Genomic DNA, 72,089 nt, shown 5'->3' on the forward strand with positions numbered 1-72,089 from the left:
ACAGATCATCATCATCTCATCATCACTGACATATACGAGGTGTCCCAAAAGTCTTAAGTTTTAAGTTTTCATCGTTTAAAAATCTAAGCTCTAATAGTTTAAAACTGCACTAAGACTTTAGGGACAGCTGAATATACACTTTGACCTTTACAAAGACCTTTCTGTGAATAGTCTCATTTCAGCCACAGGGAAAAAAAAACCCATGAGTTAGGGTCTACAGATATTAGTATTCCTATATTACAGATAAGGAAATGGTATAATATGACTATCCTAGCAATGGCCATATTTTCTTTCCATTGCCCTTTCTGCATAGTTTACATAGATGAAATTATATGGGTAATCTGTGGCCTAGGGACTCCCACCTCCTGTCAAATAGCTCCGGGCTCTCATAGACTCAGGTGCAACCCCATGGAATTGATTCAATTGGGTCAAGTTCTCTTTCTTTAGATCATCAATCCCCCTCCTCCCAATCTGGATGTCTCCAAGAAAATCTCCAATGCAAAGCTTAAGAACAACTCATATCTAAAAACATGAACATCAACAAATATGGGAAACATAAGATATTCATTTAACCCATTATACTTCCCCAAAGTATAATGGGTTATTTGAATGTTTTATGCTGAGAAAAGGAAGCAGTCAAAACTGTGATGAGTATAGAACCCAACCTCAAATTCAACCCTACAAACACATCTTCCACTACTATGTGCTTCAGCAGTAAGACCATATTACCCAAGAGGCAGCTAAATGGCACAGGGGATAGAGTGCTGGGCCTGCTGTCAGGGAGATCGGAGTTCAGATCTGGTCATAGATGCTTACTAACTGTGTGACCCTGGGCAAGGCATAAAACTTCTGTTTGCCTTCGTTTCCTCAACTATAAAATTGGAGTAATTACAGCAGCTACCTCCTCTGGTTGTTGCAAGGTTGAAATGAGATAATATTTGTAAAAAGCACTTACTACAGTGCCTGACACATAGTAGGCATTTTACAAATGTTTATACCCTTTCTCCCTCCCACTACCTCTCCTAATGAGGAGGAGTGAGGGAGGAGTATAAATATTCCCCTCCTCCCAACTAGAAGTCCAAAAGAGGGAAAGAATATAAAAAGGAATGAAGAACCGAAAAGAAGGCTTCCTTATATAGGCAACAAGGAGGGGATGTTCATCTAATAAGACCCTACCCCCAAGGAGTTTCCATCACCAATCATTGGAAGGCAGACTCATTCATAGGAGACCAATCAGAATTGTGTCCTCCCTTCACAGAGTGCAGGTCCCTCCACAAGGAGGAGGGGAATACCTATATCCAGTCCTTTCAAAATAGCTCCTGTCTAATACGAATTCACACCTTCTAATCTTAAACTGATAGTCAGAACAAAACTATTCTTGAGAACAAATCAACCTAAACTCAATTTGTGACAATTATATTACTACTACTACTACTACTACTACCACTACTACTACTACTACTACTACTACTACTACTACTACTACTCCTCTCTGTCTCTCTCAAAATCATCTCAGGATAGATGCTGAGTTGGTACTCATTTCTAATTGGCCAATACTTTCCCATCACCACCAGTCTCTTAGACGAGAAGTAACAAGGCATAGAAGTGAAAGATTTGGCCTCTGAGAGAATAGGGTTTGAATCTTATATCTGCTATTTGCCATAGGAAAATCAGTTAACTTTTTTGATCCTCATTTTCCTCATAAAAATGGGCATAACAACATTTTAGTGTCTACCTCACAATAGTTTTTGTAACTGTGACCTGAATTCCCAGCCAAGCCTAGAACATTTTATTTAAGACTCACCTAATTGATGTTGAGAATGCTTACAGGATTGACAACGTATGCCTAAGTGAGGGATAAAGTTGGTGAAGAGCTTAGGAAAAGAGAAATTCCTTTGCAAAGGAGATACATATGGTTCCAGACAATCTTTGAGGAGAGAAAGACTTTGGAAGAGGCAGATGTGTAGAGGAAGCTGATTCCTGTATCTGATTTCCAACTTGCCTCCCTAGAGACTAAAGAGGATTTCCCTTTGGGTGATATTTGGTCTTCATGCTTTAGCTCCATCTTATTGCCATCTAAAGAGTCCATTCGTTTTTCTGTATTTTCTGGTATATTCTAATCTGCATAACTTCTCCGATTTCTGTTTGCGAATTTTTTGGACAAAAGGGTTTACTCACTAGTATTCACTATTTTCTAAATGTCTTTTGTATAAGTAGCATTTGATGGGAAGGAATCAAATTTGTGAGTATAAGTTAAGGTCATTCTCTCCCCTTTAATGGATAATAGCCAGAAGCAACTCTTCTGTTCTGATTATAATCATACCCCCATATCAGCAATATTTAGTGGGATAGATCTCTATAATACTAGTCTGGTACTCCTGTTAGAGACTGGACAACAGAGCAGACAGCCTCTGGCTACTTCTCCTGATGCCCTTAAGGCAAAAAGCACAATATCTCTTGGAGAAGGAAGGTCAAGACTTCTGATCCTATGTATCAAGCATAGTAATATATAAATGTTGGTATTGGTGTTTATTATTATTATTATTAAAGGTCTCCTTTGCCATCCCCTGCTGAATTTGCTTCTCCATTGATGTCACTTGATATCTGTATTTCACTCAACTCTTCTACTTAACTGTCACCTTGGACAAGTTTAACTTTTACTCGGAAAATGAAGATGACCTCTGAGTTCTTTTCCAACTCTAAATTAATGCTATTATAACCTTACAAGCCTAAAGAATATGATGGCTCAGTTTGTACTATCTTGTATAGTTCTTAATGGAATGCATTTCTTTGCTTCCCACAAATCTTATTTCGACTATCCACTTTGTATATGCATAACCTTTACATAAGTTTCAAAAAATGTATGTAAAGTGCTTCATAAAATTTACAGCATTACATAATGTTATTCTTATTATATAATAAAATGACTGAAAAAGCAGCAAAAAAACTCGATAAATTTAAACTTAAAAAATTCTATGTTCCAACCAAACTTCTGTACTTATTGTTTCTTATATGCAGAGTTCCATCTCCAGTCTCTGTGTTTTTGCCCAGGTTGCTGCCCATTCCTGGGGTACATTTTATACTTATTTCCACCTCTTAGGCTCCCTAAGTTTAAAGTTCCTTTAAGATTCAGTTCAGCTATTATTTTCTCCATAAAGCTTTCACTGTTTCTCCTATTTGTTAATTTTCTCTCCCTCCTTAAATTACCTTGCATTTCCTTATGTGTGTTTTATTTCCCTAGTAGAATATAAACTTGGCAATAGAGAACATTTTATCTTTGTCTTTAAATACTCAAGGTGGTGTGCTATGTATTTGAATTGAATTAAATTTCTGTCTTTACCACATGATCTGAAATCATTCTTTATCTTCTCTCTCCCTCTCTCTCCCTCTCTCTCTCCCTCTCTCTCTCTCTCCCTCTCTCTCCCTCTCTCTCTCCCTCTCTTTCTCCTCTCCCTCCTCTCTCTCTCTCTCTCTCTATCTCCTTCTCTCTCTCTTTCTCTCTGTCATATTATTTCACTACTTGAATATTCTTTTATGTAATTTTTGATGCATTTGTTACTCTAATATTCTGAGGTTAAGAAAGAAGGGGATATTGAGTATGAAGAGATGGAAAAATGGGTGGAGGACAGTTTGTAAACACATTAGGTACTTAACAATTAGTCAGATTGAATGAACTAGAATGGAATTTCCTTCTGCACCTTATGGCCTTCTCTCCTGAGCACTGAATAAGCATTTTAAAAGACAGTCATTAGCCAGCCCTAATCTAAAAACCTCTTGAAAACAGACAGATGCGTGTTAGACCAGAAAACTTTATCTTTATTTTCTTGTGCCTTATTCTTAAAAGGATTAATTTACTTTGTTCTTTTCATGAATTCCCTTCTCCTGTTTATTCTAAACTTTTGTTCTTTGATTTATTGTCTTTATGGTTTTATTCCTTCTTCAGTCTCTGTGTTCCTTACGGAATTAAAGCTTTTAAAGAACCTATTTTGAGTCCATTCTTCTAAAGAATTTCTGTATTATTGCCTTGTAGATATTTCTCCTTCCCTCTTTTTAAAAAGAAACCTCTTAATGATCCCCCTGTTGTGGCGCTGTTGTTATTGTTGTGTAGCCCCATACATGCTTTTCATTTTCTATTTTTTTTTTCTTTCTCTAGAGATGGAGTAATTTCTTTTATTACTTGTGCTTTCCTTGCTCGCTGCATATTTTTTAACCTTACTTGTGTTACTGTTGTCTGGTGTGTTTGCAAACTGAATAATCTGATCGTGTCTTTTTTTTGAGGGTTAGGAATACTTTAAATGTATCTCTGTTATTACACATTCAACTTTTTTTCATTGATGATTAGATATGGGTTTGCAAAGTATGTCATTTTGACCTGCATCTCAAGATTTTTGCTTTTTTGGAATCCATTATTCGATCCCCTTGTGTAGTTTCTGATATTTTATTTTCCTTTCCTTTTTATTTGAAGCTCTTTCTCCAGGTTACTGTTGCTTCTTATTGGAACTGTCCAGTTTAACCGCTTTGTCTCTGCAGCATTGGTTCTCACCTTACAACAACCTCCATGCTCTGCCCTTTCCCCCACTACAGTAAATGGACCACATACATGCTGATGTTCCCATTATAAATGAACCCAATAGAAATAAAGAAGTTATACCTAAATGGAAGGATACTTCACCGGTTCTTATGGGAGCAACAAATCAAGGAATTGCCAGATTTACCTTCAAATTTGCTGCAAAGAAATGCATTCTACTAAGAACTATGCAGGGTATCTCTGAAGTCTGGACACAGGAAAAAAATTTCAATGACATTTTATTTATTTAATTAGAATATTAACAGACCTTAGCCCCTTGACTTCTTTTTCTGGGGTATGCTAAAGGAGAAGGTTACTCAATGAAAATCATAGATGCAACACACTTGATTGAATGCATAAAGGGTGAATGTGCTAAAATTGACAGCAATGTGGAGTTATTGCATCGAGTTCACCTGAATCCTGCAAAGCGCATCAACCTTTGCATCACAGATGATGGAAATCATATTGAATATGTTATTTGTTAATATTCCAGTTAAATAAAATGTTGAAAATTTCATTCATTTCGTTTCTTGAAAACATGCATTTTTGCCTACGTATCCAGACTTTAGGAACACCCTGTACAAGATAGTACAAACTAAGACATCATATTCCTTAGGTTTGTAGGGTTATAAAAGCATGAGTTTAGAGACAGAAAAGAATTTAAAGGTCAACTTCATTTTCCAAGTAAAAAAATGAGGTTCAGTGAAGTTAAACTTGTTCAAGGCAGCAGTTAAGTAGAAGAGTTGAGTGAAATACAGATATCAAGTGACATCAATGGAGAAGCAAATTCAGCAGAGGATGGCAAAGATCTTTAACAATAACAGTATAGACATTTACATAACTCTTACTATACCAGGCATTGTGCCAAATGAGTTATAATTATTCTTTAAAAATATTACCTTCAAAAATAGTGTCTGAGAACAAGAAATGAAGCCAAATATTTCATAGGCTTATAGAGTGAAAGCTAGAAGGGAACTTAGAGGTCTTACTACTGAGAAGTCTCACAGCTGAATGTCAGGAATTTTTTTCCTGAGAGAAGGTACTGGATGTGGCCAGCATAGAACCCTGCTAAAAATGAAACTGAAGCTGTATATCCAGGAGATGTATGTCTAGAAAGGAAGGTGGAAAGGCTAGAGAATGAGAATGTAACGTATTCAATGGATAGCAAAGAATGACCTTGGTGCTCTCTGAGAATTGAAAGAGAGGAAGGTCTCCAGGAAAGACATGAAAAAGAAAGCCACAGTTAAAAAAGGCAGGATGGGTTTTGCCAGGAGCAGCAGTGTTTATGATGAGATCCTCAGTCTATCAAGGTAACACTTCAAAGTTAACAGCATTGGTAAAGTGAAATTTAGCTTCTAACCCAAAAAGTATTTTTTTTTGCAGGACTTTAAAAGTTACTTAAGTTCTCTACCACCAATTCCATCATTTTTAAAAATACAGGGTTTTGTTTGGTTTTGTTTTTAATCTCAAGATCTAAGATCTCACTTTAACAATAAATTCTGTTCCCAGTCGCCAAACGGATGAGAAAGACATCCATGCCCAGCTGGCAAGGGCAGCTGGACAGAATTGCTAAGGAAATGAAGCTAAGGGAATTTACAGGCAGCCAAGTCTTAAAAGCACCAAACCAGAAAGCATTCAGAGCTTTTCTCTTATCCCTCTCCCCTCCCTCCAACTATTTCCGTATTCCTCTCTTCCCCTCCCCAAAATCACAATTCCACCTACTAGTATTTCCTACCCTGCTGATTAAATATTTTCCCTGTGGCAGCATTAAACCAATCACAATTACTTCACCTGCACATAACAGGAAGAATATTCAAAGGTTAGCAGTAGCTTCTAGAAAAGAAGGTCTGTTGAGCCCTCCAGTAATGGCGATGTGCCTCATTCTGGCTGGGCCGGAGCGCACCTGTGCCACAGAGTTTACTAAGTCTGGGGGACAACAAAGGTGAGCTGGGGGATGGGGAGGATCAAGAAGGCTGAGAGTGTGTACGATCTCCTTCTGCTTCATTGCATTACTGAGAGTTTCCTGTCCCTCCTCAACTAGGCTGCCTTTCCTAGGATATCAATCTCCCAGTTTACAGTTCCTATCAGGGCACCCCTTTGTGAAAAACAAAGCCTCATTTGTTAAGAAGTGTCACAGATCAGCATGTATCAGATGCAAGATTGAATGTCCCCCAAACACAAAGACATGCAAAGCAATGCCAGCAAACCAGCAATGGAGCTTTTGACCATGAGAAAACAGATGGTCTGGGTGGGAAAAAAAGACCAGTCTTTATGGAAAAGAAATTCTTCCAGCCAACCCTCCCTCCCCTCCCATTCTCTCCTTTCACTCCCTGGTCGTTCCAGGGCAACATTTGATATGCTGCAACATCATCTGACGTTTGTGTCCTTTTAATTAAACCAAGAGGTCTGGAATAGGAACGTTTTTGTTTTCGCAGAAAAAAAACGATTTATGAAGATAATAGAATCTATTTTTTTCCAGGCTTGCAAAAGCCTTGTGTATAATTTGTCCTTTGCGAGAGCAATCAAAGATAACCTGTGTGCAATTGATTATGGACTTTGTATCCTTTTAATTACTTGTTTCTACACACTGGTTTAGTTACATGCTGAAAGCCGATCCATGTTGAGCTGTCTCTAAACTGTGGTACTAAACTGTGGTACTTTTTTTTTGCTTACATGGTTAAATAATAAAGCTATTAGCGAGCTACCACTCTACCCAACAATCCTATCACTACTGGTCAGAATCTGAATCTTGTCTTCCTTTATTCCTCCAACAGGCTTTAGATGTTTATATGGAAAAAGAAGATTGAAGAACTGCAACATTTCTTGAAGGAGGGGGTGGGGAGAAAACATAGGGGATCAGGATGGTAAAAAGTCTCTCCTTTCCCCTAAGTAAAAGGTACCCTCTCTCTGTCAGAGAAGTCAAAGTTTGAATATGGGAAGACTTTTATACGGAAAAAAAGGAAGTTGGAATTCTCCTTTTACCTTCCAAGCTGCAGGCTAACCTTTTGCATTTTAACTTAACAAACCTCCCAGCCAAAACCACAAATATATTTGCATTTTCTAGTGTTTGTATGCTAAGTATTGACAATGTCTTCAGATGAGTTCATGTGATCCTGAAAATGGGGGAACAGTTTTGCTATTTTGTTCACATGTGTAGAGATTGTGGAAAGGGTTCTTAGGTGATAAGAAAATGAATGAAATAAGAACAATACATCTTAAAATAGAATGCCATTTAGTTATCTGCCACTGAATGATGGCCAGGAGAAAAACAAAAGCTATAGGTTGGGACTACAGGAAAAGGAAAAAAAAGCTAATTCTATCACTGACTCCCTGGGATACAGCAGCACACTAGGAAAAAATGGAAATGAAACGCTTTTCCTTTTTTTTGAAATCGTGTAACGACAAAAGGTTCCTCCTACTTTCCCCTCATGCCTATGTCTCCAATGCCTGAAGCCTTGAGTCCACCTCAACACGCCCTTGCCATGGGCCAAATGCTCCTGTCATAAAATGTGACTCTCCTCTTTTTACAGCAATTTTGAGTCTTTGGAGTGCCTACTGTCTGCTCAGTACTATCCTGGTACCAAAAGGGATAGAGCAGAATGTTCTCTGTACTTAAGAAATTCTAGTTAGGCATATGAAACCCTAATGAACAAATCAAGTTAGCAGGTATTTAACTGCCAAATTATGTGGTTGTTTAGTTATTTTTCAGTCCTGTTGGACTCTTTGTGATTACTTTTTGGGGTTTTCTTGGCAAGATACTGGATACAAGATACTGAAGTAGTTTGCCATTTCCTTCTCTAGCTCATGTTACAGATGAGGACACTGAGGTCAACAGTGTTAAATGACTTGTCCAGAGTCACACAACTGATAAGTGTCTGAGGCCACATTTGAACTTAGGAAGATAAGTCTTCCTGACTCCAGGCCTGGCATTCTGTCCACCAGACCACCTAGCTGCCCCTAAATCATGTGGTAAAGATTATAAATTGTGTAGGAGTTCAGAAAAGGAAAAGATTGGGTATAAGCAGCAAGATGGCCACAGATGGGACTCAAGTTTAGTCTGCAAAGATGGATAATAGTAGTGTGTGGTTATTGTTTTTAAATATCAGACCTAAGATTTGGCTGTAGAGAGCTCCTTGTAACTCTCCCTACCAATGCATCTTGGTACCTTCTCTGCAATTTATAATCTCAGTAAGTTGCCCGAGAGCACCAAGCAATTCAGTGACTTCTCCAGGGTGACACAGTCAGTATGTGTCAGATGGAGACTCCACATCAAGTCATCCTCACTGTAAGCCCTGCTCTCTATCCATTACACCAGTTTCTCGATTATGATGATAGCTGATGTTTATTTAATCATCCATGCTATTGCCCAGCTCACCATTATGTCATTCTCCTTCGCATAGTCTCTATTTCAGCCCAAGTGGCCTGTTTGCTCTTCCTGGTTCACAGCATCCCATCCCCCATCTCCACACCTTAGCACAGAGTCTTCCCTGTGCCTGGAATGTATTTCCTCACTTCTACCCTATGGAATTTCAAACTCCCTTCAAAGCTCAGTCCAAGTACCACTTCTTTCGTAAAGTTTTTCCTAATCCCACCAATAGCTAGTTCTTCCACACACCAACATTTCTTTGTACATCTTTTGTACTTCTAAAATTAAACACGCTTCTTTTGCCTATTAGATGTAGACTAGTTTAGGGCAGGATATTTCATTTTTGCCTTCCTATTCCCAGCATCTAGCACATTACTTGACATATAGTAAGTGCTTTAAAAAATGCTTGTTGATTAACTGAAGTGCTTTGCAAACATTATCTCTTTTGCTCCTCACAACAAGACCGTGATATTACTATCATTTTACAGGAGGGGGAACTGTTGTTGTTTGTCCCTTGTCTTGACTAGTGTGAGAATTGGATTTAAGGGAGGCAGAGATATACAAAGTCATCGGTCGCACTCTCTCTTTCAGAGTCATCGAATTCCAGTGGCAAGACAAAAGTCAGGATGACTGGAGATGGCCTGGGACGCAATGGGTGAACTTGGCATCTTAGATGTCTGACCAAGCGCTAAGTGTTCCACAGTGCCTACTTCAGCCACCTTCTTGGCTGTTGGAACAAATTGTTCTCATCCACCCATTCATGCCATGCTTGGGGTCAGCATCCTCCTAATTCACTAACAGGTTTGGGGCCTGTTACCCTCAACCTCGTTTCACCTGTCGGCTGAGATGTTTTTACTGGGATGTGGCAGCTAAACATGCTATAGCTTCTTGGAGCCACAGGTGACTAGCGAGCAACAAAGGTAGATGAGTAACTCTGAAAAGGCCACACCAGAGGTGCTAGTTCTCCCTGAACATCCCATACACCCCAGAGGGAACTAAAGCTAAATGACTTGTTTACTGTCACATAGCATTTGAGGCACATTTCAAACCCAGGTCTTTTTTATTTCAAATTTAGAAGAAAGAAAGGAAGGAAGGAAGGAAGGAAGGAAGGAAGGAAGGAAGGGAGGAAGGAAGGAAGGAAGAAAGGAAAAAAGGAAAGAAAGAAGAAAAGAAGGAAGGAAGGAAGGGAGGAAGGAAGGAGGGAAGGAAGGCCTATACTCCATTGCTAACTGTCTCTTGTCAGAATGTGTAGTCAGTAGACAAGCCACTACACCAAATCAACCAGTTGGTAGCCAAGCTAGCTTTCATCCACTGCCATGCCCTTGGGCTAACTTTTATTGTCAGAACTTCTCTAGGTTGGACCAGCTGTTCACACAGCTTTGGGGAACTAGAGAAACTGGAGCACTTGGCTAATTTTCATAACAGCCCACCCTGACAGCTGTTAACTCCTCCTCTTTGGTGTTAGGATCAGTAAACTATGCAGTCAGACTCAGGCCTGAGCCTGTGCAAAACTGTGATACAAATGCAGCTTGTTTTCAAAATCCTCTGTCCTTTACTCCTCTCGCTCTTCTAAAGTCTGCTTTGCTTAAGGAGCCATCATCCTCCTTCATTATATTCTCCCATTCACCCGTTTTCTAGGCTCTAGTATTTGTTCATTTATATACAAAAAAACTTAACCTGCCAGTAGTCCCCTCCCTCAATATTTGTGGAACAAATGAATGAAGGCAGGTGACAGCTAGTGAGCTAACTTGAAAAACCAGTAATGAATGCTCTCTTCTTCTACCTCCATTTCCTCTACCTCTTCCAAGCACAAGTTGCATTTTCCCAGCAGACTTTTCAAGAACAGTATTTAAACCCCCTTGGCCTAAGTTATGGCACCTGTAAAATGGAGGGAGGGAGGAGGTTAAGTGGTTAGATGGCTTCTGAGGTCTCTTCCAGCTCTAAACCTATGGTCCTGTGATCCAGTAATGTTCTGAAGCCTCCTGTATTCAAGGCCACATGTATTGCTTCTCCTCTCTAACCACTCAATTCCTCAACTTCTTACCTCCCATGAGCTACTCCTGCACCCCACCTCAGAAGGTCATATCCTTGATCTTGCTCTGACCCATAAACATGCCATCTCTATGTTTAAGAATTATGAAATCCCCTCATGCGATCATAGTCTGTTAGTTTTTTCTCCTCTCTTTGCCTTCCCTTATAAAATCCCACTCTTCATCTATACCTTCACCTCCAATCCCTTCACCTCCAATCCCTTCAGTTCTCTCCCAGGACATCTCCCCTGTACCAGCTACTTTCTCTTTTTCTCCTCATGTTGATCCTTTATGAACAATTCAACTCTATGTTGTCCTCTGTCAAATCACTACATCCCTTATCATGTTGTCTATTACACCCAGCCAAAGTTCAGTCATGAATCACTCCTACCATGTGCCGTCTTCACTCCTATACATATGCTGCTGAACAAAGATGGAGAAAATCGCACAATCGTTTTGACTGCATCCACTACAAATATATGTTGCACAGCCTCAACGGGGCTCTCATTGCTGCTAAGCAATCCTATTACACCTCCCTTATCAACTCATTATCTCACTCTGCACAGAGGTTCTTCCAAACCTTTTCATCCTTCCTCAAGCCTCTCTCCCCACAGTCTCTCAGCTGAGAAACTTGGCTTATATTTTATAGAAAAAAGGAAACTGTTCTCTATGAGCTCTTTCTTCTTCCTTTTTACTTCTCTCCAGTCACTCAGAGGTTTTCTCCTCCTTCACCCCTGTCTTACATGATAAAGTAGGCTTACTCCTTACCAAGGCCAACCCCTCTAAACCTTCAAGTGATCCCATTCCATCCCATCTCCAAAAGATTGCTCCTTCTGTCACGCCTACTCTTTCACTTATTTTCAATCTCTCTCTCTCCACTGGATAATTCCCTTCTACCTACAAACATTCCCAGATCTCTCCCATCCTGAAAAAACTCACTTGATCATTCCATCCCTGCTAACTATCATCCTATATCTCTTCTGCCCTTCTGTGGCTAAACTCCTCAAAAAGGCCATCTGTAATAAGGGCCTCCATTTTCTCTCCTCTTACACTCTTCTTAACCCACTTACAATGTGATTTCCGACCTTATTCCACAGAAACTGCTCTCTCCAAAGTTGCTAGTGATCTCTAAGTTGTCAAATCTAATGGCCTTTTCTCAATCCTCAGCCTCCTTTACCTCTCTGGAGCCTTTGACGATGTTGATCACTCTCTTTTCTCTGATACTCTCTTCTCTCTAGGTTTTTGGAACACCACTGTCTTGGATCTCTTTCTACCTCTCTGACCACTCCTTCTCTGGGTCTTTCACTGAATCCTCTTCCAGATCATGCCCTTTAACTGTAGGTGTCTTTCAGGATTCCATCCTGATCCCTCTTCTCTTATCCCTTTATACTTCACTTGATCTCATCAGCTCCCATAGATTTAATTACTATCTCTATACTGATGACTCTCAAATCTCCCCCTCCTGCCCCAAACTCTCTACTGAACTCCAGTCTCTCATCTCCCATTGCCTTTCAGACATTTCAAACTGGATGTCCAATAGATATCTTAAGTTCAATATGTCCAAAATGGAGCTCATTATCTTTCCCCCTAAACCCAACTCCACCTCCTAATTTCCCTAACACCAACCTCTAGTTCCTCAGATTCAGAACCTAGGAGTCATTCTGGACTCCTCATTATCTCTCACCTCCTATAACCAATCTGTTGCCAAGGCCTCTTGATTTCACGTTTGCAACATCTCTCAAATATGCTCTTTTCCCTCTCCTGATACTGTCACCACTTTATTGTAGGCCTTGGCACTTCATGCCTAGAGTATCGCAATAACCTGATGGTGAGTCTGCCTACCTTAAGTCTCTCCCCACTCTAATCCATCCTCCATTCCTCCACTAAAGTGATTTTCCTAAAGGGTGGTTCCAATTATATCACCTCCCAATCCCCACTCAATAAAATTTCAGTGGCTTCCTCTTATCTCCAGGAGCAAACACAAAACGCTCTGTTTGGTATTAGTAGTGTTTCAAAACCTAGCCCCCTCCCACCTTTCCAGTCTTCTTATATTTTATTCTGTGACATGTACTCTTCAGTTCAGTGACACTGGTCTCCTGGCTGTTCCATGAACAAGACATTACATTTCTTGACTCTTGACATTTTCTCTTTCTCCCCATGCCCAGAATGCTTCTCTCTTCTGTGCTGCCTATTGACCTCCCTAAATTCCTATAAGTCTCAACTAAAATCTTATCTTTTACTGGAAGCTTTCCTCAACCCCTCTTAATTCTAGTACCTTCCTTCTGTTTATTATTTTCTGTCTATCATGTATATAGTGTGCTTGTCTGTATTTGTTTGCATGTTGTCTCCCCCATTAGATTGTAAGCTCCTTGAGGTCAGGGACAGTCTTTATTCTTTTTTTTTTCTGTATCCTCAGCACTAAGTGCAGTGCCTGGCAAGAAGTAAGAGCTTAATAAATATTTACTGATTGGTTGATATTGTCTCCAGAACTGAGAGATTAAGTGCCTTGCCCAGTGTCACAATCCTAACATGTGTAACAAAGTGAGGACTTGGACCCAGGCCTTTCTGACTTTAGGGTCAGAAAGTTTAGAGTCAGGCCAGTTCATGATCCACTTTGCCGCACTATCTCTCCACTTATTTGGAATATATTTCATATTTACTTACCTCTGTTTATGTCCTATTTCCCCAAGAGAAGGTGGCTTTATTTTTGTTTTTATATTTCTAGTGCCTGTCGGAGTATCTTACACAGTGGGCACTTAAATCCTCATTGATAAAATAAAAGACTAAACTTCAAAGAGGGACTCTATGGGAATTTCAAGCCCCATAGTAAGCCAGCAAGAGTTTTGGTGGGTTTCTCAGTGTCCTTCAAATCACACTATAGAATTGAAGTCTCTCTGTGTGTCTCCAGAGAGAGAAAGGCCTTCGTTATAGGATCCTGGTTGTCTAGTGCTGTTCTGCTTTGTCCTCCCACCTCACCCCACCCCCCACTATAGTATGGTCTATTCATTGTTAGCAAGAGCTCATTCCAAATACATTGAAAATAAGTTTCTTTTTATCTGGAAACAAAATCTGTGGTAAAAATATAGACAGAAGTTAAATGTGGTTTAAGGGTAAGTATGCCAGTTTGTCAGCAAGGGAGAGAGAAGTGTGAAGGCAGATTAATTCACCCAGTCCCAGGACAGCAGCAAATTCTCTCCAGGCAGATCAGTATTTAAGCAATCAGTGAGCTAAGTTGGGTTCCAACTGTTCACTATTAAAAGCCATTGCTGGCCAAATACTGGGACTCCAATCTTCCCATCCTATACATTTTCCTCCTTCCATGATCTTTCAGTCCTTCCTTCTACCTACCTGGGAAAATGACACTTCCTTTCAGCCCCCTTGCCATTAAGGGGTTACATAAGCAACTACCTTCTATGTATAGGCCCAGTCTTAATCAGAATACTATTTTATGAGCTTCCCTTTCTTTTTATAGGCATTGAATTCTCTCCCTCCCTCTGTCTCTCTGTCTCTCTGTCTCTCTCTCTCTCTCTCTCTCTCTCTCTCTCTCTCTCTCTCTCTCTCTCTCTCTCAGAAGTTGAGTAACAGCTGTTTCTGCCACCTAGGATAAGATTACAATAAATAAAGTCCAAATAAGGAAAGGTCATTACTAATGGAAGTCAAATGGCTAACTCTTCATCTCCATAATTTCTTTCAACCATATAACTAAAATAAGACCTCAAACATCTTCCTTAAGTTGTCAGAAATGGTTTACTCCCCTCAGCTGTAATAATCAATGTTATATTGTGAGGTTTTTTGGCTCTCTCAGTGTTGAGGAGCCTTTCTCCCTATTGTGGCACTCTCCACCTTTTCTTTGCCCTTCATTTCTATCCACATCAGAAGCCGAAGAAAGGGGATACACAACACTAAGCCCACACATTAGGACAGATCATTGAGAATTTACTGCAGAGCTTCTTTTGTGTTTCCTTGGGCAAGGCTCCTAGCTGGTTAAAAGGAGCTGTTTATAGATTATTTTTTTTTCTTTTTTGAAGGTAATAAAACGCCAAATTAGAAGACTACTAATTAAAATTCTCTCTTTCCTCCTGAACCTAAATAAGTACTGTCCAGCTGTAACAAGTGCCAAAGTAGGACCCAATGAGTTCAATTCCAGGGGAGAGTGGTTTATGGCATGGCTGCAGATTATGTGTGTTCATGAGAAGGAAGGACTCTAAGGGAACCTGCTTGCTTGGCATTCTCCCTCCTTTAAACTGTAGGAATTCTCTTGACAACTTTCCCGGTGTTCTCGATCTCTCCAAGAGGGAATAGGACAGTGGGGAATTATTCAGAAACCTTAGTGTAGCTGTAGAGTTCTATTCGGCAGCCAAGACAAGCTAGAGTAATATGGGAATGTTTAGGTTGAGGAGAAAGGAACGCTTCTCCCCCTTACCCCTTTTCTCTACCTCAGCCAAGGAGTACTGGATTTCAGAAAGAAAAAATTTTTTTCCTGTTTTAATCACGACGTAATCTCACTTGAACACCAAGTGGTCAGGAACCAACTAAAGCTTTTTCAGAGGAATTGTAAACTTGGGCAATTGTATTAGATGGCTCTTCAGCATTGTTTGGTCCTTGGGAGATCTGCAAGTCCCCATCCTTAGAGTTGTAAGAAGAGGAAATTCTCTAGGCTAGGAAAGAGATGAAGCCATCTCAGCTCCACCTTATGATCCATTGAAGATGGGGAGAGGAGTAGGCCAGTGTGATGGTACCCTGTTAAAGAAATGGTGATAATGTTTGTTGAGTGTATTTTGGGTGGAGGGACAAGGGACTCTGGAGCATCACCATATCACCCTAAATCTAACTGGAACCCCCAGAAACAGAATTACAAACCCTAGACTCCCATTCTTACGAGGATTCTTTGATGGACCTTCATTCTACCTCTAGACTACGACACCTTAAGAGAAATGCAAATATTCTCTTTCTCTGTCTCTGTCCATCACTGTTTCAGTCTCTCACACAAAGGAAGTCATGTTTTCTGAGGTCCTAACAAGTACTAGAGAAAGGGAAAACAAGGTCCCTCATGAAATGCATGGTCAAAACCAAAAGGGGAAATAATATTTCACTTGATTGACTCTATCTTTTCCTCCTTTTTTGGATGTGTTTGTTACTTCAATATTATGAGGTCGAGAAAAGAGGGCATTTTAGTATGGGGGAGTGGAAAATGTGAAGTGTTATTAAAATGCAAGAAAAGAGGGGTAACAGGCAAAAGTCAAAGACAGGGCAAGAGGGTGTGTAAAGTGTTTCCCCTCTTCCTATCTGCTATATTACCTTCTGCAAAATGATATTCTCCTTCCTGCCTAACAAAGCAGCTGTACCACCTGTTTTCTAAATAGGGACAGATGTATACTTTACATTCTTACCAGCCATATCATAGAGGGCACTTAAACCCTTTGAAGATAGCCTCAGTAATACAGGGGCAGCCCACCATGGCTTCACCAATCTTCACGGACATACTTAACTGAGTCTTTTTAAAAAAATTCAATATATCCCTCAATCAATTCAGCTTTAAAGTTACTAATGTTGGGTTCAATGAACACAGCTAACATGTAAAAAATCTCAATTACTTATTCTCTTCTCCAAGTCTACATTATCTGGAAAAGAGTAGAATTAAGGGGATGGGAATCCCACGAGATTGGAAGGAAATGAACATTTATGTAGCACTTACTCTGTGCTAGCCTCTGTGCTAAGTTGTTTACAAAGATTATCTCATTTGATAGACAAGTAAAGAGGAGAAGAGAACAGGACATGGGCCAGAAGTAATGCTGAGGAAATTTTTAATCTTTTTACTATCTCGGATTGAACCCTAACACACATAGTTTAGCACTTGTCTAATCTCTTTCAGTTTAGCAGCAGTCAACGGTGGCTAGCCCACCCTCATGGAATCATAGGGCTTGGAGCTAGATGCAATTATAGAAATCAAGTTTAGCCTGCTCATTGTACAAACGAGGAAACTGAGGAAGAGATTGATAGAATACTTTGCTGAAGGTCATATAAGTAGTAAATAGCAGAACCAGGATTCAAACCTGACTCAGAATCAATCAATCATTTATTAAGCACTTATATGACAGGGCTATTTCCAGTATGTCACTCCCAATATGCCCAATATAGTACCCAGTACTTTCTGGTTCTGGTGATACTGATCACTTCATAACATGAAAGAATTCATTGTAGCACGCTGATAAGCAAGCACTTATTAATTGCCTATTATGTGTCAGGCACTAGGTATACAAGCACTTTCAAGAAGAATTCTGGCCTGCTGTGACACAAATTCCTGGGCCTTCTTCATTTCATATTCTTGTGATACTATACATCATGGAGGGCAGCTGCTGGTTGGTACAGTGGGTGGAACACTAGCCCTGAAGTTAGGAAGCCCTGAATTCAAATTTGGCTTCAGACACTTACTAGCTGTGTGACCCTGGGCAAGTCACTTCACCCTGTTTGCCTCAGTTTCCTCATCTGTAAAATGAGCTAGAGAATGAAATGGCAAACCACTCTAATATCTCTGCCAAGAAAATCCTAAATGGGGTCACAAAGAGTCGGACATGACTGAAAAATGATTGACTATATCATGGAATTCAAAGGTGAGCAGCAAATCTAAAGCCTATTTGTGAAACTGTGACCAACCTCTAGCAGTAGATTGCCTATTTTCTTTTGATAACAGTCACCTAAGTTAATTTACTATCCCCTTCCCTTCAGCTACATAGTGTCTGCCTGGCTTTTTTTCCAGTTTTGCTTTTCATATTTAATGATAGGGTAAAGAATATAAGAAAGAAAGAAGGTAGGAACATAAAAAATTAAAATGGAATTCATCTGTACTGGAGACACAAGAAATGAATGTATGAACCATTTATTAAGCATTTACTGTATTCAAGGCATCATGCAAAGTTCTAGGAATACAGATGGAAAAGTGGATAGTTCATGATCTCAAGGACTCACATGCTAATGGGGGAGATAATACATGTGGAAGGTTTTGGATGCAAGTCAAAAGGAGAAGTTCCATAGTCCTTAGGGTATAGCTGCAAAGCAGGTGTTAATGCCTCTTCTTTATTGTCATTTATAATGTGACAATAACTGACATTTATATGTTATGCAAAGCCTTTCCTCAAAAGAAACCCTCTAGATTATGCCATTATTACAGCTATTCCAATTTTACAAATGTAGAAATTGAAGACTAGAGACTTGTTCATTCGGTTAAGTAAAACCAGAACTGGGATTTAAACTAAGGTCAGAAGATCATAGGATTTAGCATAGCAAAGGACATTACATATCATTAAGTCCAACCTTCATACTACTACAGATAAGAAAACTGAGGCCCTACTGACTCACTGAAGGCTCTACTGATGGTAAGCAGTGGGGCCAGTACTCGACTCCTGATCCTCTGACTTCTAACTCTTCTAACTCTTTTTATTCTGCAACAACCTATTCACTGAATGGACATTGTCTCACTCAAAGTGAGAACTTGAAAAGACCTTGGCTTAAAAGGGCCAGGGTTTCCCACTGCATCCTGAGCCATCTCTAGTCGTCCTGATCTATCTGATTGATATCTGGCCACTGGACCCAGATGGCTCTGGAGGAGAAAGCGAGGCTGGAGACTTTGCACAGCCCTCCCTCACTCAAAACAAAGTCAATTGCAAATCATGTCATCATCTCCCTGATGTCATGGTCCTCTTCAAGAAGGAAGGACAAACCACACAATGGTATAACAGTGGTACTAACTCTATGGTCAGTATTCTTTCCATTATGTAACCACGCTTTTGAAATTTCCAGTTATCTGTGTATGTGTATGTATGTGTGTGTATGTGTGTGTGTGTGTGTGGTGTGTATATGTAAGAAAGAGAGAGAGAGAGAGAGAGAGAGAGAGAGAGAGAGATGGACCAGCAATTTGACCCTTCTGAGGATATACAATTCATTTGACCTGCGAATTTAAAAAAAATCCCAATGAGTCTATCTTTACATCTTGTTTTAGAGTGTCTACAATTCTCATTGTTGCCTTTGGGAAAGGTTAAATCAAAACTGATTATATGATTTTAATAGATTATATGATTCATGAATCATAGGTCCAATTTTCAGACTCTCTAGATAGCAGGAAGTAACCATATTATCTTCATGTGGTTACCCAAACAAACTGACCAACACTTCAAATGCCATTCCTTCAGCTGAATAGATTATTTCTGCATCACTTTTCAATGTCCGTGAGACTCTAGGACATGAAAAGAAAGTAACTGCAAATCAAAGGAAGTACGAAAGATCAAAGGAAAGGCAATTATTTTAGCCTGCTGAAGACTTTGGTATGTGAACCTCTTTCTTTCAAGGCACCCTGAATTAAGTAACTGCTGTGCAACACATGCTGGAAATGGAGGAGCAGTACAGATGCTCTGAGATAGGACACAGGTGTTTTCACTGATCCTCACCAACCAGGCTGCCAGGAAGGCAACTTCTTTTGTGAGGACCCCTCTGCAGCTGTTTCACTGGAAAACTGGAAGGAGCAGGACCACCCACTGCTAATAAACGATTCTATTCTTGCTGCCTCTGCACCAGTCACAGACTCTCCAGGGTAAATTAAGATGGGCCTCTTCTGCCCATCTACTAAATCTTGGAAGTTCTTTGAGAAAGTGAAAAGCTCAGTAATGGGTCCTTTATTTTGCAAGATCTTGCTGAGAATATCTCTAGTAGCAGAGGAAAATTTGGGCCTTCCATCTGAACAAGCTAGGAAGCTTTGAAAATGCCATTCCGTGAACTTCAGTAGGTTCCGCTTTTAGTCCCGTGGTACAATAAGCTTTTTGTTATGGACTTTGTCTTTCATTTATCTGTCCAGTCTTGGCACAGCAACACTGAATGAACAGCATCATTTCTAAGCGTATGAAGCCTGGGATATAGCCGGACTTTTCTTGGATGCCTAGAGTAGGTAGATTAAGACTAGTTGTTGTTTTGTCCTGAACCAACCAGTCATTCAGCATTGCTGTACCAAGGATTGGGTGCCCAAAGGGATAGCCTGCCCAGAGAGGAGGAGCAACTCCATGAGAATGCCCAGAAACAGGGTGGGAAGCATGGCTGCCCAGAGTCAGGCTTGGCCATTGGCCTGGTTTTCACACTACTTTACTTGCTTATCTTGGTGAACTTCCCTTAACCTCTCAGGGAATTCTAGTTTCCTCCTCTAAAAATGAAGATAATAACACCTGAGCAACCGACTTCACAAGATTGTTGTTAGGATCAAATGAGATAATGTATATGAAAGTGCCTGGGGTAGGGAGGGGACAGGAAGAGTAAACATAAAGGGCTATACAAATATGAGATCATACTAGAATTGTCTTTACTTTGGGATTTTCACACAAACACACACACACACACACACACACAAACACACACACACACAAAGGGTTTATGTCTAAATATTTCCCATTTTAAAAAATTCTAAAATTAGTAATGATCAACAAAAGCAAGCATCCAGACAAATGATGAAAAATTTTTAAAAGTGCATGAAACCATAACCTTTCCTTATGTACATTTTTTAAAGAATATATTAACTTGAACAAGATAATAACAATGTCCTCTTTTGTTTTTTGTCTCCCTCTGAACTTTTCCTTGCATTCATATTTCCAAATTTTGTTGTTATTGTTATTAAAATTATTTGCATAGTTGACCTCAGGCTTAATGCTATTTTTCAACGTCTATTTCTTTCCACTATGTTTTTACATATTTTTTTCTATTGAAATTTTTCATTTCAGTTCCATCAACACACCAAACCTGAAAGTTAGATAGGTGGATTCAAGCCTTACTCTGACACCTATGGGCTGTATAACCCTGGGGAAGCCACTTAATTCACCTCTGAGTGCCCCAGGAAACTCTAGTACTCCAAGCTACAGAGCAATTTCTGATCTCCATTTAAAGGAGTTGCTTAAAACCAGTGAAATCACCTGGCGAAGGACATTGCACATACTGGGCATCAATAAATGTTTGCTGATCAATTTTTTGATAGGTCCAATAAAAAACAAATTTCACATACCACCATTTGTTTAGCTATTACCCCAACTACTGGGCACATAGGTTGTTCCATTTAAAAAAATATATTACAAATGACGTTGAAATTAGTATTTTGTACAGATAGGTATTGGATGTCAATAATATCCTAACAGTAGGATCACTGGGACAGAAGATATGAAAAAGTTTTATTATATAATTCCATATTGCTTTCCAGAAAAATTGAGCCAACTTATCGCTCCACAACCAGTATAATTGTGCATGTTTCTCCATAGGACCACCAGAATTAAATATAGTCATTTCAAACCATCGTTCCGAACTTAATCTACATAAGGTTGTTTCTCTGGGATTTTTAAATTTATATTTGTATGATTTGTATAATTTATATTTGTCTATTTATATAATTTATTTGTATGCTAAAGAATATGAGTGACTTTTCAAGTGGTTCAAGTTCTCAAACTGAAAGTAGCTCTGATCTCCTCCATGTGGTTGCTCCCTCCACTGCTGCAGGTAATGAACAATCCATGCCTTTCTTTTCTGAACAGCTCTCGGCCATGCCTGCCCCCTTAGTTTGTCAAAGGGGGCCAATTGCTCTCTTTTAACATCAAGTGGATACCAGTAGAATATGAAGTCTATCTCTGTCTTTCTCTCAACATAATGACCAATTGGACTTCTTTTTCACTCCTGAATTTATTTGTTAGGGGCAGCTCAGAGGCGCAGTGGATAGAGCAGTCAGGAAGACCTAAATTCAAAATCAAGCCTCAGACATTTAATGGCTGTGTGATCTTGGGCAAGTTCCTTAATCTCTGCCTCAGTTCCCTCACCTTTAAAATGGGCTTAATAACAGCACCCACCTTCCAGTGTTGTTGTGAGCATCAAATGATATAATCATTGTAAAGGGCTTAGCATTGAGCCAAGCCCGTAATAAGCCCCATATAAACATTAGCTATTATTATGGTAGTTTCTTTTACTCCAATTCTATATTATTATTTCTTATTCATGATGGGTTACAATTCACACCCCTTTTCCATAATTCCTCTTGATATTCTTCTCTGTATTTCCATATAATATTTATCACTTTAATTCTATAAAGTAGAACATCAGAATTTTTAATGTTCTCGAAGCACTAATTTGGTAGTATTAATATCTTTGCTGTTTTCTCTTGCCACGATTGCTAAGGAACTCTCCAAAGATTTATTTTTTCCTGTATTGCTGTTAAAATTGCTTTATAGTTTTCTTTGTATAGGTCTTATGTATAGACTGGTAGGTTAATGTCCAAGGATTTGACAATTTTTATAATTATTATGAATGTGATTTTTTGATTTCTTCTGCTTTTCATTTGTTATAGGCAGAAATAGTGATGATATTTGTGGTCTTATATCCCACACAATTTATATTGACCTTGCAAATATAACTCGAAGAGAGCTAGTGATGGAAGCATCACTGATTTTGAAATCAGAACCCACTTTAGATTTCAGTCGGGTCATAAGTCAGATCAACGAGCACTTATTAAGTGCCTGCTGCCTCAGAAAGGCAGCAGAGGAAAAGCAGGGGCAGAGTCTTTCAGCCCAGAGATGGCAGCTATAAGTAGAAAGAGGAAGAATTCCTGGCTCCAGAGATTACAGACATGAAGAGGGAAGCCTTGTACTCCAGGAGAGATGCAAATTCTTAGAAAGTTCCAGAAACCTGGGGAGAAGAGAAGAGACTGTGGATCACATGACATGAGAGACGAGGAAGGGTTTTAGAAAGTGCCAAGTTCCTGGATCCGCATTTCTGGAACGAAGGTGGGGAGGGTAGGGGAGGAGAATAGATGAGCTTTGGGGATTGTTTAAATCTGATGAGTTGACTTTTAATCAATCCCTTAATCCATCTTCTCACCAGAGATTCCAAACTTTTAAGATCATGTCTTAAGTCTGGAAGACTGGATAGGTCCCTGGGGGGGGGGGGGGAGGTGAATTTCTTTGGATGTAGGAATGTAGGAGAGGTATTCTTTTTTTTTTAATTAATGGGCTACCCTAAGTTCTTTATGTTTTTGCAAATTTTTCCCCATGGCACTGTGGTATATCCAGATCATGTTAGCTGGGTACTTACACAAGAACTGAGGGTCCTTTTGCCCACAATTGTAGAAATGTAGTCATGAACTATGTTTTAAGATTTCCAAGGGAAACTCTAAAAATTGACAAATTAACTGAAAAGAGTAATTTGCAAGAAGCCATTCTGATCTAACCCTATCAATTTAAGCTTCCAATTTACAGTACTAAAACTATTTTCTGGAAGGAAAAAACAAATCATGAAGTTTGACTGATGTAATGTAAGCCTCAAGTTTTCACATTTCTTGGGAGACCTTTCCAAAGTGGTCTCATTTATAATATTGTCTTGTATAACAGGTTGCACAAAATCTATGTTTCTGTTGGAGACAAATCTTTAAAATATAACTTATAGTAAAATGAGTTCTCTGAAAAGAGCATTATATTCCCCCCTCCCCCCGCCCCCCCCCCCACGCACTGGAAAGGTAATAGCTAAAATAAATTGTTCAGTTTGTTGCCTTCTTTCATGTACCCAGCACTTAGCAGAGGGCCTGGCACATAGTAAATGCTCAATAAATGCTTGTTTACTGGTTGACAGTATATAGTCCAGTCAATCAGTCGATAAACATTTGTTAAGCACCTCCTATATGCCAGGCACTGTGAAAGGCACTGAGAATACCAAGAAAGCCAACAGACAGTCCCTACCCTCAAAGAGGGAAAATATTCTAACGGGGAAAATAACATGCAAACAACTAGCTATATACAGGATAAATAGGAAACAATAAACACAAGAATTGAGAGGAAATTGAGAAAGGCCAGGAGGCAGAAGGGAAGGCAAAGGAAGGGAATAAGCATTTATATAGCACCCACTGAATGCCTGGTACTATGCTAAGCACTTTTGCAAATATTATCTCATTTATAGGTATTATTATGCTCATTTTACAGTTGAGGAAGCCGAGGCAATCAGAAGTTAAGTGACTTGCCCAGGGTCACATAGCTAGTAAGCATCTGAAAACTGATTTAAACTCAGGTCTTTCTGATTCCAGGCCCAGCACTCTATCCACTGTGCCACCAGGGAGAGACTTCCAGGCATGGAGGACAACCAGTGAAAATATTTGGATCCAAGAGATGAGTGTTTTGTTTATGGAATGTCAAGGAGGCCAGTATCACTGGATCACAGAGTACATGGTGGGCTTAGGGGCAAAGATTAAGATATTAAAAAAAAACCTGGAAAGATAGACTGAGGAGGAAGCGTTTTGAACACCAAACAGAGAATTGTGTATTTGATCCAGAAGGTAATAGGGAGCCATTGGAGTTTATTGAGTAGGATGGTAACATGGTCAGGAAAATCATTTTGGCAACTGAATGGAGGATGGATTGGAGTGGCCAGGAGAAAATGTTACCCAGGAGGTGCTAAATAAGGGAGAATGGCAAATGGGGCTTTTATTCATGCTGTAGCATTATGCTGGCAACCTTGGAGTAGCTATTTACTGGCAGCAGGTCATCATCCCGTCTCCTTTAAGTTGTGGTAGCTACCGGTCAGCCTTTCTCTGTTAATAGGGACATCCATAAGCAGAGAGGAAGCCGCTTTCAAGGTTGAAAATTAATTGAGGGGGGTGGGGTGGAAATATGAAAAATAAAAAACAACTCAGAGCCAATCTGCCCTCTTACCACATCCTCATTACAGTCACATGAAACCATTTCATTGGTGTGAGTGACTTCTAAATACTTCATTTTGCTATGGGCCTCACAAAAATTCCACCAGAAAAGCCCAGACTATTTCAATTCTACTTTGACTTCGTTAAGGATTTTCTGGGACTTTTTGCAAGCAGAGATAAAGCTACAATTTTAATCACTAAAGTGAATACTACAGTAGTACATCTGGAGGAACCTAATAACCTAATTCGTATGAACACATACTATGTACCATATTGTGACGAGACAGAGAATTTAGAGGGAATTGGTAAGGATTTTTTTCACTTCCATGTAAAAAAAAAGCTGATACGAAAATAAGATTTGATAGGACAATAGGGCCATGGAACATTGCATAAGGTGTCCCAAAAGACAGTGCAGCTTTAAATTCTTAAAGCTTAAAATTGCCTTAAGACTTTTGGAGCATCCTATATATTAAAACTATACACTAGTTGAGAAAAGTGAGGAACTGCAGGGAAGCAGGATATGCCAGGGACCAGTGCCTAGGCGCTTTTCGTCAGAGTATGTTACAGACCATCTAGCTACAAAGAGGAAACAGATGAGTTCAAGAAACATATCATAAACCTGGCACGGGGACATAATACAATACTGATAGGGGACTTCAATTATCTAGATATTTCATGGACTAAAATTATCCATGGAAAGTTATTTGAAGAAAGGATGGGAACTCTCAAGAATGAAATTCTAAAAAAAGTGAAATATTTGAAGTGAGGAGAGAAAACAGGAGTGTCTGGAGATAGATAAATGAATGAATGGATGGATGGATAGATAGATAGAAATTTATTAAGAGTTTGCTATGTGCTAAATACTGTGCTAAGAGCTGAAAATACAAATACAAGCAAACAAGACAGTCCTTACCTGCAATGAGTTCACATTCTAATGAGGAGAATTATCATATAAAGAGATACTTAAGAGGAAGAGATATGGAGGGGGTAAATTACTTCTTAAGCTCAGAATAAAATAAATATTTTTAAAGGAAGGGGTGTGGTGCCCAGGTGGCAGCATGGTACCAAACAAGAAATAACATGGAGGCCTGGTCTCCAGCAAGAAGGTAAAAGCTTGCCCCTCACAGTTGGTAATAGTGGGATAGAGGGAGAGAGGGGGACCAAGGGGTAGAGACTAAAATTCTAAAAAGAGGGATGAGAATGATGGCCTAAGAGCAGATGTCATGGCAAGAAGACTGAAGGAATAGGTCTAGAAGCTTTGTAATCATCAAGATAAGGTGAAGAGACAAATGAGGATTCCCTGAAAATTCATCTGCCTGATCTGCAAAGTGAGGTGATGGTGCTCATTGGCTCCTATGTTTCCTTCTAGCTCTAAATGTATCATCTTATGTTGTTTACATAAAAAACATATTTACTTTTATTCTTAGTCCTGTAAAAATACCATCTTTTTTCTAAAAAAAATTAAGAATCCTGAATTCAATCTACGCAGACACAGACACAGACACGCACACAGAGACACAGACACGCACAGACACACACACACACACACACACACACACAGACACGCACACACAGACACAGACACGCACACAGAGACACAGACACGCACAGACACACACACACACACACACACACACACACACTCCTCCACAAACTCCAGCACCCAAAACAAAGTCAGTTATGAACAGACACAAACATGTAAACCCAAGATTTTTGCCAGATGAAGAGATATTATATGAATCTACCCTCTGGTCCTGCCATGGAGAAGAAATAAAATTCTAAAAAAAAAATATTCCATCCCACGTTGCAAAAGGCTTTTGAAATCAACATAAGGCACACATCAAAACCCTCCAGTGAAAGACTCCATTAGTTGTGAGATGCAGTTAATTGATTTCAGAAGCATTACTAAGGATGACATTTAACTTTTTTGGAGGGGGGTGGGGGGAAAGAAAGAACCTGAAGAAATCTTTCCAGTTAAAACAGTTCCAGGGTTCTGGGAGTCACCAATTTAATCGCAGCGTTTATTGTACCACAGGGATAGAGAGAGAAACATAGTTTCCTATTGTCTTCCTTTGTCTTTAAACCCAAAGATGAATTATCTGAAAGGCAGATTGGAACCTTAGGATGAAAAATAAATTATACATAGGGTACTGCATTTAGCAAGCAGCTAGATGAATCATCTGATGATTACCATGGAGTTATGCAACCTCATAGCCTTTTGCTACAAATAAACAAGCAGTAAAATTTTAGTGAGGCAGAGGCATTCTAAAAGGCTGAAAGGCTTATGGGATTTGGAATGCTCCAGGGACTAGAAGCATTCTGGGCTCTCAGCTGTCTTGCTCCTTGAACATAATGAAGATTAAACCAAAGACCCAGGGCATAAGGTCAAAGACACCCACCCACTTTTTTTAGCCACCTAATCATTTTTAAGAGTTGTGGTCTGTGACCAATAAAAATTATGGAAACTAAATGCAATATTTAAGTAAAAGTAACTTAAACTTCCTGTCTTTTTTAGCTAATAATAATAGCCACTATTTGTATAACACTTTAAGGTTTGCAAAGCACTATACAAATATCATCTCATTTTATTCTCCCAACAAACATGGGAGATAGATGCTATTTTATCCTCATTTCACAGATGAGGAAACCGAGGTTAAATGATTTGCCCAGAGTCACACAGCTATTAAATGGTAGAGGAGGCTGAATTTGAACTTACATCTTCCTGACTGGAAGCCCAAGGCTCTAGCAATTGTGCCACCTTGCCAACCTATCCAGTCAGCTTCAGAAAAGATGGTCCTTAAATATCAGACCTATTCCTAAAAAACCATTGTTAAATTCCAGTGGATGTCAAGAAATGGTTACTTTTCTCATAAAGACTTTTAATAGTGATTTCTGAAAAATTACAATTTTATTCTAAACCTTTAGCACATGAATAAGAGTGTTAATGGAGCTGAAAGAAGCCAGCTTGGTCTGGGTTCAGTATCACCGATATGGGAAGGGTAGTCTATACCAGAGGGGTGAAGGAGCTCTGAATGAGCCCAGCTTTTGATGGTGAACGCTCACCTTCAGGGTTTCATTTAACTTTCCAGTATAGTACACCTGACTCACTACCCTGAAATCAGTTTTTTCTTTGATATCAGTAAGCCTGCTGTTGTAAAGCACTTTACACTCCCTGGGCACACAAATTGAAAGACATTTTAAACCTTTAACTGAGACTTGTCTAAAAGAAAAGTGACTGAGGTTTGACAGTAACCAAGATGAAACTGAAATATCTACAGAATGCATTACATGATTTAAAGCCAGTAACTGGTCCTTTCATCAGAAGTCTTACCGGTCAGTCAGTCAACTAGCTTTTATTAAGCACCAACTATGTGTCAAAGACTATATTGAGGGCTAGGGATACAAAGAAAGGCCAAAAAACTAGCAGTACCTGCTCTCAAGGCGCTCACAGTCTAATAAGATTGCCCTTCTACTTCAACACGATCCATAGGAATAGAGTCTAATTCCATATCACTAATTTTAATTTCTATTTTCAAATAAACTTGAGGAGATAGAAAATACTGGAGACTTTCATGAAAATCTTTTCCCTTATGTTTACATTTAACTGCCTTGCCACATTAATCTAATGACTTAAGTCTGTTTTCCCTTTGCAAGCTCAGCATGGTTATAAATACAATGAAGAACAGCATTTCTTCCATCATCACTGTTCCCAAAATAAGTTCAAACCAAACAGATGTTATATAATATGCCATCTCTACAGTTTTCTTATTACCCGGACATATTTTTCCCACTATTTCTGCTGACAAAAATTAGTCATCCTCCTTTCCCAATTTGGATTGACCTCACTCAGATCTTGAAAGGCTACATACATGGCTTCCTTTCTTTGTCAATCCTTCGCTGGATGTAAATACAGTCTTCTCCATGATTGATTAATGGGAAGAAAGTGACTGCAGTCCGACATGGACAGTCCAGGGGCATCTCAAAAAACTAGGATGAGCGATCCTGTCCTCTTCCATTAAGCCACACCTCAGTTCCAGAGCCTACTCTTCTATCACCTTCTGGCATAATATATTTTCAAAATGTCAGAATCCATGTAGCAGATCATTATTGCAAATGAAGTGATCGTGAGAAATAGGGACCTATAAAGACCTGCAGGCTTCTAAAACCCTCTGTGGTTCAGCAAAACTCTCCTGCCACAAGAGGATACAATTGGCAACATAATTAATCCTATTCCTATTTTCATCTTCTCTTTTTAAAGACTGGAAGCTTTATCTCTCAATGGTGATGCTAGGGCTCGACTATTGTCGTTGGAGAACAAGAGCAGAGGTAATGCCCTCATCATTTGTTACCTAGCTAAAGGACCTTCAGAATAAAGAGGACTTGTTTATATAAGGCTGGGTATAAAGAAAGGTTGCTGTCCTTCATTCTCAAGGAGTACCAAAACAACGTCACTATGCTAGAGTCAAGTTGCAGTGTGTCAGACTGTGGCCGATCAGACCAATAGGAGCTCAGAATGCTCTACCACAGGTCAGGCACGAAAAGTCTGTGTGAACATTTGGGGTGGATTCTCTACATTTGCTCATCCTGTGTTTCTTTTGAGCTACTTCGATTCTGCTTTGCTCATAGAAAACCTTCACTGATGTGGGCACGCCACGTTGGGCAGTCTCCCATGTCACAATCAGTTCCAAAATTCTACAGAGAGACCTTGAGAGTATCCTTGTATTGCTTCTTCTGATAACTCTGCTTGCCCTATGTGAGTTCTCCATAAAATAGTCTTTTAGGCAAGTGTAAGTTTTTGAACAACACGGCCAGCCCATCAGAGTAGAGTTTGAATACTTGGCAGTTTAGTTAGAGAAAGGCACTCAGTGTCTGGTATCTTATCCTGCCAGGTGATGTTCAGAATCTTCCTAAGACAATGCCAATGGAAAGGTACTTGACTACAGAAAAACTGAGTGAGGCAAATTGAGGTAACTCTGTCCAGCAACATTGTTGCTTGCCAAGAACTAAAAGCTCTGGCAGATTGAACCTCAGGCCTCGCCTTTGGATATCCCCTTCTTCAACAATGCTATGATTTCTGGTTTTGACCCTTTTCCAATTCAGAGACCACTTCCTACCTTTGGTCTTTCAGGTCTGTAAAGGTCATTAATAGGGAAACCCGTGATCTATTCAATACATTCCCCTAATCAGTTGGTTATATTGCAGGGCATGGATATTTTTCTGAAGAATCTGAGAGGTGCCCTACATGGAGGTGGAAATGAGCTTGCTGCAAGGTAGCTCCTCTGAATGATTCCCAGTGACTGAGGTTGCTTCCAAAGGTGATATTAACCAGAGATAAGAGGATAAACTTTTATAGAAAAAGTTGTGCCTCCTACTTAAGTCTATTAAAAAACCCAAGCTGATAATGTTTTTCTCTCTCTCCCTTGGGCTTCTAGCCTGGAACACAGGAAAGCAGTCTTTAATTTGGGTGGACGTGAGAGAAGAACACACACACATACACACACACACACACATCAGGAACAGATGATGACACCTTCCAAGTAGAAACACCTGCCTGTGGTAAACATGTGCATGCATAAGCCCTGAGGGAGAAACTCAAAGGTATTTTTCCTGAACTACAACTTAAATGCCCTAGGCAGTATGAACCTAGGATATCACCTTCTAGACCAGAGGTTACCGAATTTATTTGGGTTACTGCTCCTTTTTCAAAAAATTAATCACTCAATTCCCCCCTGGAAATCTACTTAGTTTAGCCCTCTAATGGTTTTTTTTTAAATTTACCTCATTTCAAAAAATGTAAAATATGTTAATATGTTTAAATAATATATCTTAAATTTAACAATTTATTGTAAATTTGTGCGGTTTTTTCTGCATTGAAATTTTGATGATGCAATATTGTGTCATGTAACTGTATAGTATTGAATTGTAAACAAGTCATTACACCCACATATTCCTGTGCATGCATGCTGGACTTCCAGACAATGCATGAAATTGTTGCCTGCCAACACTTGCTTGTAAGACCTGTCGGGGACTTGACCACTTGTTGGTTATAACTTGCATTTTATGTGTTTATTTTGAAAAAAATGTCACTCTGTTACACAACAGATGAAACATGTACAAATGGTTTTTCAAAATTTTCTTCTCTTCTTTCCTTATACTTCCACCACCTCCTTATTTCTATTCAATGCCCCTCAATTGCACCGGAGACGACTACCGCGCCCCCCATCCTTCCAGTTTCCTCCTCCTCTCTTTTTGGATGATATTTTAATTCCCAACATTTATCAAACTGCCAGGTACAGAGTAAGTGCTTAATAAATCCTTTATTTATCTGTCTTTTGGTATTGAATTCCTCTTGTACTTTCTTCTTGCAAAGACCCGGATATGAGCTATAATCTACCTCCTGCGAGGTACTTTTCCTAATTGTTGTTGTTGGTGGTGCTGCCCCTCCCACTTTAACCAAATCAGATTGTTGCTGTTCCGTTGTTTTCAGTCGTGTCTCACTCTTTGTGATCCCCTTTGGAATTTTCTTGGCAAAGGTACTGCAGTGGTTTGCCATTTCCTTCTCCAACTCATTTTACAGATGAGGAAACTGAGGCAAATGGGATTAAGTGACTCGCTCAGGAACACACAGCTAGTAAGTGACTGAAGCTGGGTTTAAGCTTAGAAAGATGAGTCTTTCTGACTCCAGGCCTGGCTCTCTATCAATACACCGCATAACCTAACTGCCCGGCTGAAGTTTCTTTAGAATTATTTTGTACCCATTGTGCACCTACCTATCAGGGAACACCTTTCCATAGGTGTTGAAGATGGGATTGTTTCATTTTTGTCTTTGTACCCTTAATACTTACATTCTTGAGGCCCTTTCCTTTTCCCCTAACATCTCCATCTCTTTTTTCTCTCTTCCCACACCAGCATCTCCAACCCTCAGGTCTTGTCTGAGTTATCAAACATCCCTTCACAAAGGAATAGAATATGAAACTTTCAGTTATACACACAGATTCCCATTTTTTACACTATAGAGGCAAGCCAAGAAAAGCAGCCGCACTAGGCACTTGGCACATATTTTGCTCATTTCTATCAAGGGACAGCTTGGCCATGATGGGAAATGGAAAATAAGTGGGAAAAAAAGACCCTTGTTTAATGAGCCAGATGCTCCCAGTGTGTTAAGAGGGCCATCCAAAAGTTCATTTGGGCAAATGTCTAAACAAACAACACATCCTCCAGCCCTCAGAGACACATTCATCCGCAACCTACATCCTACCATGACCTGTGCTTGAAAGGGAAAAATGTGTTCACAAAGCATGCCAGAGGCTGTGAGCATATTTTCTTTAATTATTAATAGGCCTATACTTACCTATTTTGTCTCTCCCGCTTAATTGTAAGTTCCGTGAGCATTGTGGTCATATTTAAATTCTGGAAAGCCCACCAATCAGATGAGATTTTACATATGTATGTGTGTGTATGTATGTATATATACACATATACATATACACACATGTGTATATACATATATGTATTTCATATATATACAATTATTTTGCTTACATACTCACAAGTATATATGTAAATAAGATATACATACAAATAAGATATACATATATAAAGTACTTTGGAAATCTTAAATTGTTATATAAATATCAGTTATCATTATTAGTAATATTAAGGATCTGATTTACCAAGGTTTGCAAGGAAGGAAAGATACCAAATGTGTAAAAAAAAAACCCTTAGACCTTATTGGTTCCTAAGAAAGTTTATCAAGAAAGCATCAATTACTGGGTAAATATGCCTGCTATCTAACCTATACAAAAATTTTAGGAGGCCCATCTATACATGAATTTAGGGCATTATGGATGAGCATACAAGTAATAAACAAGTAAGTTTTGACAAATCATATTTTAAAATGGACCATATCTTTACCTTCTTACAATTGACTGAAAGATTATGGTTATTGTTAGTTGGTTATATTTTTAATTATTTTTTTCCAAATTAACAAGTTCTTATTTCTCTTCCCCTTACTCTGACCCAATGAATGAAAAAGAAAAAGAATAGAAAAAAAAATAAAAACCCTTATTAATAATAAGCAAACAGTTTCCCATATTAGCCATGTACAAAAATTTTTGTCTCATTCTGCTTATTAGTCTATCACCTCTTAATCAAGAGGTAGGTAGCATTCTTTATCATTACTGCTCTGGAATTATGGTGAGTTATTACATTGATCAGAGTTCCTAAGTTTTTCAAAATCCTACATTTTTACAAAGCTATGGACATACAATAAACTGTTCTATTGCTTCTGTTTACTTTATTCTGCATCACTTTATAAAAGTCTTCCTAAGTTTTTCTTTCACTTTGTGTCTTATAGCACACTTTAATTATTAATAGGTCTATACTTACCTATTTTGTCTGGCATGCTATAGAATAATGTATATACGTATAATGCAGTATACTGTAATGGCATAATATAGTATCCCATTACATCTATATATGATAACTCATATATTCAACCATTCCCCAATTGATAGGTAACCTTTAGTTTCTAGTTTTTTTGCCACCACACAAAGAGTTACTATAAATATTTTTATAATATAGGAGTTATTTCTTCTTTATTTGATATCTTTGGTGAATAAGTCTAGTAATGGTATTCCTATGTCAATGGGCATGCTCGGTTTAGTAACTTCTGAGCCAGTTACAAATTGCTTTCTGTAATTACCATGCCAATTCATAACCACACCAAGAATGCACTAATCTTGTCTTTTTTCCTGCATCTCCTCAAACATTTGTAATTTTCTATTTTTTTTTTCAACTTAGCCAATCTGATAGGTATGGGGTAAAACCTCAGAATTGCTTTCATTTACTTTTTTCTCATTATTAATAATTTGGAGTATTTTTTCATATGGCTATAGATAGCTTGGTTTCTTCCTTTGAGAACTGCCTCTTCATATCCTTTGTTCATTCTTTAAAAATTTATCAAGTGCTAGGGGAAGCTAGGTAATACGGTGGATAGAGCCCTGGAGTTAAGAAGGCCTGAGTTCAAATTGATCCTCAGACACTTATTAACTGTGTGACCCTGGGCAAGTCACTTAACTCCAATTGCTTCAAAAGAAAAATATATCAAGACTGAAAGGTTCTTAAACTCATATATTTGAATTGATTAGTCATGTAGCTTGGAAATTACACCTTATCAGAGAAATATGATGCAAAGAATTTTTCCCCTAGTGAATTGCTTCCCTTCTGTGCATTTGCAAAAACTTTTAAACTTTTGTTTGTTGATTGTGAGGAAGTATTTGACTCATTAGAACAAAATAACAAAATGCCACCCTACAAGCTCTTTAAAAACAAGATATTTTCTTCTCTATATACTAGTACCCATTCTTGGAGGCTCTAACAAAGCTGTCCGATGAATCTATAATGATAAATAACAGTCAAGGCATAAAACAGTAAGATGAATGCTCACCAGAAGTATTCACTGCTGTGATGAAGGAAATCTAGCAGAGAGTGCAGAGGAATTCTCTGTGGATGATAAAGTCTTCCAGATACTTGTGTTTATGGATGACACTGTGTATGGATGACATCAGTCCTTTAAGAAATTGCAGAGCCTCCAGAAAGACTTGTAAAATCACTCAAAGAAGTTCGACCTTTCCCTGTATATCTCTACAGGAAAGACCAAATAGATGAAGGACGTTTATTATCCAGATTTCAACATGCATCTGAATAACATACTATAGAATTTGCCCAACAACATCTATGCATAGGACAGATAATACAGATGAGCTGAACCTAGAGTCAAAAACAAGAAGTATGTAGGGTGTGTTGCTTTCAGAAAATTGCAAAGCACTTTGACTGACCCCAAGTTTACCCTAATAGCAAAGGCCCATCTTTTTAATACTGACATTTTCAGAAGTTGCTGCTTGGCAATGAAACCTAGAACAGCCTGGAGCAGCTTAGAATTACCTCTGCAGAACTAAAGATGAACATGACATGTAAGTCAATGGAGAAGCTTATGGTGAGTGTAAGGAGGTTGCAATGCATAACCAATGAGGAAATCCAAAGAATTGTGTGCCAGAAAAGAAAAGATGGGTTGGTCACATGGTGAGAGCAAGGGTAGACAGCCAGAGGGTTCCACTGGTACCCTTGCACTGGCTTGAGAGAGAGCAGGAAAGGATTCTAGCATGTTGAATGGACTCCTTGCTGTTAAATTTTGGAGAGCATGGATACAAGTTGTACAGGATTGGCAGGCATGGAGAAATTGTGATAAACATCGGAAGAAATTCCAGAATTTGTGAGATCCAGATCCATTTCAGCATTTCAGTATTACTGAATCTAGTACATGACTGTAAACCCCAAGTGCACTCAGCCAACATTAGCCATTAATTATGAATACCTCCATTTTGTGGATGTGTTGTCAGAAACCCAGAAAGCCATGATATCACAGTCATTTGCCATTTGCAAGGGAAAGACTATTAAACCACGACTCCTGATAATCTATTCAACATTCTTTACTAAGGAGAACACTGTTTATCATAGGCATGCCTAAAGCATAGGCCAGGTATGCAGGGACACCCTAGGGCAGTACGTATTCCCACTTCCTTAAGGAGAAGGGAAAGGGCCAATGAGAATGCTCCCCCCAGAGTGTGGAGTATATCACCTAAGCCATGCTTTATATATGCCTATGTTATTTAAATAATTTTATGCTTTCATTCCCAGTTAAAGAAGTCTGAGAGACAAATGAAGATATTTAGTGATCCTATAAGAAGGGACCAAAACTAACTAGAACCAGGCACTATTCACAGTACCATCTGGTGTAATACAAGGTTCTTATTATAGCATGACCAAGCTAAATCCATGCACTCCTTTTCCAAGCTTGGGTATCACTAAAGCAATCTCTGAATTAGAGACACAGAGCCACATGCTGTACCATTTTAGTGCTACTTTATACACAAACCATACTAGGATACCTATGAATCATGTATTTATACTTTTTTGTTTCTGTTGGTCTTATCTTAGTCCACTGGTAGCAAGTAATTGGGCTCAGCATGAACAGATTCGGTAAGTCAGAGAAGGCTGAAGGATAAGGAAAAGTGGGGATAATAAATTATTCACCAAGAAAGGCAGACTCAATGAAAGACTCAATGAGTCAGAGAAAAATGGGGGATGAGGAACATAAATAGAGTAGACATGAATTGTTTCCTGAGAATGGCATCACAGTAAAGTGGAGAGAAAAAAAACTAACCTGGGAGTTAGGACATCTGAGTTTGAGTCCTAGCTTGACTATATTATAATATATTGCATTATATTATGTTATATTACTCTACCATACTATATATTATGTTGTGTTATGTGTTCATATCATATTATATATATATTATATATATTATATATAGTATTGTATGTATATATATAATATAACATATAATGGCATATGTAATATATATTATGTATACACATATACATACATACATAAAATAGGATCTTATGAAACTCTCTTCTAGGTGCAAGTTTACTCAATTGTAAAATGAAGGGGTTCTTTCTAGTGCTATTATAATATGAATTCTTTCAAAAAATAATATTCAGGGGGCAGTTAGGTGGTGCAGTGAATAGAGCACCGGCCCTGGAGTCAGGAGGACCTGAATTCAAATCCAGCCTCAGACACTTGACACACTTCCTAGCTGTGTGACCTTGGGCAAGTCACTTAACTCCAATTGCCCTGCCTTCCACCTTCCAAAAAACAAAAAATAATATTCAAATAGCACCAAGAAAAAATGAAGAAAATACTATTGGTTCACCCAAAAAAAATCAAATTCCCCCAATTCATTTCTATGACTAACACGATCAACCATGCAACCATTCTAATCCTAGAGTCACCATTCTGAAATTATAAAAACTCCCCAAACTCCTTCTAGATTGCTATTCAATTGCAATGGTTCTGCAGCCATCATTCCCCTGTCCTCAGGATCCTAAGATTATGTTAGCCTCAAAGAGTTGTACCCCCAACCAAAACTTTCAAATTTACTGACATTCTTCAGGCTCGCTCAGCTGACCTTAGCCTCTCTTTCGATTCTCTTTCTTTCCATTTTCATTACGGAAACTCAAATTCCCATTCCACAGCTATAGCTTTACACAGTCTTTGACCAACTATGGATAGCTATGATAGACAGATAGTTGAAGATGACAGCTTACCATCATATAGTGCTTTTAAGGCTTGCAAAGCACTTGACTTAATATGACCTCATTTGATCTTCACAACAACTCTATGAGGCAACTGCTATCATTATAATAATTATTGTATTAATAATAAAAATAGCTTATTTTATTATTGAAGTTTTTTTTAATTGAGGCAGACTGAAGTTCAGTGGCCTCTCCAGAATAACAAAGCCAGTAAGTATTTCAGGTAGAATTTTAACTCAGGTCTTCCTGATCCCAAATCCAGATGGATTAAACACTCCATTTCTTTGTGATACCCGTAATTTCCTTTCAATGAGGTAGCTTTGAATATGAAACTATGAAAAATATGTTTTTCCCCATCCTTGGATTTCTCTACCTTAAGTAGGGATAGAAGTTTTGTCAAGTTTTTGAGCACCTTCTTTGGGCTAGTTCTAGATAACCATTTACAAACACTGTATCAGCATTGGCCAAGGTATCACTCAGGAGTCAAAAGAGTAGAAAATAATCCTGGCAAGTTAGTCTAGCTTTAGGCATTAATAACAGGGAAAAAACAAAATGAAGAGATAAAACTTAGCTCATATAGATGCAGATTTGTAGATATTTAGTTCTAGAAGGGATTTTTCTAAATCATCTATTCTAACTCCTTTCATATTAAAGATAATGAAACCTGAAGCCTGGGAAAGTTGTTTTTTTATCCAAAGTCATACAGCTACTTAGCAGCAAAGCTGACTCTCCATCCTAGGTCTATTGACTCAGTCCAATGTATTATACTGCCTTTCTAGACAGATTTAATTGATTTGACATGAGTATTGCTGGGGTGGATGAATTTAGATCACTTTGTGATTTTACCTTTATACATGTGTATGCATGTACATGAATATATACACATATATGTTTGTGTATGTATAAATATTTCCCAAATGCAAACACCTCAGACTAATAACATATGTGACAAACACAGTAATCAGCCTGTTACAAAGCTGGTTGAGAAACACTGCGGTTCTGTGAACCCTGGTTCGATGACCTGGGCAGATGAACCTGTTCCCAATATAGAGTGTACTATGGTTTATTCTCACACAGACTCAGACCTATTATCAGTTAAGTCATGTCCTCTGAAACATAACTCTTTTTTGGTAGAATCCTTGACTAACTGGTCTAGAAAATGTATGGTTAGTAATATCCCCAGAATCAGCATTATTACCATAATTCCACTCATGCACTTATGCACATGCCAACATGGCACCTAGTAGTACAAACTATATTGTTCTCTTTGACCATATAAATAAGAACTAAATAATATACCACATTTAACTATAGGGAATCTTACTAGTTTTCTTCACAACAGCATCATAAACTATCAGTGTGGCTTGCTGAAGAAAATGTGTATTTTAACCAGCAAAATATGAGGAGCAAAATGAAACCTGAGGAAAATTTAAAAGTTTCCCACAATGTACACATATAACATATTTATGTGCTTTCCAGACAGTATGTACTAATTACACTCTATGCATATATTTGTGCTAACAGACATGCACACACACACACATTTGTGAAAAAAGCCAGATGTGATCAAATCCTCTGATGTGATGTTTTCTAAAATAATTTTATAGTACATGCAAACTCTTCCTGAGTTAAGAACTTAAGGGGTTTGGGAAAGGCTGTCTATGGTATATCCTAAAAATTAAGCCATTATAGAAAATATTTTCATGACAACAGAGGACACAGATGCTCTATATTTTTAATGCAGGAGACAAGTTATGAAAAAGGTCATTATGATAAATCAATCTCTAGTTTGTGCTTCTTTAAAAAAAAAACCTCCCAGAGTTCTAGACTAAAAGACAAATAACTGTAAATTCTGTCTGTAAGGTTGTCTCTGCTCCTTCTGGACATTAAATTAAGTCTTCACAATTCTCCCAGAGCCAATCTGTCATCCTTGGATTGTCAAAACACTTCTCTGCATAAAAAGGTAACTCTCCAAAGAACAGTACCATAAATTGTGTAGGCACATAAATTAACAAGAGAAAAAAAGAGCTTATCCTTGGTAAAGAAAAGAAAGGAGATGGAGGGAAAGCAAGATGGAAAATATCCTCCCTATGGTCAGTAAAAATATAGCTGTTGAGTGTCATGTTTTCCATTGAGGCTGAAGGAGAACCAGGCAGGATGTCAACTTTTGCATCTCAAAGAGAGTTTTCCAAGATAATGATGCAGATTTACAGAACCATTTTTTACAGGAGAAGGAGGTCACTGTCAGCTGGTTTAACTGAGAGGCAAGACTCCCGTCATGCTCTGCCTCTCCTTGCATTGCCTGTTTCAAAACAAAGCAGAGCAATGTTTCTACTGCCATTCAGGGAGCAGCATCCTGAAGAACTTGGTCCTGTCCTGATGCATGTGACTTCATCATTATCTTGCCAGGGGCTACTTCTCCTGATGTCCCAGTGGAGAAGCATTTTTTAATCTTTAATGTGTGCTTATGAAACTTTATAGTAGAACTATTCAGCTGGCAAAGCATCACAAAGTTTTACACACTAATATAAAATGTAAGAACCATGTCTTCAAAACTCAATTAGCTTTGCATTCTAGCCATTATTAATGGCATGTTTATGATGTATGGTTTGTTCCACAAGTTTTTCTAGGCCTGCTCTCTCCTTTGTCTCCTGGCATAACATGTCTGATACAATAATGAAGCGTATAATATTCATGTTGTGCAATGATGTATATTACACTATGAGAGTCTGGACATATTGTGATGTTGTCCTGGAAAGGCTGATGCTTGTTTAACCTTAGCCAGGCTTTTGACATAGAAAATCACTCCATCTTACCCAGGGAGATGTGTATCAAAGCACATTGTAAATCCAGGATTTTCTCTTTTTTCCCTGATATCACTGCTCAAGGTTTTAGAAACTTTAATATTTCTTCCAAAAGTCCTATGCCAGGACTTCATTGTGGTGCAGAGATCAGCCTCAGTTCCTGAAGGCTGTGTTTTAGGGTCCCTAATGGTGTTCTTCCCACTAACGCTTAACCAGTAAACTCAAGTGGCATTTAAATTCAAATGATATACTAATAACAATTATTAATAATCATCCACCCTAAAACCCAAGATACACCCTCCCACAAATATACGGAGTCCATTGTGAAGAGGGGAAGAATAGAGGCAAACCAAAAGCATAATTGTAAGGAGACACAGGTTCAGAGAACACACTTGGCCAAGGTAACTCATAACTTTGGAACTACAGGGCCATGGTGTCTTCTCTCTCTGGGGAGTTCTTATGATGTGCACAGTGGGCCAGGGCATCAGTGTTGTCTCAGTGCCAGTGAAAAATAAGTCACTCCTGTTTCTAAGCTGGGATGGCATTCCATAGGGTACGATAAGCTGTCCAGGTGGCTCAGAAGGACTTGTTCCATGCAGTGCATACCTATGCCCTTTTAGGCCGGGCACATTGCTTACTTGTTAGATTGATCATCACAAAGCACAGTATCTGTGCTAGATGGGTCAATCCACTGGATTCCACAGGTTTTACTCTTTAATGGAGAGTCTCTGCTGTCTCCAGACTCAGGCCCCACTAGATGTGTTGTATTGTATTATTTCAGCTAGAGTATTACATCACCCTTTTCAGATGGAATGCTGATATGTTCTTTCAGAAAAGTCAGAGATATTATCCTAGGATTGTTAGAAGTCTCTTCAGGTCTATTGTCTCAGGACCTAGGCTCTGACTTTTGTTACTTCCTAGGCAGTGGGTATGAAAGGTATAACCTCTCTTATTTGACAACCCTTAATGGTTCAGAACTGGGTTATCTCAGTGAGGTATCTCTCAGTACCACAGTTATTAGTATGGCAACTTTCTTAGTGTGTTTCCCAGATTCCTATTAGATCTTGTGGAAGTGAGCAGCTGGTGATCAAGATACTAAGGCATTTTGTGCCCTTGGACAAGTTTCTTATCTTTGCTGGTCTTTTCATATGCAATTAAATTAATTGAAGCTGCTAAATGAAAAATAAAACAAAAAACAAGACCTCTATAGGGTCTACTGGCAAGATAGTTGGTCCACCAAAAGTATAGTGAAAGCTAAGCTTAGAGATATGCAAGATTCTTAGTTTAGTAAGAAGGCAGATGAAAAACAGTTTCATACCAATAATAACAATCCAAAGCATTTTTAAAATGCCCTTAAGGTTATTTATGGGCCAAAGACCTTTGGTGAATCTCAACTATTCAGTGTTGATGGAGCCACACTGATCAATGATAAGGACCTAATGCTGGAGAGATGGGCTGAACAATTCCATAATGTTCTCAACAAACTGTCATCAGCCAATGCCAAAGTCATTGACTATTTACCTCAGTATAAATTCAATCCCTCTCTAGCTTAACTTCCAACTGAAAGTTTTGAATGCCATTAGGTTCCTCTCATGCCACAAAGCTCCTCTTCCTGATTCCATTCCAGCAGAGATCTGGAATGGAGGATCAATCTGCAGCAGGGGGCCCACTGCTCATATAGAAGCTGACAAAAATCTTCCAGGTTACATAGGAAAAGGAGGTTATCTCCCAAAATATCAAGGATGCCTCCACTGTCCATCTGTATAAATCTTTTTTCTAATTAAGGGAGCCATCTCTTGACTCACTCCTTAAAGAGGCCTATTCACTAAACGGGCTTTACCTCACTCTAAGTGAATACATGCAAAGGCCTTAGCCTAAAAGGGCCAGGGTCTCCCATTGCATCCTGGGTCATCTCCAGTCATCCTGATGAATATCTAGTCATTGGATCCAGATGACTCTGGAGGAGAAAGTGAGGCTGGTGACCTTGCACAGCCCTCCCTCACTCAAATCAAAGTTAACTGCAAGTCATATCATCATTTCCCTGATGTCATAGTCTTCTTCAAAAACAAAGGACAAACACAACAACAACAATATAAGTCAAAAGGAAACAGGTTATCCTGTGATAACCACAAAGGGCCCTCACTCTCTCTCTCTCTCTCTCTCTCTCTCTCTCTCTCTCTCTCTCTCTCTCTCTCTCCCTGTCATTGCTGGCAAAATTCTTGCCAGAGTCCTCCTTAACTGGATGATCTTTTACTTAGAATTTGGTCATAAACCTGAGAGCCAGTGTGGCTTCAGAAAGGGCCAAGGTATTTACTCCCCAACAATTTCAGGAGAAATACCAGGAACAGAGCAGAAGTGTGTGCACAATGATCATCGATCTGACCAAGGCCTTTGATATTGTCAGTAACAAAGGCCTGTGGAAGATCATGGCAAAAGTTGGTTGCCTGGAGAAGTTCATCAGTAGTGTATGCCAGTTTCATAACAGCATGCTTGTGTTGGTTCTGCTGTCACACTTTCCCAGTTACCAAAGGAGTGAAGCAGTGCTGTTTGCTTGCTCCCATGCTTTTTTAGCATGATGTTTTCAGTGATGTGGTCAGATGCCTTCACACAAATATGAAAAAGATCAACCATCATACTGACAATAAATTATCTAATTTGAAAAGGCAACAAGTCAGGACTAAAGTGGAAAGAGAATTGGTGTGCAACTTTTTGTTCACAGATCATTGTGCATTCAATGCAGCCTCCATGGCTGAGATACAGCAAAGTATGGATAGATTCTCTGCCATTTGTGCTAATTTTGGCCTAACAATTAACACCAAGGAAAGGGAGGTTCTCCACAAGCTGGCATGGCAGTATTCATACCTAGAACCAGTGGTTACATCAAATGGAGAAATTTTGAATGCTGTGGATAAGTTCACTTACCTTGGCAGTATACTTTCCGAGGATGTACATATAGATAATGAAGTTTGCTTACCCATTACCAGAACTGGCTCAACATTTGGGAATCTCCAAAATAATGTGGGGAAGGGGGAGCCAAGATGGTGGGAAAAAGGTAGGGACTCACCTGAGCTCTCCCTAAAGCCCCTCTGAACAACTTTAAATGATGCCTCAGAACAAATTCTGGAGCAACAGAAGCCACAAAAGGATGAGATGAAACAATTTTCCAGCCTGAGGCAACTTAGAAGGTTGGCAGGAAAGGTCTGTTGCAATGGGTGAGAATGGAGCACCATCTAGCATGGGCCACAGCCCAGAAAACTGGCAGTGGTTCCAGTGGAACTTGGAGGTAACTGAATCAATGACAGCAGTGGCAGTTTCCAGAACTCTCAGCCCACAGATGGTAAGGGGGTCAGATAATTGGTCAGAAGGTGATTACAGGGGTCCCTTTGCTGACACTGAGGGCATGACTCTGTTGCATTGCCCATACTTCGACCTGGGTCACAGTCTTGGGTTTCAGTCCTAGGGCCAGGAGGAGCACTAATACACCAGACCTTATGGCTGCAGAATAGCTGGAATCCTGGTCATAGTTCCAGGGTAGAAAAGAGTGTTTGTGGTTGTATCCCAAAGAGATCACACAAGTGGGAAAGGGTTCCATATGTACAAAAATATTTATAGCAGTTCTTTTTGTGGAAATCAAGGGGATGCCCATCAATTGGGGAAAGACAACTCCAAAGGACTCATGATGGAGAGAGCTATCTACATCCAGAGAAAGAACTATAGAGTCTGAGTGCAGATTGAGGCCAACTCTTTGCTCTCCTTTTTTTTCTCTTTTGTTTTTTTTTTGTTTTGTTTTTGTTTTGTTTTGTTTCTTCTTTCTCATGAGTCATTCTATTGGTCATAATTCTTCTCTACAACTTGACTATTGTGTAAATAAGTTTAATGTGAAGTTCTATGTAGAAGATATATCATATTCCATGCTGTCTTGGAGGGGGAAAGGGGGAAAGAAAATCTGGAACTCAAAATCATGCAGAACTGAGTGCCGTAAACTAAAAAATAAAAAATCTTAATTAAAAAACCACCTTTTTACAAGGAAAAAAAAGAAAACCCTGGAGAGACTTGCACAAGCTATACAGAGTGAAATGTACTCTGCACAAAGTATTAGAATATCAGCTGTGAATGACTTAGCTATTCTCAGCAATATACATTGACCCAAGACAACTCTGAAGGACTTATGATGAAAAATGCTATTGATCCCCAGAGAAAGAACAGATGGTGTCTGAATACAGATTATAGCATACTTGTTTTACTTTCTTTTTTTAAGGTGGTTTTTTTGGTCTATGTTTTCTTTCATAACATGACTATTATGGAAATGTTTTGCATGACTACACATGTATAACCTATATTAAATTGTTTGCCTTCTCAATGGGGGTGGGGTGGGGAGGGAGGAAAAGATACAATTTGGAACTCAAAGTTTTAAAAATGAATTTTAAAATTGTTATTACATGTAACTGGGGGAAAATAAAATACTAAATTAAAAGAAATGAATGCTAAAAATGCTTTTCATGTAACTGGGGGGAAATAAAATACTAAATTTTTTTTTTTTGCTTTTTGGCAGGGCAGTTGGGGTTAAGTGACTTGCCCAAGGTCACACAGCTAGTACATGTGTCAAGTGTTTGAGGCCGGATTTGAACTCAGGTCCTCCTGACTCCAGGGCCGGTGCTCTACTGACTGCGCCACCTAGCTGCCCCAAAATACTAAATTTTTAAAAAGAAAAAATGAACAAAAATCACACAGAAGAATTTGTGAAAGAGAAGAGGTACTAGGCTGACTACCAAACTAAAGGTTTGTAGTGTCATTGTGTTGAGCATATTGTTGTATATCTGTGACACTCTACCAGCCCAGCACCGTGACAGAAAACTGAATGGTTTCCACTTGAATTGTCACATGAAGATTCTGAAGATCACCTGGCAAGATAAGGTACCAAACACTGAGGTCATTTCTAGAGTTGAACTGCCAGGCATTCAAACTCTACTGAAGAGAGCAGAACTCTGATGGACGGGCCACATGTATGCCTAAGAGACTATTTTACAGAGAATTCACACAAGGCAAGCATTCACATGGTGGTCAGAAGAAGCAATACAAGGACACTCTCAAGGTCTCTCCGAATAATTTTGGTATCAATTGTGAGGCATGGGAGACCTGGCACAGAATCATCTGATCTGAAATGCCTTCATCAAGGAAGGCACTGTGCTCTATGAGCAAAGCAGAATTGCAGCAGCTTCAAAGATATGTGAGATGTACAAATTTAGAGACCTCTTCCTCTCAAATGGTCATACAGAGTATTTGTGCCCAAACTGTGGTAGAGCCTTCTAAGCTCACATTGGTATAATCAGCCACAGCTAAATACACTGTGCCTTGACCTCAACATCATGAGGTCATTTTGTCCTCTTCAAGAACAAAGGATAAGTAACAATCAAAGTTTTAGAGTCACTTCAAAATGTAGAACACTTCATTTATACTTGCAAAGATCTCACTCTTAACATTTCATTGTCTCTCCCTCTGCACTAAAACTTTCAACATTTTTGTAGTCTAAACGAAGGCACAGCTTTATACAAAGCTATCCAAAGTAGTCCTAAGGAGGACACTAATTATACAATCCGCTGCCTGGTAGTTACCTTTTAGTAAAGAAAGCCCTTTGTAAAAATGTGCTCTTGATCTCACCCAGCCCACCTCCTGTAGAACTTACCTTCAGCTGTCTCCTTTAGGCATCATAAATTTTCTATCTGTGCCACTCCAATAGCTCTACAAACATTCTCAGATATACCCTATCCTAAACAAAAGGAAGGAAAGAAGAAAGAAGGAAGGAAGGAAGGAAGGAAGGAAGGAAGGAAGGAAGGAAGGAAGAGAAAAGAAAAAGAAAAGCCTTTTGATTCCATCTAGCAACTATTTTATATCTCTTCTTCCAATCAAAATTCTTTAAAAGTTCATTTAAACCTGATTCTTTCAATTCCTCACTATCTACTCTCTCCTCAATCCCTTAAAATATTACTTCTCCTATCTTCACCACTCTATTAAAACCAATCTCTCAAAAATCACATATAGGCTAATAATTGCCTTTTTTTCAATGCTTATCCTTCTTGACCATGTATTTATATTATATGTAGCAGGAATTTATTTTTAAGGTCATGCATGTATTTGTGTTTATATATATATATACATACATATATATACACACACACACACACATATTATACAAATTACACACACACACACACACGTACACACGTACACACATATTATTTTCTGATAGAATGTAAACTCCTTGAGGTCAGGGACTTTCATTTCATATACCCAGTGCTTCATCCAATACCTAGCATACAGTAGGAGTTTAATATATCATTGTGATTGATTGATTTATCACACCCTCATTCTAAATATTCTCTCTTCCTTTAGTTTCCATGTTACAATATTGTCCTTATTCTCTTACCTTTCTATCCTTCTCTGTTTATTTTGATGACTTCTCCATATTTTCCTGATCCCTTGAGATGACAGTTCTCCAGGATTCTGTCCTCAGCCATCACCTCTTCTCTGTCAACCTTCTTTGTCTTGGCAATCACATTCACCAATGACATACTAATAGTCAAAAGCAATAGTTGTTTTTTTTTTCTTTTCAATTACTATCCATCTTGACCATTACTACAGATTTTAACAGCTTTTTTGATGATCTTTCCCTAATGGATACTCTCTCCTCAATTGCCTTCAAAGAAACCACAATCTCTTAGTTTTTTTCTGTCTCTCTAATACACCAAAAAGAATGAAATTTTAAAGCAAATAATACACTAAATTATATCAATCTCAAAGATCCTAGAAGTAAACTGTATTCTCTTGAATAATTAATTCATAAATTCATGTATCTATTGCCCTAGTCATGGGAAGAAAAAGAAGTTGCTGGTAAAACAAAGAAGATTTAAAATGTGTGCAAATATTCTATCCCACTAAAGCAATATCTAAATGTGCATAATTAATAACAGAATTCAAGTAATTAGGGAAAACATTTTACTTCATGAATTTTCCAGATAATTATCTCAATTATTTACTTGATCAATCAGTCACCAAGCGTTTATTAAGTGCTTGCTATGTTCCAGGTACCATGCAAAGCTGAAGGTACAAAGAAAAAGCAAAAACAATCTCTCTCTCTCACACACACACACACACACATATACAATCAAAGAGAGATTTAACATACTATCCACATTTTATCAAGATAACTTGCAAAAGATATTGCAGTGATCAATTGGGAAATCAGTGTAATGTTCCTTGTTAGATTGATTTTTTTCAGTAAACCTAAACCAGTATAATTAGGATAATCTGTGACCTCAATTAATTTAAGAACTATGTAGTTATTATTAACAGATTATAAAGTATCAAATAGCTAAAAATTCAAAAACTTTGAGAACTTATAGTATCTAGGGAAGTTATAAGGTTTAGTCAACACATCATTTCTACAATCTGGGAGACAGATAAGTATTTTGTTGGTAGGAGGTACTCCTATCAATGCAGACCAATACCTTCTCTTCAACTTATAGTCTTATAAAGTTGCCTGAGGTACTAGAAGGTTGAAAACAACTTGCTCAGAGTTGCACAGCTAGTATGTGTCAAACATGGAACTTAAACCTGGTACTTTCTGACTTTAAGGTGACATGTACGTAAATAACCATACTTAGAAATAATAGGAGACTTATATTCGTCAAAGGTTTCTGCCACCATCATGAGATTGTCCATCTCAGAGCTGAAATGGAAGAAGGAGCCTCCATAGATGGTAAGGTCATTTAGATGCTACTATTTGAGGATGGCAGTGTCTTCACTGTATCAAGCCCTGGAACATTTTAGAGCCTTCTGTGGAGATCGGTAATCACTCCCTGGGGAAAAAACAAGTAGGTGAAGAATGTCTATGTATAGACCATGGGTTCTTAACCTGCAGTCCATGAACACTCCCCAGGGTCTCTGGGTAGATTCGAAGGGATCTTTGAATCTTTGGAAAAGATTCTGATAACTATATTTTGAAATAATTTGTTTCTCTTGTAAGCTTATACATTTTATTTCATTAATTCTAAACAGTATCTTTAGATTCCACTAGACTGCCAAATGGGTTCATGACAAGAAAAGGTTAAGCATCTCTGGTCCTAGACTATAATAATGTTCAAAGCATATAAATGGAAACATATAGAATTGCTCCATCCATACAAATAATGCATCTAGGACAAGTACTGCAAAGGGATGATAAGTTAGGAGTAGAAGTGAATGGAAGGAGGAAAATGAGTTAAACTGTCTTTGAGAAAATGTGCAGTGATTTTCATTATCCCAAGCTTCTAACAAAGGCCCATCATTTTAACAACATTATTCCAATGAAATTGTATAGCTGTGAGAAATAGAATAACACAGTCTATGAAGAGTTAAAATTGAAAATTACCCAAAGGACGATGAAGAGACACATTTGTTGGATATGAGTAGGCTGTAACACATTAAGAATAGTTCAAAGAAGTCGCATAAAGGATCTCAATAAAGAGATATATAACCAGAAAAGAAAGTGGGTCAGTCATGTGGTGGGAGATAACCTATTTCCATCCTGGATGTTCTTTTGGTATCCATACTATGTCTAGAAAAATAAAGGAAAGACCCTTCATCAAGTATTTATGGGATTCAATAATTCTGATCCACGTTGTTGGAGGTGATATAATATTCACATCATTGCTATCATTGATGCATTAAAGTATAAAAGAAATAAAAGCAAAATGCTGCAATAACAAAAATTATGCTGATAATAACAAGGACAATGACTCATTAGCATAATTAAACTTACAAAGCACTTTTTGCACCACAACACTATAAAATAGGTAACATAAATATTGTTATCAACATTTGCAGGTGAGAATACTAAGGTCCAGAGATGTGATGTAACTAGTCCATGGTCGATGGTAGATACTGGGGAAGATACTGGGGTTGATGGTGAAGAACCTTACTAAAAATGTTAGTGCCAGAAGCTACTAATTCTGGTATTCTCTTTTTTCTATAGCCATTGGAGGCACCCCCTGTGAGGAATCCAGAGTATATATGGAGGGGAGATAGTAAGTTCAGAGCTCAAAATGCAAAAGTAATATGGCACCAATAGTAACAATAAATACTGAAATTGCTGGTGAAGATTCTTGGCAACTGGCTGCCCCACCTATTGTTAGTATAGGCCTTCTACTTTCTGGAGCCACAACAATAGGTACCCATAGTTTATGTGTCTGAATAGGAACTTGCACAGGACTTTCAATTAACTGAGCTGGATGAGCATGTGGGTTGGGCACAATGAACATGTACTGGGGAACTAATATATAGGTCCTGCTTTAAAAAAAATTCTATGGGTATTACCTTGAGGGCATTTGTTTTCTTTCTCTTAATTTAATTGTTTTTCTTTTACTTAATTTCATGTTTTTCATACTAATTGAGCTGATGAGAAAAGAAATGGAGTAATGTAAAATCTTTCATTTTGCCATCTTGCCAGAAGTCCTCTCCCTTTATTATTTTTAGAGATCTTTGTTTTGTTTTATTCTGTGTTTTTATTACAGAATACAATGGATTGTAAAATGATTAGTGGCTTAAACGCTCTTTAAAACTAGTTTAGATGACATCTACTATCTCTTCTAGTTTTCCATCCATAATCCTCTAAAAATCTGGTATTTGGAGCAAGAAATCTTACTGTTAAGTCATGTATAAACCTACCTCCCCTTTATCATCTTAAAATAATAGTAACCAGACAACAAAGAGTGAAAGAATAAGAATAAAAAGCAAAGTAGTAATAGGAAAAATGTATAAGGAAAACCTCATATAAAAATAGAAGGAAATGACAATAAAAAGGAAATAAAAAGATGATTTAATACAATGAATAAAGACTATGAAGTGAAATAACTTAAAAACACGATCCCTGATGAATAGAAAAATATAACAACAAGTGCTAGAGATGCCCTGACTGGCTAACTGAATAACTGCAACAACTTCCAGAAACGAGCAATTAGATATTTCGAGCATTAAAAGAAGAACCAGGGGTAAAATTAAGAGCTCTCCTAGAAGAGACAAACAAGAGTAGTCAATTAAGAACAAGTGATGGATTCCTTTATAAAAAAAAGGAAATAAAAGAAAAGAATCCATAGATTCTCTAAAAAGAGATTTATTACTGAAAAATGTAGATATGGAAGAAAAAAAACATAAGAAGAACAATGATTCTTTACAAGTCAACAAAACTGACCTTAAAGTTACTATGCAAAGAAATAATGATAAATAATTTAGAGAATCATGGAAAGATTTGTATGACCTGATGATACAGAGGGAAATAAATATAATCAAAGGCACAATATGTAAAATTTTTACCATAATGTTATTCAAAAGAATAATAGAAAGTTAAACTATGAATAATTACCAAATTCAATATTTGTCTGAGAGAGAAGAGATTAAAATATCCTTCCTTTTTCTGAGTAGAAACTCAAGTAATGAGACACGCAAAATGTTGCATACATTGTAAAATTTGGCCACTATATTGGTTGTTTTTGGTTACCTGTTTTGTTTCATTGTTATAAAAAAATTGTTGGAATCAATTGCCTGGAAACATGTATGTTAGAGATGGTGTGTTGGTAAACAAAATGGGCTCTTAGCATTCATTTCAACCAAATGTCCTTGAAGAGTTTGGCCTTTGTTTCCTTGATTAGATTTGGGAGTCCTTGGTGACCTCCTTGCCTCAGGGGAGGGCCTAATTTACACATGAGTTTGAGTGACATGTTTGGGACATCAGAGGCTTTTAGACCACGTGGGTTTAAGTCACCTCTTTGTTATGATTTTAGGTCACATGGGTGAGTCGCATGTGTGACTCACCCTTGACCCTGAAAAAGATATAAAACCAGGGGTTGGCTTTCTCTTTTTCGGAGCTCTTACCCATAGAAGTGGTGGCGCGTGCGACTCTGGGCCAGCCCTTGTTATGAGCTCCCGGGCTGAACTTAGATATTGGTAACTATGAATTGTATTTGGTCTGTCTGTCGATGTTTGTAATTTGCTCTGAAGTTCGGGGTGCTGGCTTTTTCCCCTGAACTAAGTGAATGATGCCTGTATGCTGGATTAAAGTAAACTCGTCAACCCCTTAACGTTGCTTTCCTTGGTAAAGCAGATCAAAAGAACATGGGCTTTTGCAGTGTGCTGGTAGCATGCTTGTTGTTGGGCTTGTGTTGGTCTTTCACCTCCACAACAGCTGCTTGCCAGATTTTTGAAACAGGTGACTTCAAAAAAAAAAGGCAACAGTAATAATTTCTTAAATTAATGCAGAAATAATCTAAAGTTCACAGGTTTTACAAAAAATATTGAAATAAAAACCTTAAATTTCATACTTCAGGAAATTATATAAGAACTTACCCATAAATACTAGTAACAAGGGCAAAGTATAGATAAGAAAAATTCATAGGACACAGAGAAAAGCTCCAAGTTTAACTCACCAAGAAATGTCACAGGCAAGCTTTATATTTTCAGCATGAAACAACAAATCTTATGAGAAACGGCAAGTGCTTTATATAGCAAGGAAAAGGAGATTGAATCAAACCAGGTTAATGTCTTTATGAGAAACCAAAAGAACAATTGAAATACTATGATTCAACAAAACAAAGGAATTCATTTTTATCCCAAAATAACATACTCTAAAACATTTAGTTTAATCATGAGCTTTAAAATATCCCCTGTCAGGAAGAAGAAGAGATTTATATCTCTTCTTAAAAACATTAAATATAAGGTCATATAGCAAGAAAAGACTATGCAGCTAAATCAATGATTACATAATTCTTTGGTTGGACAAAACTATTGTACTTTAAAATTTGCACCTTGTTTGAGGACCATTAAGAGAACAAGGAGAAAACACAGAGAAGTGAAATTCAAAAGATCATTCAACTAAGGAACAAAGAAGAGAGAAGGGGAAGAATTGAATTTAAGTTTATCGGATTAAAAGCCATGTGCCTGTCTTAATGAGTTAAGATTTCTGGTGGTGGAGATAAAAGGAGTTCTTTTTCAAATGGGGAGATAGGGAGGGGAGGACTGAATGGATATAAGGTGGCATCCCTGCTCAGCCTATGTTCTTTTTGTTCATTCATCTTGGCCATTCCCGTTTGATGCAATGAGTCAACCTAAGAGTGGAAGAAGGGACCCAGAGACCAACCAAAAATCTCTTGTCTTCCCCTTCTAGGGCAAAACTAAAGTCCTCTCCTTCCCCCCATTGCAGTCTCTCCCATCCCTGCTCTCCCTTACCTCCTCCCAAGCTTGTTGATAGAATTAAGGAATTATTATACCTTTTCTGTTCACCTTCAGCCTTAATGGTAATCCATTTCTATCTCTCCCTCTGTCCCTTGCCTCTCCTCTAACCCCTCAAATGAGTTTCCATGTGTTAGTTCTCTTATAAAAGTAAGTGATTCACCTATATTAGGTGATGTATTCCATGGAATGTGTACTTAGTTCTTTGTTCTTCCCTTCTTCTAATTCTAAATTCTTTCATCTTCAGCCCCATGAATCATTTTTCCCCTGGTAATCTATTTTGGTTTTTATTTTACTCTTCAAATGATTTCTTTTTTTTTTTAGAAAATCCTAGAAATATTACAGAATTGAATCAATTAGTCTTTTCTTGATAAATATATTTTTAAAAAAAACCTTTCTTTTGATTTTTTTTGTTACAGTGATCACAAGTAGAATGCTCTGTTCACCAATTATTTCTTTTGTTGAGTCAAATACCTATTGAAAATTTTTATCCCTTGATAATTATGCTTAGCTCTGCAACATATGTTGTTTTGGAGTATATCTGGAGTTCTTTCATTTTTAAGGAATAATTTATTCCCATTTCTCATGAATGCAGTGATCAAAGGCTGTCAGATATTGTTTTAATAAAATGCTGAAATTTAATCACTACATGTCCTGAAGTTTCTAGCTTAGAGTTTTCCCCTGATGATAATTTATGTATTTGGTCAATCAGTCCATTAATGTCTATATTCATAAGATCATAGATTTAGGGCTAGAAAATACCTTAGAAATTCATTAGGTTCAACCCCTTCAGTTTTCAAATGGCGAAACTCAAGTCAAGATATGACTAGTAAATTACTGAAGGTCGTACAGATACTAAGTTGCAGAGCTGGGATTTAAACCTTGGTTCTCTGATTCAAACCTGTGGAAAATTGTCTTGTATAATTTCCTGAAGTATTCAGATATTAGAATTTGTCATATATTTTTCAGAGAGAATTATTTATTCTCAAATCATCTCAATACATTTTGTCTCCAAAATGAGTCACTTTAGCTTGTATAGAATTCATAAGTTATTTCAGTTATCTTTTGCTTCTCCAAGTTCTTTTCCAATTCTCTATTTCTGAGTTCCAAATCCATCATTCTCTTTTTTTCAGAGAATCTACTACCTTGAAGAGAATCTCTGTTATGTGTTCAAAGTTGTCTACTTGGTTGCTTTCATTATTTCCTTTTTAGGAACTTAGATTTCTGACCTAATATCCTCATATCTTGTGAAAGTTGTACTTCTTTTTGGAACCATTCTTAAGTTTCTGGCTGTTGTTCCTTGACCTGGAGGGAATTTGTAAAATCTCCTTTCATAGGGTGGATTTTGTTGTTCATTTTTCATTGAAGCATAATACTTTGTCAACATGTTATGGCCTTTTTCAAATTCTTGCTCATTTTTTATTCTGCTTTTATGAGTGTCACTGTTGGTTTATCTTCTTAATCTAGGCAATCACCCAGCCATTCATTTTTGTCTTTCAGCCTTTTTCTAGTATTTTTGGTAACAGATCTCTGGCTTGCCTCCTTGTTCTTTCACCCCTCCTACCAATGCTGAGACATGCATTTGGAGCTGATTTTAATCTTTACTCTAACTAGCCAATGGCACCAAGGCAGGTGTTTCAGAAATTACTCTTACATCAGTAATCAGAAATTTCCTGTCTGTCAACTTAGTCAATTTCACTCTTTGTGATTTTGTTCAGTACTTGCCATGTTTAATTCCTTCCCATTCAATTCTTGAAATAAACATTTATTATGTAAGAAGATGAGGCTTATAAGACACCTACAGAATTTTGGCTTCTTAAAAGTTTTAATCCTGAAATATGTTTTCTAACATTTTTCACTCCCATCACCTATACCAAATTTAATTGAAGTTTTATAGTATTACCTAATATACCATACTGCCCTGTGCTATGCTATGCCATACCATACTATACTCAAATCATACCGTATTATACTGTATGCTATACTATATATGCTATGCTATTCTCCATATACTATACGGTACTGTACTGTGCTATGCTATGCTCTTCTATGATAATGTCAATTTTGGAGGATTTCTTCAAATCCTTCATAGATTTTTTATCCTTATTCGCCATCTCTAACATACTGATGCAAAAGTTGCAATTATCTTCATGGTTTTCTTTTTGTTTATGCTCCTGAGTAGTACAATGCAAAATCACCAATGTGCCATGAAGTGAGGTCTTTTACTACCTTTGTTTGGCTACACAGACCTACTAACTCCTTGATATGACTCTCCAAGGAGAAAAATGGGCCTCTTCCATGTAGCTACAGTTGCCTTCTATTTTCTGTTTTCATTTATAGCAACAATATTAATGTTAATGTAGTTTAGTTCCTCTAGTAGTATAATCATTTTATGGTCTTTAGGAAAAAAGATCCCACATTTAGAATACAAGCTGTTAAAGGAATTTCAGTAATTGGTCTAAAAGCTCTAGGTTTTTTATGTAGTACTCTCCCCTTTTTTCCTAACCACTTTGTCACAATTTTTGTCGTGCTTTTATATCACCAATGGCAAGCATAGTGTTTTGCACATGGTAGGCACCAAATAAATGCTGTTGGATTAGATTAAATTGGATTGGATTGAGCCAAACAGGATTGAATACCATCCTCTTGCATATTCTTTCCTCTATCAAATTTCATGGTACAACTTTCTCATGGATCTCTTCCTACCTGTCTGAATGCTCCTTCTTTCTTTTGCTTGACTCCCTGCCTCATGAACAATAGGTGTCTCCACCTCAAAATATCTTAAATGAAATTAATTGCCTCCAAATACCTTCTCCCCACTAAAATATACTTTTCCTTCTTTCAAATCTCTATATTTCTGTTGTGAATATCGCCATCCTTACTGTCACCTAGGTTCAAAACCTGAGTCCCTTCAACTCTTCACTCTCCTTTCCATTCTGTATTTAGTCAATTGCCAAGGCTTGTCAATATCTCTCAATCTGTTCTCTTTTCTCTATCCTTGTGGATGCCTGTATGTCCTCATCACATCTCTCCTGGACCATTGTAAAAATCTCTTTAATTGTTCTGCTTCTACTCTTTCCTATCTTTGAGGCAGCCAGGTACCACAATGAAGGAAGTGCTGGGCCTGGAGTCAGAAAGACTTCAAATCTGTCCTTAGCTGTGTATCCCTGGGTATATCATTTAGCTTCTATCTATCTTAGTTTTCTGAGCTCTGAAATGGGCATAAGAGCACCTACGTAGAGGGTTCTTGTGAGGCTCAAATGTGATAATGTTTTTAAAACACTTGGCACAGTGCCTGGCAGACAGTAGGCTCTATATAAATGCTTATCCCCTGCCCTTCTCTCTCTCCCTCCTCTCCAGGCCTTCCTCCACATAGCTATCAAAATAATCTTCCTAAGGTATAGCTATGACCATTTCATTTGACTTTCAATGGTCTCTAAGATAAAATGCAAACTACTCTGCTTGGCACCAAAGGTAGACAGGAGAAATAGATTTTCTCTCACCTGTCTAATAGTACAAAGTTGTCCTAATTTCAAAGAATACTGCCCCACTTCCGTTACTTTTTCCTGGCCGAAGACCACAATTCAATGAGGAAATTGATGATTTTGTTCTTCTCCGTCATCTACCAAACTCCTATCTAATTTTCTACCAAAAAAATATTCTTGGAGCAGATACAGTGTTGCTTCTTCCTCCTATGTCTGAATTGTTGAAGAAGCTACTATCCTTAGGCATTTTAGCTACATTTTTCTCCAAGGTGAATCTTATGCACTATTTTTTCTGCTCTTCTATTCTTTGAGTTCATTTGTATTTGTTCTGTGTCCTAACCAAAACTGGCGTATATTTTATGTTCTGAGATTCCACCTTCTGCATTCTAATCCTTAGAGGAGTGCTCAGGTCCATAGGAGTTAATATTATCATGCTTTATACTTCAAAGTATAAAATAGCATTGCTACCCTGTGTCCTTCAAAGAGTTCCATTATCTCTATTTTTCCATAACAGGAAACTGAAATATGTAGAGATCAAGCGTCTTGAGCTGGAAGTTGAGCTCACAGGCTTCTAATTCACACTTCGTTGTGCTCCCTAGTAGTTTTTGCTGCCTGCTCCAAGCATTATTTCATTCAAGTATTATTTACTCTTTCTTCCAGATCCTTAATAAAGATGTTAAACAAAACCAGACCTCATGTTGACCCCAAACACGACCATTGCCCTGCATCGTTAGAATTTGTTCTTCAGTCTGCGACAGAGTACATATCAAAACCGGCACTAATTAAGTTGGCAAATAAGATTTAAGATACTGTTCTAAAGGTATTCTTAAAATGTAAATATATTTGTGTGTAGGGAACATTTACCATGCTTACAAATGTTTAAAATTCTATTGAAAAATTTATCAAACATATTTAGCATGACTTGTCTTGATTTATCTAAGTTTGTTAATTGCAGAGATCTCTTAGCCCTCCTAATTTCATTATCCTCTTGGTATTTCACTTGTAACATTGGTTCTATAAGAATTGAACTCACAATGAAACCCAAGCACAAATCCCTCTTTGTAATTTTATTATGAATAATATTAACAGAGATTAACCCCTTTGAAGGGCATTAAAAAGAACATTTTGGCCAGCTCAACAAGCATGTCAGAGTAACCAGTAACCCCGTGGGAACATGATATTTCCAATTCTAGGTACACATTCCAGGCATGAATTTTCTCAGCACTAATAGACTTGATAAAGATTTGCAGATTCACAACAGGAGTAAGATTAAGCCATAATACTCTGTGACTTGAGAAGAGAGATCTTAGAAGCCTTCTTCTTTCTTGCTCCAATACAGTTATATTCATCCATATCTCCACTTGACCCTCAGCCAGCTTACTTTTTTAAGCTACTTTCCTACTGATGACACTTTGCATCGAAAGATCAAATTCAGCTTAAATACGACATAGCTTTTTTGTGAGTTCCCTTCAGAAAATTACCATTGTATTTGTCCATGTTCAAACCAAGTACAGAATAAATGGTTTTGGTTTTTCTAGATTTCACCAATGGTAAATATTAAGACCAATATGAGAGAGCGAGATTACTGTATTTTAAGTCAGAGGTTCTAGGTTCATATCTAGTCTCTGCAGCTTTCCACTTGTGTGAACTTGAACAATCACTTCATCCCTCTGGGTTTCAGTTTCCTCATATAAAACAAAATAAACAAACAAAAAAACCCAAAGGATTGGAACAAACATAGTTTATTTTCTGTTATTCTTATATGCAAACCCCTTTCATCACTCAAGGAAACCCCATTTAAAGAAGCCAAATGAAGTCTTCCAGCTACTGACCTAGAGCACATTAGATTAACGATGATCATAGTTCCTCAGCCATAATTGCCTAATATCATGTTCAAGGGCCATGGTGATAGCCCCTGAAGAGACATTTGCCATTTATTAGCCAATATGCTTAATGAACACTCACAATTTTTGGCCTGCCATTACCCAGGATCCATCTGTTAGGATGGCTTGCTGCCTTTTGCCATAATGTTCTGACCCATTTCCCAAGGGCAGATTCACAATGTGTATCACATGACATAGTTTTGTAATTGGTGGTATGCACAGCACTACAATGTTGGCCATGTGCTTCACTGAATTGCCATAATGAAACAAAGTGATATGAGATGCAAAAATCATAAAATCAAAATTTGAGACCTGCAAAGAACCTTAGAGGTCATTAAGTCAAGTCCTTTTTACATGTAGTGAGCATGGGCCAAGAAGAGTCAGTTAACTGCCTGCCCTACCTCATTTATGCAAGATACCCAGGGCATGTGTATAAGAGGAAGACTGCATCTATATAAAAAGAACAAAACAGGCCACAGAAGGAAACTACAGAGGGGAGTGACACCATGAGGACTCAGGAGCAGGGATTTCCTGAAACAAAGAGGGAGCCAGTGCCAATTGGAAATGGGGAGGACCAAGAACATGCATGCCCTACCCCCACCTCCAGGAGAGAAGCAGCTGCCACTAGGGAAGGACTTTGAACTGGTAAATGGAATTCTGGCATCAGGAAGAGGTAGGAGGAGCTACCTCTGTATAGGACTGGAAAGCATGGAACTGAGAGTCTAGAGGGAAGCCTATGTAGAATGGCACGGCTTCTGAACAGCCCCAGAGAGATGACAGGAAGAGGAGAGAAAGAGAAAGTGTGTCAATAAGAGAAGACAGCAAGGGAAAGAAATAAAATAGAGGACCAGAGAAATTGGCCAACAGGAAGCCATGTGAACCAAGGAGAAATGAAGCACAGAACCTGATTGGGGAGCCCATGATGGTTGTCTTTGTGAGTCACATGGACTTTACAGGTCCCCAGAAAAGATGAGATCCACTAGAGATGGGCAGGGAAGTTGTTGGACACCATCTGGAAAAGGGAAGAGTTTTCTTGACTGTTGAGCAAAGCTTTCCAAAATTTCTGCAAGATGAAATAAAACCAGATTTACATTTACCATTGTGTTAGCTTGAGTGTTTCTGGGTAACTGATAGCTCTTTTTTGGGAAACCAAAACAAGTTACGTTTCCCTGGGCAGGAGAATGAACTGAAGAGAATATAAAGCATTTAAAGAGAAGAATCTCTCAAAATTGTACCCAGGTTTTTGTGTTAGGAAGAATGTTTTGACACCAGAGTTATAGAGATGAGGAAACGGAGACCCAAATAAATGAAATTACTTACCCAAGGTCATTTAATATGTCATTAGCAGTTAGAATTAGGATCCCTATGTCTGGTGTTCTTTCCATCATGTCTTCTGCTAAGCCACAATTTTCACAATTTATTTGGAGGGAGGGGTGGAGAAATCGTCGTTTTTTATTGGTTAGTAAGGATTACCCTAGATGTAGAATGATTTGAGATTCGGTAGATAATCTTTTTAACTGTATGCACTGGAATAACTTTATGTATGATTACTGGTCATAAATCAGTACAAGTTGATATTGATCTCAATATGGAAAGTGCAGTGAAAGTATTTGGGTTTCAAGAGTTGCATGTGAGGTCCTGCTCTTTATGTTGTATATGTTCTTTGCCCCAAGGATGGCTCTGTACAGGCAAGTTTCAAGTCTGCTTAGATGGTAAACGCCAAGTGGTGTTTTATTATTAGCAAGAAAAATGTGTGTTCTCCTTTAAGGCAATCAGCTACAAGAATAAACTTGCAAGTCGGCTTCTAGATTGCTCCCATGATGTGGGAACACCACTGCTTTCTCTAAGCAGACTTTCCTAAGTTTGTATTATGTCATCATTTTTGTCAACTCATAAACAATATTCTTATTAAACATTCATATATTCAGTATAAATGCAGACACAAAAGTAATTGCATGAAGCTGATAATATCAAGAACTGAATCTCAGAATTATTTAGCATTAAGAGGTAACAGTCTCCCTCCGGATTCTGACTGTTTTACCAGTAGAATGAGAACCTAACAGGGGAAAATTATAAGTCTGTGCAGAACATTGATAGTTTAAGACCACAGTGGGACCTTCCATGTGGGAGAAAAGATTCTGTAGTTAGGATTCTAGGATTTCTCCCCATTTATAGCCACATTTCCTTTATATGTCAGTTTCTATTTTCTGTCATTGTTGCTGGTGATATTTCAGTCAGCAGGTTGCTAGGCCTGGGTTTGAAGGGAAGCATTGTACATGTCTACATGATGCTGTCTCGTTTAAAGAAGGGATGATTATATTGGACCTGTGGTGTTTGAGGCTGGAGCCACGGAGGTGGATTTAGAGGTAGTGAGAAAAAATTGGATTGTCTAACGTAGGCTGCTTCTTAGGTGTGTGATGGGAAGAACTTGAAAACTGTCAACATAGCAAATGGAAATGAAATTACATAAGAGGAATTGGGTTTGTTGTTGCTGCCGCTGTTGTTCTACTTGATGGAGGTTATTTGAGGCCGACTTGCAATAACTTTTGAATTAAAGTGTCATGCAAATTCTCTTGCTCGCCAAGCAATTTTTATTAGAGAGCACAATTTTAAAAATTAGAGTTGGGCGGGATAGTTGTGTTGCTATTTCTGGGGAATTGGCAACCATAGCAAAGAGTGCACTGTGAGTTAGGAACAGGTTGTGAGGTGTCTGACAACTGCAGAGTTTGAGCTTATTATTTCCCTAGAGCTGAATTTCCTCAAGGCATTTGCAGATAATATCACACTACCCCATCCAAAATATGTTTCTATGCTTAGTTTTGTTTGGCTGTTCAGAGTTATAGAGTGAAGGAATGAGACCATTGGTAGCCAAGAAGCTTTTGTCTATGACTCTGACCTGGAGTAACTTACTGTACGAATGTAGATTTGGGATCCACCTACCCCTCCATCCCAGGCACTAACAAATTCTCATAAATACTGAGACCATCTTTATTTGCTTTATTGTATATTGTTCTTGTTTCTGTTGTTCAGTCGTTTTAGTGCCCTCCTCTTTGTGACCCTGTTTGAGATTTTCTTGGCAAAGTTACTACAGGGGTTTGCCCTTTCCTTCACCAGCTCATTTTACAGATGAGGAAACTGAAGCAAACAGTTAAGTGACTTGCCCAGGGTCACACAGCTCTTAAGTATCTCAGGGCAGATTTGAGCTCAGGAAGATGATTCTCCTTGATTCCAAGCCCATCATTCTATCCACTACAACACCTAACTGCCCTTTTATTGCATATAATTCTGGGAAGAGATAAAGTGCCAAAATGGCAGGAAAAAAAGCACCGTGGGATAGGAGAGAGTAGATGCACATGAAGGCTACTGAATAAGACACCTGAGCTCCAGTTTCAGATTGCCATTTATTAGCTGTGTGACCTGAAGCAAGTCATTTTACATCCCATTTTACAGATTAGGAAACTGAGGCCTACAGACAGTCAATTGTTTACCCAAAGTCATATAACTTGACAGTAGATTAGATACTGGAATGAAAGTTTCCTGACTCCTAGAAGAGCAGTCTTTTTTTTCTCCTACCACAGCACAACACTGCCCTTAAGTCTTCTGGGAGGGAAGCCTTCCCTTAATTTTCTCTGATTTGTAATTGCTTCCTTCCCTCTATCATATATTGCGGCCCCTCCCCCCATACACACATATGGAAGGGACCAAGAAAAATAAATTTGCATATGGCAAAAATGGACACACCTATGCTGAAATAACTTTCAATGCAACATAATTATTGTAAACTTCTAATATTTTCTCTCTTTGTTGTTTGTCCTGTGTGCTTGGAGGACCGATGACATCACAATGTTGAGGTCAAGGTACAGTGTGTTCAACTGTGGCTGATAGGTGCAATATGAACTCAGACGGCTCTACCATAGGTTGCACACAAATAGCTCCTTTGAACATTTGGGATGGAGATACCTCTAGATTTGCACATCTCATTTTTCCTTTGTGCTGTTGTGAGTTGTTGTATCTTCTTAGTCCTCCCATGAGTGGGACATAACCTCCTGGACAGACTGGATGAGCTTTTAGGTTTTGTGGCACCATCTTTTAGGGTGGATCACAGAAGGAGAAATGGAGGCAACATATACTTATGCCAATTTTGGAAGACCCATCTGTGACTATCACGTAGATAAGATCCTATAGGCATTGAATCAAAAATGGAAAGTTCCTGTACTCATCTTGGTCCCTGTTGTTTCTATATTGAATTGAAAGGCAAAAGATCTGGATTCTAGCCATGTCTCAGCCACTAACAAGCTGGATGGCCTAGAATAAGTCCTTTCTTCACATCTTCAGTTTCATTTTCTCAATCATAAAACAAGGGCATTAGATGATTTTTTAAATCACTTCGAGTTCCAAGATTTTATAACTGTATGATTTTAAGTGATCACACATTCAGTGTGGTATAAAGCCCACATTGCTAAATCCAATAAGAATGGCCAAAATCTTCATCTTTCTTGACTTTTCTGCAGTTTTCTATATTGTTGATCACTCCTTCCTTCTAGATATTCTCACTGTCCTTCTGCTCTCCTACGTGTTTGACCATTTCTTCCTATTCTTATCCTTCATTTCCCTATTTACACTATAGAATTCTTCTGAATCATAAATGACCACATGCACATGAAAGTACTTGGAAAATTGTAAAGTGCTATAAAAATATAAGATCATAGGATCATAGATCTTCAGAATCAATGAAGTACAACTCCCTCGTTTTACAGATAAAGTAACTTAAGGGTAGGAAGATTAAATTATTGGGGCATTGTGTTGATTTTTTACTGTGCCTTGTCCGCTGATCTACTTTTCTATTTTAAAAGTGGTATTATGCAGCTTGATGATGGCATCTTTAATATAGTTTTTGATTGGATAATTCAAGGGTCTTTCATTCCTAATTTTAAAAATTAACGCCCTCCATATTCTACATATTCAAATTAATCTTGTTATTGTTGTATCTAATTCTACAAAATAACTTCTTGGTTATGTGGTCAGCATGGCACTAAATCCCTAAGTTGATTCAAGTAATACTGTCATTTGTATTATATCTGAGCAGCCCAACAATGAATTTCTCTCCAATTATTTGTTTTCTTATATTTCTGAAAAGAGAGATGTTTGGGTTTTGTTTTGTTTTAAGGCCCAAATATGTCTTGACAGGTCGATGTTGAGATATTTCAGTAGTTTTGCAGTTATTTTAAATGGAATTCCTCTTCCTATCATTTCCTCCTGAGTTTTGCGATTAATGTAAGAAAAATAGTCATGATTTTTGAGAGTTCATTTTGTATCTTGCCACTTTACTCAAGTTATTAGTTGTTTCAATCAGTTTAATTGCTTTTTCTCTAGAATTTGTAAGTAAATCAAGCAACCAAAAAGCATTTATTATGTGCCCGTCATGATCAGGCATAATGCGAGGTGCTGGGGATTCAAATACAAAAGGCATGTGGTCCTTGCACTTAAGGCTTATATTTAATTGGGGTAAAAAGGGGGTGATACAACATATTCACAAATAACTTTAGGCAAAATAAATATAAAGTGAAATCATGGTGTACATTCCCAAGTAGGGGAATCTGGTAATCTCTTCTTTTTTAATTCAGTATTTTATTTTTTGCAAATTACATGTAAAAATAATTTGTAACAGTTTTTTTAGATTTTGACTTCCAAATTCTTTCTCTCCTTCCCTTTCCATTCCTTGAAACAGCAAGCAATTTCTATGCATAGTCAAGGAAAGCATGTTTACATATTATTCATGCTATGAAGGAAAAAAATCACACACACACAGACCAAGAAAAAAACACACAAAAAAACCACAAGAAAAATAAATAAAGTTAAAAAAAGTATGCTTCGATCTGCAATCAGGTTCCATCAGTTCTTCCTCTAGACATGGATAGCATTTTTCATCATAAGTCCTCCAGAATGGTTGTAGATCATTATTTTGCTTAGAATAACTAAGTTATTCACAGTTGTTTATCAGACAACATTGTGGTTACCATGAACAATGTTCTGCTGATTATCCTCACTTCACTTTGCGTCAGTTCACATAAGTTTTCCAGGTTTTTCTAAAAGCACCCTGCTCATTATTTTTTTGTAGCACAACAGTATTCCATCACAATCATGTGCCACAGTTTGTTCAGCCATTCCCCACTCAATCCTTTCCATTTCCAATTCCTTACCACCACTAAAAGAGCTGATATACATATTTTTGCACATATAAGTCCTTTTCTTTTTGTTTTTTGTTTTTTAGGGATACAGACCTAGAAGTGGCATTGTTGGGTCAAAGGGTATGTACAGTTTTATAGTTCTTTGGTCGTAGTTCCAAACTGCTCTGCAGAATGGCTGGATCAGTTCACAACTCCACATCCTCTCCAACATTTCTCATTTTCCTTTTCTGTCATATTAATCAATCTGATAGGTGTGTAATGGTACCTCAGAGTTCTTTTAACTTACATTTCTCTAATCAACAGTGATTTAGAGCATTTTTTCATATCACCATGGATAGCTTTGATTTCTTCATCTGAAAACTGCATGTTATATCCTTGGACCATTTATCAATTGAGGAATGACTTGTATTCTTATAAATTTGACTCAGATCTCTATACATTTGAGAAATGAGGCCTTTATCAGAGAAACTTGCTATGAAATTTTTCACAGTTATGATAGCTGTATATATCCTTCCATCCTAATTTTCCCTGTTCATCCTTCACTGTCTCTGTTTCTCCGTGTGTGTGTGTGTTTCTCTCTCTCTCTCTCTCTCTCTCTCTCTCTCTCTCTCTCTCTCTCTCTCTCTCTCTGTGTGTGTGTGTGTGTGTGTGTGTGTGTCCCTATCTCTCTCTGTCCCTGTCTCTCTCTGTCTCTCTCTCTCTCTCTCCCTGTCTCTCTCTCTCTCCCCATCTCTTCTTACTCTCTCTCTCTCCTTTCCCCCATCCCCTCTCAAAAAGTCTTTTGCTTCTGGCCACCACCTTCCCCCAATCTCTGCCCTCCCTTCTATTAGTCCCCCCTTCCCTTAAGTCTCCTCCTACTTTGCAGTAGGGTAAGGTAGATTTCTATACCCAACATATATTTTCCCCAACTTTAAAAGGTCATTCTTGCCTCTTTTATGTAAGGTAATTTCTCCCATTCTTCCTCTCCTTTCCCCCTTCTCCCAGTACATCACTCTCACCCCTTAATTTTATTTTTTTAGATATCATCCCATCATAGCTAACTCACACCCATTCTTTCTGTCTCTTTATATACCTTCTAACATCTTCCCATGTAGGAATGCAAATAATTTAACTTTATTGAATTTCTTATTATTTCCCTTTCCTGTTTACCTTTTATGCTTCTCTTGAGTCTTGTTTTTGAAAGGCACATTTTCTATTCAGCTCTGGTCTTTTCATCAGGAATACTTGAAAGTCCTCTATTATCCTTCAATATCCATTTTTTCCTCTGAAGGCTTATACTCAGTTTTGCTGGGTAGGTGAATAATAGTTCTTTGTCATAATCCTTGCTCTTTTGTCCTCTGAAATATCATATTCCAAGCCCTCCCATCCTTTAATGTAGAAGCTACTAAATCCTGTATTACCCTGACTGTGGCTCCATCATATTTGAATTATTTCTTTTTGGTGCTTTACAATGGTTTCTCCTTGACTGGGAGCTCTGGAATTTGGCTAAAATATTAATGGGAGTTTTCATTCACCTCTTTCAGGAGGTGATTGGTGGATTCTTTCAATTTCTATTTTATCCACAGGTTCTAGGACATCAGGGCAGTTTTCTTTGATAATATCTTGAAAGACGATGTCTAGACTCTTTTTGATCATGGCTTGCAGGTAGTCCAATAATTCTTAAATTGTATCTCCTTTATCTATTTTCCAGGTCAGTTGTTTTCCCAATGAGATATATCACATTTTCTTCCATTTCTTTCATTCTTTTAATTTTGTTTGCATTGTTTCTTGGAGTCAGCTTCCACTTGCCTAATTCTAATTTTTAAGGAACGATTTAATTCAGTGAGTTTTTGTACACCTTTTTCCCCCCAATTTGGCCAATTCCTTTTTTAAGGAGTTCTCTTCAATGGATTTTTGTGCCTCTTTTATCATTTGGCCAATTCTGTTGTGTTTTTTAAGGTGTTATTTTCATCAGTATTTTTGTGCCTCTTTCACCAAGTTCTTTGCTCTTTTTCATTATTTTCTTGCATCAGTCTCATTTCTTTTCACTATTTTTCTTCTCCCTCTCTTACTTGATTTTTAAAATCCTTTTTGAGCCCTTCCAGGAATTCTTTTGGAGCCTGAGACCAATTTACATTTTTCTTTGAAGATTTGAATGTAGCTGTTTTGACTTTGTTGTCTTCTTCTGAGTTTGTGTTTTTAATCTTTTCTGTCATCATAATAACTTTCTGTGGTCATATTCCTTTTTTGTCATTTGCTTATTTTTCCAACCTATTTCTTGAATTTTAAATTTATGTTAAAGCTCCAGAAACCACTGTGCCAATTCAGTCACCCCTAAAGCCACCAATCAGTGGTTTGCCAGGGCATGGCTTTCTGTGGCTTTTCTGTGTACCCTCAGAGCCAGACTGTGCTCTACTCTCAACCCAGTAAGACAAACCTTTCCTGCCAATGTTCTAAGTTGTCTTGGGCTAGGAAATTGTTTCACCCCATCTTTTTTTTGGTTCTACCACTTTAGAATTCATTTTAAAAAGGTATTTTGAAGTTGTTTGGATGGGAATTTGAGAGAACTTAGGAGAGTTCCTGTCTTTACAATCTTGAGGTGAACTCTCTTAAGGTGACACTCAAACTGAGTGTTGAAAGGAATTTGGGGTTCTAAGAAATAAGAGCTATGAAATAGAAGAACCCAAGGATGAATCATAATCAAATCAAAGGCATAGAGGGAAGAGATGGGTTAGTATGGATGGAAAAGAGCAAATCAGTCAGTTTAACTGCAGCATTAAGCATGTGAATGGAAATAATATGGAACCACGTTAGAAAGACAGACTGGATTTGGATTGTGAATGGCTTTCAATGCCAAAAGAGGTGTTCGTATATTATTCTACAATCAATAAAAAGTCACCAAAACTTCTTGAGAAGGGGAGTGACATGGTCAGAATTGTTTTAAGAATAACAATTTGGTGTGCCACGAAACATGGCTTACAGAGAAGAGAGGATGAATGGAGCTGGCTAGTATTTATATAGTAACTACTGTATGTCAGGCACAGTATTAAGAGGTTTACAATTATTACTGCATTTGATGTTCACAACAACCCTGAAAGGTAGATGTTATTATTATCCCCATTTTACAGATGAGGAAAACGGAGGCAAACAGTAACTTGCCCAGGATCACACAGCTAGTAAGTGTCTAAAGCTGGATTTAAACTCAGGTCTTCCTGACTCCAGATCTAGTGTTATCCTTTGGGTGTAGACTGTTGTAATAGTCCAACCAAAAGTGATCTGGGAGCCTGAACTACAGTGATTATGGAGAGAAGGGAAAAAATGAGCAAGACCTTCAGGAGGCAGCATGATAAGATTTGGCAAATGATTTGAATATGAGAGGTGAGAGAGAGTGAAGATTTGAGAGTGACTCCAAGATGGTGAACATAGATAATTCAATCAATAAACATTTATTAAGCACCTACCATGTGCCAGGCATTGTGCTAAGTGCTAGAGATTAAAAAAAAAGAAGCAAATGACAGTTCCTGTCCTCAAGGAGTTCATAATCCAATGGTGGAGACAACATACAAACAAATTTATAAAAGCAAGCTACATACAGGATAAATGGGAAGCAATTAAGAAAAGGAAGGCAATGGAATTAAAAGGAGTTAGATAAGGGTTCCTATAGAAGGTGGGATTTTAGTTGGGACTTAAAGGAAGCCAGGTAGGCAGTAGTCCAAGTGAAGGGAGAGCTTTTCAGTCATGGGGTTCAGCTATAGAAAATACCTGAAGCTGAGATAGTGTCAGCCAGGAAGCCAGCGTCACTAGATTGAAGAGTATGTGTGGGAAGTAAAGAATAAGAAGCCTAGAAAAGTAGAACGTGGCTTGGTTATGAAGGACTTTGAATGCTAAACAAAGAATTTTGTATTTCATCCTGAAACAGTCCCTCTGTGATTTTTTTAAAAGTATCTAAGACCTAAGTTCAAATCTGACCTCAGACACTTATTAACTATGTGACCCTGGGCAAGTCACTCTACCCTATTTGCCTCAGTATACTCATTTGTAAAATGAGCTGGAGAAGGAGACGGCAAACCGCTCCAGTAGGTCAGCCAAGAAAACCCCACGGGGTCACAAAGAGTCAGGCACAAACAAATTCATCAATGGGGTCCCAGTTGAGATTGGAAAAAATACTTTTGTTGTGGACCCAACTGTGTGTGATTTCTTCCATAACTGTTCAGCCGTGCTTGAGAAGGAGTGGGAAAAGCAGGTGGGGAGATTAATCCAGGGCTGAGGTTTAGAAAGAGATGAGCCACAGTAAGACAAGGAGGCAAGGACTCAAGAATAGAGAATAGCATAAAGTTACATTGATTAACTAACGGGTCAAGATTTTGAAGGGAGGAAAGTGAAAGCAGAGCAGGGATGATGACCTGGGAAAGCAGGGAAAGGTAGAGGGGCTGAAGGTAGGAGAGGTGTAGCCTATCAGAGGAGATTGAAGGATAGTCCTGAGGAGCATGGCCTCTGTCTAGAGATGGAGGTTTCCTAAATCCCCCAGCCTGAAGAAGGGATTAAACCTAACCCATTCTCATTTTCTCTTGAGCCTCAGCCCGGCAAGAGTGTACCAATTCTCTACTGATCTTTCCCTTCCTTGTCCCCCAGAAGACCTTTATCTGTGCTTTACCTTCTCTCAGAAATGTTATTTCTCAAATGAAGGAACCTAGATTCTAAAAACATTGATTCTCTCCTTTTTTTAAACTACATTTTTATGACTAGATTCAAAGTTTGACCCAAAATGCCTTCTTTTTTGTTTTAACAGTCCCTCTGTGATTTTTTTTAAAAGTATCTTTCCCTTGTCATAGAAGCCTAAAAATATTGATTTGATTCAAAGCATTGATTTTTTTTCTTTCTTTTAAAAATATGTTTGCCTGCTGGTTATTATTCTCCCCTTTTCGGCTAAATTTCTTGAAAAAGTTATTTATGCTAAGTGCCTCCACTTTCTCTATTCTCACTGTCTTCTACATGCTGCAGTCTGTCTTCTGACCTCTTCTTCCGCCTGAAACTGCTCTCTCCAAAGTTTCTAACGATCTCTTAATTACCAAATCTAATGGCCTTTTCTCAATCCTTATCCTTAATGTCTTTGAAGTATTTGACACTGTTGGCCACCTCCTCCTCCTGGATACTCCCTCTTTTGTGGATTTTCATGACATGCTGCTCTCCCTTCATTCTCTTCCTCCTTTATCTGACCATTCTTCCTCAGTCTCCTTCGCTAAGGCTCTATCCTGGGGTGCCTTCTCTTTTCACTCTATACTCTCTCACTTCATGATCTCATCCAAAGTTACCATGTAATTACTTTGTGTGTATAGTGCATATACCTATAAACGTATGTGTGTAGTCTCAAGAATTAAAATGCTAGACGCTCAGACGGTAGGGTTTTTTTCTCTTTTTCTTTGTATCCCCGGTGCTTAGCATGATGCTGGGCACATAGAAAATACTTAATATATGCCCATTGATTGACTGATTGCTAGATGCCTTGCCCACTCCCCTTTTTTTCTATTAAAATAATATAGAAAAGTCATCCGTCTCACAGAAATTCCATCTTTTTTTCATTTATCAAGTTCAGCTTTGTGGCTGTTTTATTTGGGTGGTTTTCAAAATATCATATCCTAGTTTCTCCTTTGATTTCTCATAAACAAGGGATAATCTTGCAGAGTTCGACTTGATTTTCTTTCATACATAAAGTCGTTTCTCCTGGCTGCCAGCAATACTTACTATTTATGTTGAAATTTCATATTTAAGGAATTGAACAGAGCTATATATGATGAAACACTATGAAAAGTCTAATACTTATACCATTGTTTGTGTGTTTGGTTTTTTTGCTTTGCCTAACAACGGACTTCTTTCTCTCATTGGTCGATGGATTCTATTTATCCAAACTTTGCCTCCATTTCCATTACTTCTGGGTAATATTTCAGTATGATTTCCTTAAGTATGACATTCATGAGTTTTATTTTGCTGTTCCTCTCTGGAAGGATTATATTTCTTAAATTACCTTTATCTCTGTCTTGCAGCTCAGTTTCCTTGACTGGAAGAAGTCAGATAGGTTGTTTCACTCATTTTTGCCTTTTGATTATGTTCAATTAATTTTCCTTCTGCTTTTATATATTTATGCTCCAAATCTGCAATTTTCTTTTTTATCGAATCGATTTTGAGAGATTTTCAGTCATTTGTTCTAAATTTTCTATCCTCTCATTTGTATTATCTGTTTCTTCTTTGATAGATCAAATTCTGTGCTCATTTACTCCTTTATTTCTCCTATCTTTTATTGTACTTCTGAACTATTTCGGAAGACCTTGTAGTTGTTCCAGTGTTGTTTCTGGGAATCTGCTTTCCCTTTCCTGAGGGGTTTCCTAGTCTCTGAAGTATTTATTAATTATGTTGGCTCCTTTTCTTATTTGTTAGCTCATTTCCATTCTTTATCTGACTCTTTACTGGATTATCTGGGATGACCTTCCTTAGAGGAATTCTTCCATTTATTCTCTTTTCTGTTGGTTACGACTCCTTTATGATGGTGATTTTGCTTGTCACCTTACAATGATGAATGGGGTCCGGATTTAACTGCAAGTCAAGACATTGATGGTGATGTCATTCACCCTCTTCAAAAATGAAGGAAAAGAAAAAGAAAAGGAAAGAAAGTGAAGGACAAACAATAGCAGCAGTAACAACAAGACCTCTCAGTCATTTTTCCAGAAATTCCTTTCCTTCCTCCCCTTGGAATTTTTACTTTTTTTCTTCTTCAGTTTCTGTCTCCCTGATTGTTTATGAATGTTAAATAAAGCCTGGGTTTATACCCACCATCTTACTCATCTTCCCTAACATAGGACATTTGCCTTGTTTTACAAGCATTGTGATCTGCCCTGCACTTCTGAGGTTCTCCCCCACCTCCCCACCTCCCACCACCACACCTCACCTCCCCCAGCTTGACCGCCCCTCCCTTCAGATCACAAGGGGTGGGAAGCCTTTGGCTGAATCCCTCCTTTATGACTCTGAAACACACACACACACACACACACACACACACACACACACACAGACCAAGAAAAAAAATAAAGATATTCTCCTGAAAGCACACAGTTTGGTACAGTGTTCATCACATAGGTGATTGGCAAATGCTGCCTGCTGATGAGTCTTCCTGTTTCTAGTCTCTCCCAACTCCAATCCATCATTCAGCTTTATTGTTGTTGCTGTTCAGTCGTGTCTGACTCTTCCTGACCTCATTTGGGGTTTTCTTGGCAAGGATACTGGAGTTGTTTGCCATTTCCTCATCCAGCTCATTTTACAGACGAGGAACTGAGGCAAAGAGGATTAAGCTAGTAAATTTCTGAGGCCAGATTTGAACTCAAGAAAAGAAGTCTTTCTGACTCCTGGCCAGGCACTCTATCCACTATACGCACCTAACTGCCCATCGTTCAGCTACCAAAGTGATTTTCCTCAAGTTCCTTAAGTCACCCCACCCCCACCCCAATCAATAAACTCCAGTGACTCCCTTTCACTTTCAGGATCAAATACAAAATCCTTTGTTTGGCATTAGAAGCCCAGCCCCATTCATCCTTTCTAATCTCCTTAGACCTTACTTTTCCTCATATACTTCTTGAGAGGAAGACACTGCATCTCTTAGCTCTGGTCATTTTCTCCGGCTGTCTCCCAAGACTGGAATGTTCTCCCTCCTCAGCTTCTACCTGCTGATTTCCCCCGCTTCCTTTAAGTCCCAACTAAAGCCCCGTCTTCTACAAGAAGCCTTTTCTAACCCCTTGTGCCTTTCTTCTTACTTCCTATTTATCCTGTATATAGCTTGTTTGCACATATTTGTTTATTTATCTGCCTCATTAGACTCTGCTCCTTGAGGTCGGAGACCTCAAGAGACCTCTTTTTGTATTCCCAGAGCTTAGCATTGTACCTGCATATATTTGACTAACTAGTGCCAGATATAGCATTATAAGCCTAGGATGCAATCCCCTTTTTTATTTGTTGTTTTTGGCAGTATTTACCTTTGGGGGACTTGTATACCTTTCTCCCCTCCTTGTTTTCATTAATTTGGTGCATTTCTGGTTATTCAGACATGGTGGAAAGTAGATCAATGTTAGAGAAAATCTCTCACGGCCATGTTGTCCACACTTCACCTACTTCGCAGTTTTACTTAAGTCTGACAAACTTCTACAAGGAAATATGTTGAAACATATGACTATATTCTTATTGACTATAAAAGCAAATTTAGTAGATTTGCATAAAGAACTGATTCTCATTTCATTTTGTTCTCTATTTTCTTGAACAGCGCTTTAGAGTCTGACCAGAAAGAAGTACAATATAGCCAAGTTATCAGTCAACCCCAAAAGGTAGAAGTTTCTGAACAAATGGGTGGGCCCTCTTTAAGACAGGTCATGCATTTTTTTTTTCATGTAGCCTAACTTTTTCTTTAAACTGACGTCTGTGCTTATTTTGATAAGAGAACTTCACACCTTGAAAACAAGACAATCTCTTAAGGCAATTGTATCTTGAGACTAAAGGACTATTGTCATTTTTATCTCAACATAAACCTTCACCTCAGACTTTATTGAGTTTGTTTTGATCTTTCTTCCAACAAGTGGCGGTGAGTCAGTTTCTATGTTTGTTCTGTGAAGTACTGTGATAAATGTGTGTATAGCATCAT

The sequence above is a fragment of the Trichosurus vulpecula genome, chromosome 1, assembly GCF_011100635.1.
Source record: "Trichosurus vulpecula isolate mTriVul1 chromosome 1, mTriVul1.pri, whole genome shotgun sequence".
NCBI classification, from domain to species: Eukaryota; Metazoa; Chordata; class Mammalia; order Diprotodontia; family Phalangeridae; genus Trichosurus; species Trichosurus vulpecula.